Source organism: Botryllus schlosseri, chromosome 13 (assembly GCF_051294905.1).
Source record: "Botryllus schlosseri isolate E-star chromosome 13, Bs_hap1, whole genome shotgun sequence".
NCBI lineage: Eukaryota > Metazoa > Chordata > Ascidiacea > Stolidobranchia > Styelidae > Botryllus > Botryllus schlosseri.
The window spans coordinates 121,985-194,073 of record NC_137248.1 but is presented as its reverse complement, the minus strand read 5'-3'; the positions used below and the strand labels follow the sequence as shown (position 1 = coordinate 194,073).

Here is a 72,089-nt window from a genome sequence, read left to right as displayed (position 1 = left end):
CAAAATCTGTAATTTATTTTATCATTATATTAATTACGTACATATCTTATTAAAATGTTTATTAAAGTTCTGTAACCCAAAAACTCTCTTCAAACAGCTTAATGCAACCAAGTACTCCAGCTCGAAAAGATTCGGTTTTTAATATATTTACGCAATTATGTATATTATAGTCCCGTACCCCCCAAATATCTTGACTTCGGTTGTGGATCTGTCTTGGTGTCCGAATATGGCGTATTCGGTTGTACATTTTGTTTGGAAAATCGGAAAGTAGCAGCTTCAATTGTTGTCTCTGCAAAATAAACCGCGGAAAAAGTCGCGAAATAGATTAATGATCGAAATACCAAGACATGGTTATTGGCAAGATTCAGAGAGAGCGTGTCAAAACGTCCAGAAATGCGTCTGGCATGTGGAATTGCGGTCAATCAACCACACGAAAGATTTCTGCCAGCACTTGGCTCGGAATATTATTAATTGCAAAACAGATCCTAGTCCGTATGCGGAAATTAATCCTTCAACTTGTACTGTTTTTAGATCAAATATCGTGATAACAGGTTCTCACTAGAATTAAGCATGTTTCAGCTGAATCATACTTGCTTCAAGGGAAGTTTGCAGACGATAATCTTTCAGGAATCTGCTAATATCGTATTTGCGCAACTATGCCGCGTCGTCGATAGCATCGGCGTGTAATTACGGCTTCGACATTTTCAAGAAAGTCTGAGAAAGGGACATTTTTACGAAATAAGATCGCTCGCATTTCAAGATGTGATTTTCCCTCTGATGAGCATTTGACTCGTTCCATATTCGCTCAAATCCAACTGTTTGTTCGCGTGACAGTGTGCTTGCCCTATGTGTGTTTGCTGGCTGAATTTCAGGCTATTTCTAATCGTTGATTGCCGTTAATTTCACACGAACTATTTGCATGTAAAGATCGTAAACCATATTTCAGCGACAGGACTGTTACCGGATGTTTTGAAACATCATAATGACAGACATGTCGTCGGTTCGGAAAATGAAATCGCACAATCGATAGCTTTTGTCAAAAGCGTGACACTCGCTTCCGAAACTTATCAAAACTGTGCGGGTATATCATGACGGCGACACTGTCTGATTTGTCACTTCCCGCGAGAAAGCATGCTTGGAAGAACCAATTTTTGGAAATGTGCTGTTCCGAGCTCTGGTCATATTTTGCAAGTCACAGAATTACGAATAAGTTTATAGCTCATCATTCTCAATAAATACAATGTCTTCAATGATAAGTCTTCGGAAGGGGCACACAGCATAAACGTCGCTCGCAGTACGAGGCACAAACGAGCACTCGGCCTACCGCTGATAATTGCCTAGACAATTTTAGATTCCGATGCAATAATGATAGAGTTAACGCTTTGTGAGCGGTTTCTGTCCGCGGGCGATTGCCATGCGAAAAAGCTGATATCGGACTTTTTTCTTTTCGTTATCGAGTTGATATTAGGTGGATCAAGAGTTTAATTGAATGATGTTTAGCCCGAGCGAGGCGGGTTGTCCGCACGCACCAGAAAATAAGGATATTTACGTCAACATTGATTGAACCCCAACCATTCCTTTTCAGAGTGTTATTTCTGTAGATTGTAGCATTTGACATAATGAACAATATCAAAATTATCGTGACGGGAATACTCATAGCGTGCGGATCTGTCTGTCTGTCGATGGACTCAAGTAAGTTGTTTTAGGTTTGTGTGCAGACATGTTCGAACTACTGGATCTTCAAACGGCGCAACTAGAACTAATAGAATCACTCGCATTATAAAATTCGAAACTTAAAATAGAACTAGAACGAAAAATTCGCAATCTAAAAAATACGACTATAACTAAAACTAGAACTACTCGCTTTTCAATATCGACAACTAGAACTAAAACTAGAACTCTTCGAAATTCAGTAATTGTCGATTCACACAGTGGATTGCCACCGCCAGTTCTACCGAGTTTCGAATGGTCACACGAACTGCGATGTGTCGGTTTCATTATATCAATTGCCTTGTAGCAAAAAAGATTTGAAAAGCGCAACTAAATGATTTATATACATAATAATAATAATAATAACCATATACTTTGACAAAAGTTCCCAATCGACAAACGCAGACAACGTTAGAATAATCCGATCATCTGTAAACACTGGTTTCGATGGTTTATAGTTTTGATAATATTTGCTGAATTTTCTTCAATATATAGCCTATACCGCAGGAGAGATATGATGACTTTTATCTGCTAAGACGAATCGCGTGTTCCTCAAATATGTTAAGAATTCTGCACTTTTCTGATCGCATTTCTGTCTTTCCAGAATTGTTTGAGACATGCAAACCAAACACTCGATGCTCGCAGGATCGTGGCTTAATCCGGTACGATTGGTCACAAATGCCGGCGTCCAAACGTCATCTCTTCAACGGCAAGTCGTGGATCATCAGGCCGTCTGACAACGTTCGAACAACCGTCACGATCGCTTTCAGAGTAAGTTATTGGCAGAGACGATTTAAGTAGTCAATTAGAAGGAACTTTCTACTCGGTTGCCAGTAGAAATAGCGAGTTTCAAGACATGGCAAAACTTTTGTAAGTGAAAGTAGAAAAAGGTCTTAGTTAGTAGTTACAAAAAGTATAGATTTGGTTGAAGCGTTTCATACTTTGAGCGGTTAATCGGATGCGACTACTTTCCTAACGGCAAGATGTATCTTCGCTTCAAGTCAGGAGTCAATTGGCATTTATGAAACGCAGTCGAGTCAAGTCATGTCAAAAAGTTGACCCGCATCGTGATTTGACACGCAGTTCTTGTGGCAATTTTTCTCATAAAAAGTGATGCGAAATTACCCTAAAACTACTATATACTATTCGAAATACAAATTGTACACAGTAACTAATTTTGTCTAAACCTAGAAGTGAAAGTAGCCGTAACCAAACCTAACCAAATCCATATCCCCTCACGAAAGCGATTCAAAACTATTCATATGCTACTTTTGACTCCACTCTACTTGACTGTGCTTTCTACTGATTTAAAAGACTACTCCAAGTCGTTTCGACACCTTCCAATCTTTTCATGGTATCACAGTCTTGTGGTGTTTTGAAATGATGAAATAATTAATAAAACTGATTCTGATACCGATATAAAATCGAAAAAGGAGAACGTAAGCAGTTTGGCTTCAAAAACGGTCGGAGTGGAGCTAGTCTGAAAAGTACCGACTCGAGTAAGCAGTACGAGTATTCAAAACCTATACTTGAGCTTTCTCAAAAGTAAAAGTACTACTGACCACGGCGAGTTGCGACACTTCGAAAACCCGAACCGTGACGAATGTATGATTTGGATGAGACGACACCGCACAGAGAACAAATATTTATTTATCTTCACCGATATGCATTTGCAGAAATTCTCCACAAATGCGCGGTGATGTGTAGCAACGAAAGTCGTGATGGTACAGATCGATTTAGCCTGTTTTATCGGATTTTATCTGGAATTTAATGCACAAATTGGCGATGATTAGCCATTAACCGCTCGCAATTCTGTCTCGCAGGACTTTGAAATTAAAAAGAAACTCTACATCGCGATCAACTCCGGAGGTAACATGCTGTGGAGAAAGATATCAGGTAGTGTCGGAACGAGCTTCGAACTTATCGCAACAGAAGTGAATTCGTTCACGATCTACGTTCAAAGCGACGAACGTGGTAGTTTCAATGCCTACTTTTACGGTGAGACTTGATAATTGCTGTCATTTGTCTTTGCTACTAAGACTTGCACAAGCTACTGGGCTTTCAAATTGCGTAATTAGAATTAGAACTGGAATTAACGACATTGAAAAATCTGCAATCTAACTAAAACAAAACTAACTAGAACCAATTTCGAAGTAATCTATTAAATTTCATTTTATCGGAATCGGATCGGCATTTCAAAGGGTAGGGGTTTCAACCCCCTGGCTACGACACCATTGGGATGATGACTCCGAACTGGCGATGGTTGCTAGAACACGATTTAAGGCACACGACGAAACGTGTTTTTTAGTTGTTCTTCTTTTTCTATGTGCTCAACTAGAACTAGAACTCCTCACTTTTCAGTATTCGCAATTAGAACTAGAAACACAATTATAAAAAAAAAAACAGTAGTTAGTTTACCGTTAACTAACTAGATTTGTAGTCTTTACAAATATTGCGCTACTATTGTTTGTTTCCTCATTTCAGTTGGGTGTAAGGTATTGACGAAAAGTTCGGGAGAAATCCTACATCCATCGCCCACTAGCCCCGCGACCACATGCTGGGTGGTAAAGCCAATCGGACTGCAGGATCTCAGTCGTGTTTATTTCGCATTTAGGGACGTGTACCTCAGTGAGGGTTCGCGGGTCTCGGTAACGTTCAACGACTTCTTGATACGCTATACTCTCATTAAACAGTCTGCTATTTGCATTGTCAGGTCACGGACCTCCACACGAATCTCAGGATCGCAGACATCGATCAGTCGATTCAATACGACATTTACGGAAACGACGTCACAGGACAAGAAACGGTTTTAATCGAGCAGTTTTGCGAAAACTCAACGTGCCCGATGTTCGGAAACATGTTCTCACTGTCATATTATTGTGAGTTTTACGGGACGCGTTGCACTTGAAATCGTTTTGTGTGGCGATGTGTATTTTTAGATTCCAATTATATTGACGTATTTTTCATGAAATGCATCAAACTGGTTCCAGCCGATCGAATCTAGCTCGAATTTCTAGCCCTTAGGGATTGTTTCATCGTCAACATGATCGCGATTAGGACTACATTGGCGATTAGAAAGAAAAATACGAACGCACGGACTAAATTGTGTAGCGTTCCCCAAAACATACAGTCAATTTGTGACTTATTTTTCAGCGTTGAGCAACAAAGACGTGGCATGCATCGAGGTAAGAAATTCATTGGTAGCTATAGTTATTTTTATGTGGCGGAAACGGAAAGGTTTCCATTTGACATTGATACTCCGTACACCGTATAGCAATATGTACTAACAATAAATAACTTCGTTCTACTTTGCATTCAAAGTTTATCTGTTGATTAATATTTCCGACTCACTTTGTTGCGATCCAGTGTGCTTCTTTTGAATTGATAACATTTCCTTAAATAACTGGCTGATTTAAATCCTTTTCACGTCTAAAATTTGCAGACTCAGCGTCAATGCGCGTTGGATCCATGGATGCTGCCGCAGCCGATTTGTGAACAACCATGTCCGCAGCTAGATCACATCTTAGAGGAAGAAATGATGAAGGAGGTGCGATTCGAGCTCGTAACATGGAATGTAGCATCGATATTGATTTTAATCATTTCAACAGGGCCCGGTCTTCGACCCACAAGAACCGGTTGTCAAGTCCGGAGTTCTTCCAACGGCGGTTAAGATTATCGAACACGTGACGAGGCAAGCAAATCAAACCCAAGGTATATCGAGCGAGATAGTGTAATGGTTATGCGTCCGGCTTCTCGAGCGGTAGGTCGTGGGTTCGATCCCCGGCCGGGTCATACCAAAGACTCGAAAAATGGTATCCGCAGCTATCCTGCTAGGCGCTCAGCAATCACGGATAGCATGGAGGAGAAAAAAAACGGGGGCGCAGACTAGATGACCTCATGGGGCCGTATCGCAACTCCGTCGTCAAAGCATCTCGATGGTGCAGGCGAAAAAGAATATCATCTCTCTCTCTCTCTATATATATATATAGTTCGAATCTCCCCGGCATATTTGGACCCGTAAAATGGAATTACTTACAGCTACGGAAGAATCAATAGAATCAGAAAAAGAGGAGAAGGAGGTGGTGGAAGAGGAGTCGGTCCCAGACAAAAGACTCCGCCCCTCTCCGAAACCAACGAAATGCCAGTTGAAAGGGAAATACTGTAGATGCCTGCGTACCGTCGTGGATGCAAAAAGATACTGCTTCTCAAAACAAAAGTGTAAAGCATGTAAGTGTCGCTTGATCGGTGATGCATGATAAGTTGTACCGGAGTATAGTCAAACTATAGAGTTTGACAAACTCTATAGCCTAACCTAGGACGATACTACAACTTCCGGATTCCCATCTAGTATAGATTGGAGCATCTCCCAAAGTTAAAACGCCTCCTCGGGGAGAGCGATTGGGTGACGCTCTATTAGGTCGTGTTCAAACACCTGGCGAGCCTGCATCCGGTTCGGAAATCCAACCTGCATTTTGGAAGGATTGCTCGACAACGTTCTTGAGTATATGATGCGTATTCTTCTTGAACTAGTGAAATGACTTCCAGCAAAGCAAATAGTTAAATAAACTCCGTGTCGACGCCTAACGGCATAGCAAAACAATACGAGCACCCATACATTCGAGATTAGTTTCCTATAGCTTATACCTGACCTCATGTTCAGACAAGCGATGTCGCCAAGCCTGCATATTCACTCGAATCACGATGTGTGCAAAACTGAGGTCAATGCAATCCATTAAACTTCTTGGGTAGGTCGTGCATGGGTGGTTATTGGGTGATGCATGACTTGAAATAAACCGGAATATCAACGAATTCCGTTTATTTCGTGTATGAAGTCAATCGATTTCATATTTTTGCGATAATCGGCCGCTTCTTTTGTGCTCCGTGAGCAAGGAAAGTCGTGTTCGAATGCACGACGTTCCAAAATTTTATGTACGGCGGAAATTTTTGAATATTTCTGTTTATTTATTCTCTCTCTATCTCTCTCGTCTGGTGTCTGGATTGTTTAGTTTAGTGTCTGCCTAACCTGTCGTCTAGAGTTGAGCGGATTCTCAAAGTTCTGATTCAGAATCCGCCCGGCCTAGGCGGGCAATAAATTCAGAATCCGAATGAAATCGGACTAAAATCATGCTAATTTTTCATATTACAATGAAATATCCGGCTAAATCCCGACTTTCAATTCGCGCAAATTCAAAATCCGGGTATATCCGATGATATCCGGCTCATTCTCCATAATCCTGAACCGAATTTCATGTCAAATTTCTGAATGCGGATAGAATCAGGGAGTGTATTAATAACAATATTGCGCTAAATCAACGTATAATGTGGTCGGGAGTGATCAAGATTTTCTTGATTTCTGTTCTTTTCCGTAGTTTCGGTGAGGTCATTGTTTCTTGTTTCTCGTAATCCGCTAACAAATATCTGATTTCAGTTAAATCCTGCGCGATTGGATGTATTTTTGCACGGATAATGGTTTGTGCAAAAATGACTTCGTCGGCAAGGGTCGAGCTCATGTGAGTGAAATATATTTGAAGGTTCATTCCTTGAAACACAGTAATTTATTTCATTAATTTTTTCGTAGTGGTGGCTGAGATGTATCGTGACGCGCAATGGAGCTGTCTTGCAATCACAGAGATGATGCCAGCGCGTTACTATGGTGATAGTGACGACGCAGTTGAACCGATACTTGCCGATTCAATACTACAATAGATTTTCTAGCTTGCACTAACCGCATAATTGTAAATACCCAATATCGTTCCTTGGTGTGTCATATACGCCTGTATTCAACACGTTGAGATTGAACAGAAAAAAATATTTATTAAAGGGGCTCTTGGTAGCGCTATCACAATTTTTTGAAATTTTCTCTCTTTATGAAAACCGAGACTTATTCTTACTGCTTTTGCTCGGCATTTAAATCACGTATTCAATAGTATTTTCCTCTGCTATTTATTTCTATCCATTCATCAATCACACAAACTGTCAAACAGAAACGTCGCATCCTCGAACATCAGATGATTATGCAACGGGTTCACGAGATTAGCGATTGGCTGAGTGTTCAGGACTAAACTTTATGACAGGACGTAGTGTGTGGAATTGTAGTGTTCAGACTGGGTAGTTTCAGCTAATTTTGATAAAAGTAACATCTGGGCCCGCAGACAGAAAATCGTTCAACATATAAGGGAATTAAGGTTTATACTATTGGTTCTCAACCTTATATTAGTGGCTTATCACTTGGTAACGTTACTGTCGTTGCGTACCACCGATATAGTCCCACATAGATTGCAATTGGTCAAATCAACCACCACTATAGTGCCACCATAGTGTCCTATATGGTGTCGACACAGGCAAATCTCACGCCTCAATGAAATTGTCTCACGTCACAATTTCCATTTGGCTACAGGCAATTTGACGGTCATTTTTGACCGGCTTGCCGAGCATTAAATTTGGTAAAACGGGTATCAATCGAAAGCTGACTCTCCACTGATTACGAAAATATAAATTTTATTTCGCTCGTGGCCCTGGAACTCCCACAATCAGCCTCGAATTTTTCATTGTTATGGAGATTGGCATTGAGACGCAACAATGCTGTCTGGCGAAACGAGAGAGTAGCTCAGGACGTAACAATGCTGTCTGGGGAAACGAGAGAGTAGCTCAAGAGAAAAAAAGCCAGACACCATTGTTGCGTCACAATGCCAATCTCCATAACAATGAAAAATTCGAGGCTGATTGTGGGAGTTCCAGGGACACGAGCGGAATAAAATTTATATTTTCGTAATCAGTGGAGAGTCAGCTTTCGATTGATACCCGTTTTACCAAATTTAATGCTCGGCAAGCCGGTCAAAAATGACCGTCAAATTGCCTGTAGCCAAATGGAAATTGTGACGTGATACAATTTCACTGAGGCGTGAGATTTGCCTGTGTCGACACCATATAGGACACTATGGTGCCACGCAAGGGAATCGTTTTAGGGCTCAGTTTTCTGTAGAATTACAATCCTTCGTTTCAAATCGCAAAAGAAGGCTGTACGAGTGTACGTATATGTCACAAATCCAGACGTAGTATGATGGCCTCAAGTGGCACAGTAAGCCACCGTAGCGAAATATCCCTCTAGATGCCACCAGCTCCCCAAATTGTGCCTTACTTCCTCCTATATTTGCCAGTGAAAAATGCATCAAGCGACTGTGCAAGCCAAAGAGGCAGCGAAATAGCTATAGCGAGATGTGTATGGTTCAGACCATTGAGCTATATAAACAGACACCACACCGCGATTTCTAAGATATGACGCTGAGCAGCGTGTGTACACTAGGGTTATTACTAGAAAATTTTATGTGTCCCGTAGTCACAAACGATGAACTTTTGTGTCCTGATTTCAAAGTTAACAAAAGTTAAGACTGGTTAAACAAAAACCTCCCGCACAAAATTTTTCCAGTTTACACTGTATGAAGCATAGGCTTTTTTTTTGTAGATACAGACTTTATAACATATACACCGATTGATTCGAATTTAACTGACACATTTCCATTGCGAAGATTTGAAATAGTATTTTGGTAAATTGTGATTGCCCAGATTGAATTAATCCGATCGTATTCTTGCTTACAGTCAAAATTGAATAATAAATAAATAATTATTAATTTCGATTTCAGATGTTGACTGTATATATCGTATAATGTCAATATGTCTGACACAAATCGAACTGGTTGTTCGAAAAGGTGAAAGTAGAAGAACTCAACATATTTTCAGCGGTCTATAAAACCAATTAGAGGAATATGATGAAAATTGGAAAATGTCATATATGTGACTCGCAGCATCTGTTTATACTGGGCGGCGGAATGGCGTTGTTGTGAAACTGCAAAATACAATGATGAGCAAGGGTTTTCATAAACCACAATATATTGGTTGCCAACATAATATTTTCGATTCTGCATATATCAAAGTTTTTCAATCCAACATCCTCAACTCTCAGCTACAAATTTGGAGATGATATGGTAAAACACTACGAAAACTTGGTACAATCTATCAAGCCAGAATTTCAAATGAAAATATTAGAAAACGAGGATGAAGGGATGATTTTAAGTACCGCTCTATCAAAGGAAATAGTAGATTACCATTAATCAAATGACATAAACTTTCATCTCTACGCAATGCGAGATGGAGCTCAAGGGCCATGATTGCGTACTTCCAAATCCCCAGATGGAGAGTAACTCTGGAGATACCACGCTTATTCATCACAAATGCGTGTCAGGAAGCCTGGTATTCTAACCAGATGTCAAAAGATGCAATATACTAGAACCCTACCGATTATCGGCGAAGGCGAGCCGATAATATTGAGTCGATATCACGCTTTGAAAGAATTATCGGTATCAGCCATTGGTCCTGAAAAATTATCGGCAATTTTCGTGACGTCACAACATGGCGGTAGGAAGTCAGAAAACTATAATCATTGACCGCTAGACTGACAGTATTGATATATTTCAGACAGCTTACATTTTACAAGTGTCCCGATGCAGCCTTTCTAGTTTATTTCATGTACAGGTAGGCTATAATGATGGCTGCAAAGATGTTCAAATAAATGCTATGAAGCTTTGAAAATGTGCTTATCTATACATCCAACTTCCTTTGAATATCGGCTGAATGTATTGGGATTATCGGTCAAGGTTTGAGGTACCGGTTGTATCGGTATCGACCCAAAAATCCAATATCGGTCGGGCTCTAGAATTTACCAATCTTTGCGCTCGAATGTCCTGCACCGATAAAGTGCCTTAAAACCCAATTGGAAGTCGGATATATTAGTTGTAGTTGTCCCTGGCACTAACATAATAACAGAAAGGGAAGTCAAATTGATGGATGAACTTTACCAGAAGTGCAAAATGACGTATATTTGAAGATTAAATTTGTAGCAAAGAATACCATTGAATTGTAATTTTTTTCTATATTTGGACCAATGTCGAAAATTGAAGTTACAGTTTTCGATTTGAACAAAATGATTAAAATTTTCTTACTTTATACCAAAATATTCATTAATTCCTGCTACAGGCAAATTTTTTCTTTAAGTCATAACCCTAGTGTACACTAGCCTATACGGCTGTTCTAAAATAACTTTTCCTCCAGGATTCCTGCCATTCACTGATTAAATTGTCAGGTTACCGAAAAAAAAACGCTGCACACCAAATTTGATTCAATTCTAACAAGTATACGACTCCGTAGATCCAATTAAAATTTTCAATTTGTATTTCGAATTGAATGTGGACATGCTCGTCGACTGTCGGATAGCCGGCGGGATACTGTTCCACACATCAGGACCGGCATATTTGGTGGAGCGACGATCTTTTCGGTCGATCACATGATATTTGGACGACGTGGACGCGCGTGTGTTGTAATCAGGGCTGTGGAGTCGGTAAATTTTACCACCGACTCCGGCTCCGACTCTGACTCCAGACATTTTCAATATACCGACTCCGACTCCGACTCCGACTCCTGAATCTTTAAACGTACCGACTCCGACTCCGACTCCGACTCCTGGGTCTTTAAACGTACCGACTCCGACTCCGAGCGAGATAGTGTAATGGTTATGCGTCCGGCTTCTCGAGCGGTAGGTCGTGGGTTCGATCCCCGGCCGGGTCATACCAAAGACTCGAAAAATGGCATCCGCAGCTATCCTGCTAGGCGCTCAGCAATCACGGATAGCATGGAGGAGAAAAAAAACGGGGGCGCAGACTAGATGACCTCATGGGGCCGTATCGCAACTCCGTCGCCAAAGCATCTCGATGGTGCAGGCGAGAAAGAATATCATATCTCTCTCTCTCTCTCTCCGACTCCGACTCCAGCATTATTACCAATTTACTTCGAAAATTATATGCCACATTGTCGGCTGAATGACCATGCAAACACATGATTAACGGTGGCATGTTAAATTGTTTCATTGTGGCACCGCTCGAATTGTCCACTACGCAATTAACATGAGAGAAAGATTTGCTAAATATCCTTCCTTTTTCAAGTTTTTATAACATGGACTCTCTAATATCCTGAAATGTATGAATCATTCAAATATGGCAGATATCCAATCCTGTATAATAAAAATGTAGATAAAAAATCCAAGTGTAGCTCTTGTGTATGAGTCAGCAACTAATAAAGAGATTGAACTTACTAATTTTGTCATTGCACACTATCCTGATTACAAGCACACACACTCTTACTACTAATAGACATTGGTCATAAATGGAATTTAGTTAAGTAGTCAAAGACCATACATAGCCTATGTCTAGTCTACATCTACTTAATCAAGTATTCAAGGATTAGGACTTGCAGTCTTTCTTAATCATTTGTTCGACCCAAACGGCTAAGCTACACTCGAAATATTTTTAATTTTGTCAAGTGGGAAGCATCGTTTGGTCATATTTACACCATTTTTACAATTTTGCAAAACCAGCCGATGCATTTGCTCTGTCTCAGTATCACGGTATAATTCCAAAAATTGCAGCAATTTTGACTGCATCGCGAAAACGCATATTGCGATTTTTCCCCCAGTGCAACTGAGCTGTAATTTGCAAGTGATGTCTAATTTCATCTATATCAGAGGTGGGCAACTTTTTCAAAGGGACAAAGGGACACATGAGATTTATGAACCATTGCACGGGAAACTGGAATGTTGATAACCTTTTTTAGTCGTCCGATAGGAGCGAACCGAATTAGGTAACATTGCAAACAAGACTTATATTAATACACTCTAAAATTGAAAACAATATGTCATGCAACTGTGCAGTGGGAAATCGGGCCCTGGGCGAAATTTTTTTGCAAGATAATGACTGAATTATATCAATAAATATGTTCCTAACATAGATTTGGGGTCGCATCTGTATACCACTGGGCTCATTTGGCAAGGACAGGATTATTCGACGCTTAGACATAGCAAAATCGACGGTATCAGTGAACACTGAACATGCCTCTATCATTTTGTGCAAATGTTTTGTCGACGATCTCGCTGCGAGTGCACAAGCGAAGCCGCATGTTGGACGACACGTTATCTCCTAATTGCGAATATAATTAGACTCAATTCTGTGAATAATATGTATTTATAATTTTCAGAAGGGGGCTCAAATACTGAATGCAAGAAATCTAGTGACAATGAATCATGCGAAGTACCGAGAAAAATTTCAAGTCAAATAAATCTATTATGGAATATTCTACTTTATGGTCATATACGAAGATCTGGGATAAATGTGGCTGGCCCCTGGATACACCAATGCGTCAGAACTGTTGTTTTAGTCATCATCAAATTTCGCGGTCATGCTAATCAAATTTTGGTTGGCCTTGCAATTGTAGGCTACCTGATGTCATAAATAATTTCGAGAATTACCTCCCAGGCCACACCCAACCTTCTCGTGTGCCAAATTTGACCTGCGTGCCACGGGCTGGCCGCACCTGATCTGTATGGTTATTAATAACAGTGATTGGTGGTACATAAAAATTCTATTGAAAATTCTTTGAAAGCAAATGTTTTCATGATAGAGAAGCTGGAGTCGGAGTCGGAGTCGAAGTCAGGGTCATTCTCACAAACTCCAAATCCGACACCAGTCAGTATTTTCCCCACGACTCCGACTCCGACTCCGACTCCAGCTATTCTAGTTTTCACGACTCCGACTCCGACTCCATCAAGCGAAAATTACCCAGACTCCGACTCCGACTCCACCGACTCCGACTCCACAGCCCTGGTTGTAATTGTGCGATTTTGATTCCGAGGTAAAAAAAAAAGTCATTGAAATATTCGGGGCATAACGACCGCAGTGGAACTGATACATAAACTTGGCGATTTCTAGTTTCCGCATATCTTCTATGTTTAGGACACCGAATCTCCTCAGTAGCGACTTGTTGGATGGACAACCAGGCCCCTGTGGGGCTCTAGCTATGATACGGAGTAGGCTACCTCAAGGTTATAGTTTTTGCAGTGGCTCGAGTGCAGTTTTATTGGCAGCCCTCCAACAAAGCATGCCATATTCTAACTTCGATTGGAATAAGGCTTTAAAGAGTATCAGAAGAACCCATGCTGGCATGAAGCGTCCAAGGATGTAGAACAGGCCGCACTTCGGTGATAATTTAGTGTCTAAGGATTGAATATGACTCTTCCAGGACATGTCCGAGTCCAATAAAACCCCGAGATATTTGACATTATCTATGTTGGAAACGGGCTGACCAGCGATGTTAACGGTTAGGTTATTTTTTGAATTTACTGTCAGCAATTGGGATTTCGAGGCGTTTATGCAAAGGTTATTTTGGGCCGTCCACTCGTGCACTTTGGGCATTTGGTCACCAGTCAGCATGTCCACATTCAAGTCGAAATACAAGCAATTACTACTAAATGAATACTACTCCATCCTCAAGATTACCAGATCACGACCTGACCTATCGATCTCGCCTTCCATGACATACCGCCCCATTCCTTGTCGCTTGCTTTTTTCTATACGGTCTTATTTACTTTTCATTCATTGTGCAAGTGTAAGCCTCCTCTTTACATCGCCTAGGCCAAGATGGGTGCCTGATTCCATAGACTACTCCACGTCGCTTCGACACCAACCTATCTTTTCATTTTATCGCATATATTTGTGGTGTCTTGAACTGATAAAAATTACTAATAAACCAATGATGATGATCATAGCCTCCAGAGGTGGTCAGTAACGAAGTACTTCTACTTTTTCGAAGTACTCAAGTAGTTTTCCTCTACTTCTGGTACTTACTCAAGTAGATCTGAATTTCACTACTTATACTTCTACTTCATAATATTTTGTGATCTACTTACTTACTTTTCGCTATTTTCAGTTAGTCAAGTAGAAGTAGTTTAATCCTCCAATCAGAAAAATAGCCTGAGAAATTTCGGGGCTGTTTTCACGGAGTATCGTATTCATAAAAGTCGAGTTGAGCCTAGAATTTTGGTCGCGCTTTGCGCGCAGTGAATGCGGAGTATCCAGTATGATTTCACGAAAGTATCGGTGAATATAATTTAGGTCGCGGGTTGGCGTGGTTCCGTTCACACCGCATTGTCACCCTTCGCCATATCAAATATTTCATCACAGTATATATGGCTTATCATAATGTTTGAAACTGATGTTTCGCAATCTAGCATTTACTTATATCGTAATCTAGATGACCATGGCGTGTCCTAATCTGGAAAAGTGGACTCTGACTTTTCTTTAGTTTTAGAGCTGTTTTAGCATACCAACCTTCGAAACTTTCTGGACTAAAAATATTAAATACATGTTCCGTTTTTAGATTTATATTTCACTTTCAATTCCCAGTACCATATATTTGATTTCTAACTAATATCAGTTCTCTTGTCTGGATAACGTACATGTTGAAGTATAAAAGCAAGTGCAGTAATGCCTTCAATTTCCAGAAATAAAGCTACACAATATAGCATTTTTACGGTCCACCATATTTTTTATTAACGTTTACTAATCGCACAATGTGTTTACACCGTATCCAACACACCATCTCCGTAATGCTCTTCGACTAAACTACAAGCCTTATAATATGGGGGAGTGCGCAATACCACGATATTTTCTAAAACGTGCTGTTTGAGTAAACAGAGGATTAGTATCGCATTTCCATATAAATACTGTCATTTTCATCCCATGATGTGGACGAATGCTTATCCTTATGCTATCGAAAATTGGATACCTGCTGGTATGCATCAATATGAATCAAGCTCGTCACCTTTCGCATGGTCCAATTTGCACCTTTTTACAATCCATGTGAACGAATTAGGATCGTATTCACAACTACTTACTTACTTGAGTACTTTTAAAGTCAGTTAATTCTACTTCTACTTCAAGTAGTTTTAGGTTGCTCATAGAAGAAGTACTTCTACTTGTACTTGAGTAGATTTTTTCGTCGCTACTTCTACTTCTACTTGAGTAGCTTTCTTGACTACTTTGACCACCTCTGTGAGTAACCAGTATGATCTTGCGAAAGTATCGGGTAGGCGTGGTTCCGTTCACACCACATTGTCGCCCATATGAAATATTTGATCACTAGGGCGATTTTTTTTTTACCTAAAAAACGAAAGATTTTGACCTAAAAAATCTAAATTTTGACATTTTTTGACCTTAAAAAAGCAAATTTTGACCAAATTTTGACCTAACGTATGCAAATTAGGTGTTTTCCCAAAAAATGTTAGAATTGTACTACTTATCCTCATTTCTGGTTTGAATTGTCGGTCCCTACGAAGTAGTTTTCCCTGAAAAACTTGTTTGACTCAAAAACTGACAAATTTTTTCATGACGAAACATTATTTTAACAAAATTTGGCCCTATGATGAATTCCAGTACATGATGTACTATGGTGAAAATAATTAAAATTTGTTGTAGTACAACGAAAGATACTTTCCTGCATTCTCGGCCGGGATATCTAGATATCTAGTTCTAGATATCCCTGATTCTCGGGTAAAAAGTGTCTGTCTTTACTAAGTAGCTTGCCAAGGATGAAGATGTGGCGAGATAGCGTAGTGGGATAATCCACAGCTACAACACCAATGGGTTTTAGGTTCTAGTCCGACCGAGGTCGACTCCAGAATTCCTACCTGTGTTGGAGGTTTATCTAGGCTCCTCCTCGCCATCTCATCTGCGTAAGCGGTGTCTTATAAAAAGCATAGAAGTGGGCCGTGCTGCAAGTCGGCAGATACTCGGCGGATACGGAATCGAAAATAAGGAATATCGGCCTGGTGTAAATGACCATTGTAGTCGACAAACACCATGAATATACAAACAACAACAGCAAGAAGAATGGAGAAAGAACGTTCAACTGTAGCAGCTATTGGCTGGCAACACTGAAGTTGTGCGTGCGTACGCTGCTGGTGACACACCGTGTTGCTTCATTCTGACAATGGTATACATTGCAATTTTTGTAAGAACCATGCAATGCCCACGCAGTCTTGCTTCACTTAGAATATTTCGGTACGCTGAGCATAACACCGTGTCAACCTATTTGTTTCATTTGACTGTTTATGATTCACAACGAGCAGACAATGCGCCGTCTGCCACGGTAGGCCTATAAAGTAGGCTACAAACTGTAAAATGTCAAACGATAAGTTCACCGATTGCGCAAAATCTACGATACAAATAAAATGCAGGGTGCGAAAAATGTTGTCAATTTTGACATTTTTTGACCTAACGCTAAAATTTTGACCTTATTTTGACTTTTTTTGACATGTCAAAAAAAAATCGCCCTATTGATCACCATTTATATGGTCCACCATAACGTTCGAAGCTGATGTTTCACAATCTAACATTTACTCGTCATATCGTAATCTCACAGTCCATGGCGCGTCCTAACCTGGAAAAGTGGACTCTGACTTTTTTTTAATAGTTTTAGAGCTGTTTTTGTAATCTACCTTTAAAACTTTCTCAACTAAAGACATGAAATACATTTTCCGCTGTTAGAAGTAGTATTAATATTTCACTTTCAATTCTCAGTATCAGTATCGTAGACTTTAAGTTCTAATTAATATTAGTTCTTTTGTCTGGATAGCATATATGTTGAAGCATGAAAGCAAGTGTAGTAATGCCTTTAATTTCCGGAAATAAAGCTACACTATATGACATTTTTACGATCCACCATATTTTTTATTAACGTTTACTAATCGCGCAAAATGTTTACACCGTATCCTATGCAACTTCTCCGTGTTGCTCTTCGACCAAACTACGGACCTTGTTATAATATGGGGGAGGTGTGACATACCATGATATTTTCTAAAACGTGGGGTTCGATTAAACAGAGGATTAGTGTCGCATTTCCCTAACAATACTATCGTTTTCATCCCATGATGTGGACGAATGCTTATGCTGTCGAAAATTGAATACCTCCTGGTATGCATCAACAGGAATCAAGCTCGGCACCTTTCGCATAGCTCAATTTGCAACTTTTGAGAATCAATGCAAACGAATTATGATCATTTTCACAACTACTTACTTACTTGAGTAGATTTAAAGTCAGTCATTTCTACTTCTACTTCAAGTAGTTTAAGGTTGCTCATGGAAGAAGTACTTCTACTCGTACTTGAGTAGATTTTTTTCGTCGCTACTTCTACTTCTACTTGAGTAGCTTTCTTGACTACTTTGACCACCTCTGATAGCCTCTGTAAAGGCTATGACACTATGTCGAATGACTCTTATGTCCACCAGATGGCAATCGGCAATGAAAATAAAATAAACAAAACTCTTCTCGCGCGCATGCGCACTGCGTCAGGAATTGCTCTCTGGGTGGGCTTCGCACTACGTATCAATACAATGAAGACAGGAAATCGGCTTTGAAATTGGCTCGTGTTGAAACCAATTCAGGGCTAATCATTGGCGGATAAGGAACTTTTAACGCTAAATATACGCTACAACGATAGAATTCTCATCCGGCAATGAACCTGTATCAAATTTCCGTAAATATGCATTGTATTTGACGGGGCATCCCTAAAAGACGGAGGAGCGGAGGCAGCGGAGACAGCGGAGGCAGCGGAGAACGGACCCTAAAACGCGGAAGCAACGGAGCGGCGGAGAGAGCCAAAAATGCCGATTCCTAAAACACGGAGACAGCGGAACTAGCGGAGAGCGGAGCTTTCGGTCATTAACCTTTATAGACACGCGCGACATAGCGGACGGATACTGAAAGCGGAGTTCGAGACCCCGCGAAATGGACATAGCGGACGTTTATATAATATAGAAAGCGGAGATCAGGGCGTATAGGAAGATGTTTCGAAGCAGTGGAGAATAACGGAGAAGTCAGCCATGCAAGTTCAAGGTCAATTTGGCGACTGATTGCCCGTCGATGAGTTGACATAGCGGACGGATACTGAAAGCGGAGGTCGGGGCCCCGCGAAATAGACATAGCGGACGATTATATAATATAGAAAGCGGAGATCAGGGCGTATCGGAAGATGTTTCGAAGCAGTGGAGAATAACGGAGAAGTCAGTCATGCGAGTTTAGGGCCAATTTGGCGACTGATTGCCCGTCGATGAGTTGACATAGCGGACGGATACTGAAAGCGGAGGTCGGGGCCCCGCGAAATAGACATAGCGGACGATTATATAATATAGAAAGCGGAGATCAGGGCGTATCGGAAGATGTTTCGAAGCAGTGGAGAATAACGGAGAAGTCAGTCATGCGAGTTTAGGGCCAATTTGGCGACTGATTGCCCGTCGATGAGATGACATCCGCTATGTCATCTCATCGACGGGCAATCAGTCGCTAAATTGGCCTTGAACTTGCATGGCTGACTTCTCCGTTATTCTCCACTGCTTCGAAACATCTTCCGATACGCCCTGATCTCCGCTTTCTATATTATATAACCGTCCGCTATGTCTATTTCGCGGGGCCCCGAACTCCGCTTTCAGTATCCGTCCGCTATGTCATCTCATCGACGGGTGATCAGTCGCCAAATTGGCCTTGAACTCGCATGACTGACTTCTCCGCTATTCTCCACTGCTTCGAAACATCTTCCGATACGTCCCGATCTCCGCTTTCAGTATCCGTCCGCTATGTCATCTCATCGACGGGCAATCAGTCGCCAAATTGGCCTTGAACTCGCATGGCTGACTTCTCCGTTATTCTCCACTGCTTCGAAACATCCTCCGATACGCCCTGATCTCCGCTTTCTATATTATATAAACGTCCGCTATGTCCATTTCGCGGGGTCCCGAGCTCCGCTTTCAGTATCCGTCCGCTATGTCGCGCGTGTCTATAAAGGGTAATGACCGAAAGCTCCGCTCTCCGCTAGTTCCGCTGTCTCCGTCTTTTAGGAATCGGCTTTTTGACTCTCTCCGCCGTCTCCGTTGCTTCCGCGTTTTAGGGTCCGTTCTCCGCTGCCTCCGCCGTCTCCGCTGCCTCCGCTTCTCCGTCTTTTAGGGATGCCCTATTTGACGCTGGTCATTTTGTCACTTTGCACGGCTCGGCCGAAGCAATAAGCAATATTGACATTTCCAAATAACCTTAGATCAGCAGCCGACCTATACTATGTGCAGGATTGGTCAAAGAAATCGAAGAGGGAATTGGTTGCGAGCGTTGTCATTCATTTCCCTTTAATTCCAGTCTAGTCGAGACTATAGTACAATAGTAGTATTTCCTAGTCAGAAAACAATGTATCGAATAGGACTGAAAACTACTCGTCCAAGCATAGTAATAAAGGCTCCATATAATCAGACTGGCACCGGTGGTTGTATGTTTTCTGCAATCCGTTGCGCGTGACAGACGGGTTTCGTGCATAGAATAATTAAGTAACTCAATGTAACGTTGCGTGTGACGTTGCCACCGATTCCAGTCTGGCCAGTGGCCATATGTATGTTGTGTGGTGTGCAGGGTTAGGGTTAATGGCTGTTAAAAGACTTGGAAAGCTTGAATAGCCTCCCGGTACTCGGTCGATTTAGGTAGACGACCCGACCGCAGTTCTTCAAACTTTGTACCATCAACAAGTGATACTGTCATACCCTACTGGAATCTCGGTACGTTTTGCCTAATGCCTAATATAACATAAGAGCAGCGATGATTCTACAAGTTGAAGTACTTAAATAAAAAAATAAAATGTAGTTTGAGCACAGGACACCGATTCCATACAGGCTATCATTCGAATTCCGAAAACGTATGATATATAGATTCTGAGTGCCCGAGTGGCTGAAACCCCAAATTCATCGCAATTCATTTATTGAAGGGACACACATCAGTACTTTGATTCCTGGATACAATCGGTGTCCCATGCTTACACAATTCTTTATTTTGTCCTTATTTTTTAATAAATTACTTTAACATGGAGAATCATAGCTGCTCACATGTTATATTAGGCAAAACGTACCGAGATTCCAGTAGAGCTGTGATCATTGTGATGTAAGAGTATTGTTTTGGGGCACTCGTGGGCTTTATCGGAAAGTTGAAAGCAGTTATTAGTTATATTTCCAGAATCAGTAAGATTGTCTACTGCCTTTCATAAACTTTGCTCCGAAGACAGCTTGACCATCAACAACGATGTGAATCTCTGTGTGCGGCATTGCTTGAATAGCCTGAATCGGGAAGAAATCTTTCGATCCACAGTGTATCTAAATCTGTTCCCCATGACATTCAACCGATGTGTTTCTTATTGCCCATGGTTAATGCCCATTGCGAACTCAGGGTTAGCTGGTGAGTGGTGGCTGGTGCTGGCTGCTGGGTATATAATATATCCCTGACAAAGCTCATTACCCAAGTGATTTGCTTCCAATTTGAGTATTAATCTTCGAGTCGAGTATCACCCATGACGTCACATTGGTATGGATGATGTGTGAAGTTGGAATTTTTTGACCATGCCTATTTTTTTTTTACACTTGGAACAACGCTGTGGGTTGATCACGACTTCACAGATATTTCATTTCCCTACACCTTTTGTATACTGCAATTGGACCAATCAAGATTTACAGCCTTCAACATTGGAAAGTAACATCAAAACTATAATGTCAATGTGTGTATAAGGGCTGTTCAAAAATAACCTTTTTTCCTGAATCTTGCTGGTTACTTGATTAAATCGTTAGGTTGCCTTAAAAAAATGACGCACACCAAATTTGAATTCATTCCAACCAATATTCGCGGATTTCGTAGAGTTTAAAATTTTTTAATTTGCCTAAAAATTCCAAAAATTTTTTTTGCAAATTTTTTTGCCAACCCCATGAAATTGTTGCGCTGTCTTCAAAAACGATGCAAAACAAATTTGACTCAATTCGAAGCCGTAGAAGTGGAGTTATTTCAGTTTTTCTTTGATAATTCTGGGATTATCCTTGATTGGTGAATCTTCCCTGAATTATCATCAAAAAACTTGAATAACTCGGCTTCTGCAGCTTGGAATCGAGTCAAATTTGTTTTGCATCGTTTTTGAAGACAGAGCAACAATTTCATAAGGTTGGAAGGAAAATTCGAAAAAAAATTTTTTTTTGCATTTTTAGGCAAATTCAAAATTTTCAAACTCTACGAAATCCGCGAATATTGGTTGGAATGAATTCAAATTTGGTGTGCGTCATTTTTTAAGGCAACCTAACGATTTAATCAAGAAACCCGCAAGATTCAGGAAAAAAGGTTATTTCTGAACAGCCCTAGTGTGTATGCATGTGTTGTTACGGGCCGAGGTCTCTGCTCTGCTATATGCCTTGCCGTTCCGATAATGCTTTCATATGACCCTATATGCTGTTGATATTGGCATGTCACTGCTTCGTAACAACACCAATGAATTTTATTCCGTTACACAATATTAGATATGCAGTGAATCTGAGTCAAGAATCGCAAAGACTGCATATATTTTGTAGACAGGTTAGGCAAGATTGCAGCCAGACTTTATGTGGACACTTTGTAGTACCCTATTGCAGATATAACAACGGAATCGTTTCATGTCATAGAATGAGTCGATAAATTTTGGAAATGGTGTTATATCTCTGAATACAGATCCTTTTTGATATAATTCATTTTCTTCAGTATTAGGCTTCAGCCAAATTGACGTGGACGTGTAATCTGTTAATTTGGCAACTGTGGTCAAGTTGAAAAGATCAAGCATAATTTGGAAAGTGGCAGATTCTGCGGCATCAGTAGCGATGGCTTTTTAGGTGAGTTGATCCTATTCTTATAATCGTCTTGGGATAATCGTATTTCAAAAACTGGTACCAACTGATTTTTCAATTCTAACAGTAAAGTCGCTGTTGAAAGTTGTAATAAGTCGACAATTTTTTTTAGTGGGAAGTTTCTCCAATCAGACTAAAATTCCTTATGCCCCAGTATAGATTCTGGCACCACATATCCTGTATTTTGTTATTTAGTATTTATTGTAAATTGATTTGAACTCCTCTCAGAAGTCAATATGAATGTATAATGTGAATTGTCTTTAGTTCATACTGCTTTCTGCTACTATTTAGTAAAGATGAGGCTAGTTTCAGATGTATTCCTGATGAAATTGTGCTACACAACCCTCTAAACTTAACCTTGTCTAGTTGGTCTCTTACAATTACTCGCATAAGCATTAATACTGTATGACATACCTCTCACAGCTAATATTTTGTATACAAGCCAAATCGGATGATTAGACTTGAGTGCTCAAATCTACAATGTGTATTTATCCAGTATGTATGAATGTTCATTCACCAGCCAGAAAGAAGACTGTGAAATAATGCACTAGAATAGTGAGAAAACAGTGGCTAGTCGGATCTTTATGGCCCTATTTACTGCCACTATATCACCACCCTGAAGGAGATAAACATCCTTATTAAGCAATTAAAAGCAATGGATATAACAATAACTGAAAAGATCACAAAACATAAGCCTATAAACCCACCTTGACTTAGATCAGGTTGACTTTGAATGAATTTGGTACTTTGCTGCACAGGCTGCAACGGAGCTTGAGTTTATGTGGCTTCATGTATGTAGTGCAAGAATATAATATAGGCTACTCTATATTTATATATATTTTCAAATATTTGACATCTGTGGATCTTGAATAATAATACCATCCAGCCGACACAAGCTGGTAAGCCTAACCCAAGTTTTACAAATAGATATATCTTATCGGTATGAGGAAAGAAGCTTTTATTTCTGTAGCAAAGGTCTGAAATGTACAAACTTTATTGATTAATTGATATGTCTTCTGGAAACATATGCTCTGAGCCAATGATATACTGTTACAGCACTTTTCCAGCATCCTGTAAATTATCCAGGGTGTTGGCTCAAAATGCAGTGTGGTGGTCAGATGAATTCTAATTCTATATTTTGATTAATTGGTTCAAGTCTCTCTTTATGAGATGTGTTCAATATTCTAAGACTTCTTTATTTGCTATTGCCAATGTTTATGCGGCTACTTTTATTGTTTGATTACTTTGCTTGTCTTGTTTAAAGAGGTTTCTGGGCAGTTATTTATAGGCAAACAGTAGCTTGGTGATGGTGACTTTAAATTGGAATCTGAAAGTTGTCCAAACATTGGTTTTTACTGTCTTGCGTCATGATAATTCCTAGCTTCTCTTCCCTGCTTTAATATGCAATTCAGGTAACAGTGATATCCATAATCTTGCTTATTTACAAGCTTTTGAGTTTTTCTTTTATGTTGGCATAGTCCTTCCGAGTTTATAATGGTATTAAAGCTATCTCCCAACTAAATGGGTAGCCCATAACCAAAGATATGGCATAGTGGCGGAGGCGGACTGCTTGTACAACTCTAGGTTAGGTACTATGGTATAGCTTGCAGAGGAAAGATACTGGCACAGTGATGACGAAATCCCTTCTTCCATCAAACTCTAGACTTGCAAACAGATATAGGCTATACCTGGAAATCCTATCTTTCTGGATGGTAGCATTGATCAGATTGTAGAATGGCTGCAGGATTGTACACTGTACAGTCAGTCAACAAAGTTACTGACAAGCGACAACCATAGTGTGATAGATGAGTTTATCTATTAATGGATTTACAGTTAATATGCATAGATCTACCTTAAAAATCCTATTTAAAAGTTGAATTACCATCAGACCTCAAATCTCACAGCTGTGTAGGTATGTCACTTGGTCTGAGTAAATCGCTGTGATGAGTTTTCTGCCTAAACAGGAGCTATAAATGGAACTAAATGACATTTACTGTTAATGAATTATTTATATTTATCAAAGACTTCACTTTTACTGTTTCAGGACCTTGAATTCAACAGGTTGGATTCAAAGCTACCTAACAGCTGGTGTTTTCCAAATCACAGCATATGATACTAAAGAACCAAAGCCAGCCAATAATTAGTCACCGAAGTCATATATTACAAAGGTACAGTGCATCCTTAGCTTTTTGTTGGGTTTGTCAACATGGCCGTGCTGCAGATAATCTGCATCATGCAAAGCTTAAGTCTTGTACAGCAGAAAGCAAATTGAGTGTATGAATATGAATATGTCCATCTAATCCTAGAACCAAAGTTATGAAATATCATGTTTCGGCTTCTACTAAGGATTTTTGATTTGTGACAAATTTGTGACATTTGATCATCGTTAAAATGGTATTTTGGCATTTTTTGGTTTGTGCTATTTCTTTCAATCAACATTTTTTGCCGCACAACAGCTTTATACCAAGAGTATTATATTTTTATCACAATTCAAGAAAAATTCTGTGCTCATCACACTCGGAGCACAGCGGTAATCTTTCGCCTTGCTTCAGATACAGCGTGGTCTGTCTGGAATCTAATGCTAGACAAAATCGTTGCTCAGTAGGCCTAATGAAAGTAACTTGTTTCCATTTTTCAAATTTTGAGAAAGTTAAGTTTTTGTAAAATTGTCATTTAGTTTTTGCCATATCTTTGCCATGTTTATGTTTTTCGCATTGTCACAAAGTTATCCAGGCTATGACAAAAATGAATACTTTACAAAAACCTAATTGTTTAGAATGTATAAAATAGACAGAAGCTACTTTGATTCGATAACAACGAAATTTCTCGACTATTCACATCTCACTTTTTTGTATACTAATAATCTCTTGTCAAATAAAAATAATCTGGATGGTTTTCTAACTATTTTTTACAAACCCCACCAAAAAGTATAGTCACTTGTAGTAAAAGTTATTCTGTCGTTTTACCAGCCGGTCTAGCCACTGTGGCATAGCAGTTCTACAACATCTGGAGTAATGCATAACTAGCACAAGCACGACAAATCTAATCAACATACTAGGAATAGGAATGGGACATTGTATATTTTTGTCCTTGATGTCTTTTGCGGCATATAAACCGACTCATGATATACATTAGGGTTGTCCAAAATTTGGAAAATCCTACAAATCCTCCGTTGTAATGTCTTATTCTATAGATTATTGATAAAAAACGACACTAGGCCTAAAAGAAACTCCCAGGAAGGCCGTTTAGATTTCGTGCAAAACGTTTGAAAGTAGCTGCCGAAAAGTGGGCGTGCCACCGACCACGGAACGGCGAGAAGACTAGTAATCACGAAACCACGGCTCTTGATTGGCTAATCGGCAATGCTTCAATGACTACGGTAGCAGCATCTTGCTGATCAGGTGATCAAGGAGTCCGCTACCGGCGGCGATTCTGAAAGCGCATTGTATTTAGATTGACAGATAATGATTTAGGATTGATTCAGGGTATGTTGAGGTACGAAATACATGATGAACAAACAACTGCAGCTTCACAAAAACGTCTAAAGCATGACCGCTTTAATGTGAAGGAAACCGCCGTAGCGTATATGCCTTGTTTTCAACGAGGGAAAGCATAGGCGCTTATGCAAGTGGCGGCGGATTCCTAGTTTCAGAAAGGATACATCATGATTGAATACAAAATATAAAGCTTAGCAACGACACTATAATTTGTGTGATCTTATTGGGCTTTGGTTGTAGTACATAGTTGAAGTTTTGAATGCACTTCGGATCGGCTGAATCAGACGGTTAGGCTTGGCACTTATCAGATGTTTACAGCAAATTGAATTCACTTGTAACTGTTTTCAAAGTACCTAATGATGCCGCAGAAACGAGGTGTAAATGTAAGCACAGACTATGCTTGATGTTATGTACAAACTATGCTGGATACTATGCACTATGCAGCTCTTTCTGTGCTTACCTTTACCCCCTTTTCTGCACGATAATTAAGGACTTTGCCATATCATTGGCATCTCATATCCAGTATAGTATGTGCTTACTTTTACACCTCTATTCTGCATCATCATTAAGGACTTTGACAACACTTGCAAGTGAAAACAATTTGATGTGAGCATCTGATAAGTGCCAAAAATAACCCGCTGATTCAGCCGATCCTTGGAGCATTGAAAACTTAAACTATGTACAACAACCGGAGCCCAATAAGATCACACAAATTATAGTGTCGTTGCTAAGCTTTATTTTTGCATTCAATGATGATATATCCTTTCTGAAACTAGGAATCCGTCGGCACTTGCATATGCGCCTATGCTTTCCCTCGTTGAAAATAAGGCATTTAGGCTACGGCGGTTTCCTTCACAATAAAGCGGTCATGCTTTAGACGTTTTTGTGAAGCTGCAGTTGTTTGTTCATCATGTATTTCGTACCTCAACATACCCTGAATCAATCCTAAATCATTATCTAACAACCTACATACAATGCGCTTTCACAATCGCCGCCGGTAGCAGACCCTTGATCACCTAATCAGCAAGCTGCCGCTGTGGTGTTCATTGAAGCATAGCCGATTAGCCAATCAAAGGCCGTGGTTTCTTGATTACTAGTCTTCTCGCCGTTCTATGGTTGGTGGCACGCCCATTCTTCGGCAGCTACTTTCAAACGCTTTGCACGAAATCTAAACGGCCTTCCTGTGAGCTTCTTTTACGCCCATTGTCGTTTTTTATCAATAATCTATAGAATAAGACATTACAACATAGGATTTGTAAGATTTTCCAAATTTTGGACAACCCTAATATACATACACTAGGGTGGAGTGAAAAATGAAAATTTTTGAATTTCAAAAAAGGGTCTTGATATGTGGTGCCAAATAGTAAACAAATAAATTCTATCATAATTTTGGGTTCGTACACCCTCTAGTGGTCGTGCAATTTCACCGAACGAGCCAAAAACAGCTAATTTCGCGATATCTTGATCATCACTTACACTAGAAAGTCAATTTTGGGCTTAAAAGATGCAGAAGCAAGATGTTTCTATCTCACTTCCATAGAACTTACTCTTAAAAATGAACAGAAAAAAAGTTACAAGCAAATTTCTGATTTTATAGGTAAAATTAAGCACTGAAGCAGTAGGTAGGATGTCAAAAGCGTGTAGTGATTGATCTTATGACTGAGCAACATACCCTATCAATTAGAACCACTTTTCAAAACTTGCTCAAACAAATGAAACCCCCTCCAAACATAAATAGGGCTCGGTAATCGAATAGAGACTGCTAAAACTGTATTTAAAGCAGCGTCCATTGGTAGTGCAGCGTCACGATATCGGTAAGTTTATAACAACGGCCCTTATGAGATTTCTTACCAAAATGCTGTTGTAGGGTTTGTATCATATTCGTCACAAAGCTCCTGAATGAAAGCACAAAAAAGGTAGCCTAATACACATTCAAAACACAAACATAAATTCTATACTGGAAACAGAACATTTTTGTAGCAGTATCATATGAGTACCAGTGTGCACAAACATTAAAATCATGTTTCGTATTGAAAGATTTCATCTGCTTTCAAGACTTCAGTTTTTGTCTGATGAGACTCTCTCTACGTTTAAATCCTGAAACATGGGTAGATGCTTCAGTAACCACGTTTTAATGTCTTTCCACTGCCTGGCTGTGGCAAGGATGACTGAGCCTTAATGGTGCTGATGATCTTAGGTTTTCCACCTCGACATCTGACAAGGTCTTGATTGCAGGCGGCTGTTCAATATCTTTGTGGTTTAAGTTGACAATTTGGTGGAAAGATTAAGCCTTGATGTTGATAATTGGAATTTGGAATAAACTGATACTCAATGTCGCTGTTTTTAGGTGTGGTGTCATTTATATATCTTCCTTCTAATTCGTAATTGGAATTTGGTATGGTGTGGTTGTTCTGCACATAGTTGTAATCTTGTTAACTGTAAATCTTCGGACGTATCCCTGCTCGCCACAAAAGCATTCCCAGCAAAATATTTTCTGGATGTTCAAAATGAGCATTTCGTCGCAGCAAAGATAGTGCAAGGGAGTGAATTCGGGTATCAGTCAGCTTTGTGACACGGGAAACTATATTGTGGAAATTTTTTGCACCATCTACAATGGAATGTGCATTTTCCTTTCAAACCATGACGGAAAATAGACCTCCATGCAGAATTGAGCAAGAAAGTTCAGATTTCTCGATGGACGACTCTGTCCCACATAGTACTTTGAAATTTGAGATGCGAGAGTCAACCATATTGAATGAACGACGGGCCAGCCTCTAAATATTGCAGATCTGGTTCCAATTTACGACTTTGAAGGAGGATATATAAATGAAACCAAACCCTAAAGGAGCAACATTGACACCAGCATCAGATTCTCCCAAATTCCAGTTATCAACATCAAGGCTTAATCTTCCCACCAAATTTTCAACCTAAACCTCAAAAATATTGAACAGCCGCCTGCATCGCAATCAAGACCTTGTCTGATCACGAGCTGGGAAACCTATGATCATCACCACTAAGGCTCAGTTATCCTTGCCACAACCAGGCAGTGGAAAGACATGTCACAGTGGTGACATAAGCATCTGCTCAATGTTTCAAGATTTAAGCGTGGAGATAGCCTCATCAGACAAAAACTGAAGTCTTGAAAGCAGATGAAATCTTTCAATACTAAACATGATTTTAATGTTTGTGCACACTGATACTCATATGATACTGCTACAAAAATTTTCTGTTTCCAGTATAGAATTGATGTTTGTGTTTTGAATGTGTATTTTCAATTTTTGTGCTTTCAATCAGGAGCTTTGTGACAAATATGATACAAACCCTACGACAGCATTTTGGTAAGAAATCTCATGAAGGCCGTTGTTATAAACTTACCGATATCGTGACGCTGCACTACCAATGGACGCTGTTTTAAATACAGTTTTAGCAGTCTCTATTCGATCCCCGAGCCCTATTTATGCTTGGAGGTGGTTTCATTTGTTTGAGCAAGTTTTGAAAAGTGGTTCTAATTGATAGGGTATGTTGCTCAGTCATAAGATCAATAACTACACGCGTTTGACATCCTACCCACTGCTTCAGTGCTTAATTTTACCTATAAAATCAGAAATTTGCTTATAACTTTTTTTCTGTTCATTTTTAAGAGTAAGTTCTATGGAAGTGAGATAGAAACACGTTGCTTCTGCATCTTTTAAGCCCACAACTGACTTTCTAGTGTAAGTGATGATCAAGATATGGCGAAATTAGCTGTTTTTGGCTCGGTCGGTGAAATTGCACGACCACTAGAGGGTGTACGAACCCAAAATTATGATAGAATTTATTTGTTTACTATTTGGCACCACATATCAAGACCCTTTTTTGAAATTCAAAAATTTTCATTTTTCACTCCACCCTAACATACACATGATCTGTGCATATGCATACCATGACTGCATATGCCGCTGGACAAGGAAGGTGCAGATAGGCTATAGCCTTGTATGGCTTTCTAAGTTTTGCACCATACCTCTATGCTATCTCGTTGATGCTGAATTTAAGCCTTGAATTCATGGACACCAGCAATGTTCCCTCTAAGCTGCGCACGTGCGCAGATGTGCACACGGTCTCTGCGCACAGAAAATCTAAGTTGCGCACAAAAAATCCGAAGTGTTTTTTTTTAGTCGTTATGCGCTGTTTTCCAAGGGTCTGCGCAGTGAGTTGGTGAGTGTACGCAGTCTCGTCAAAAATAAGAGGGAACATTGCATATCAGTGTTACCAATCAGGTCTTTGGTCTGACCCGGCCGGGGATTGAACCCATGACATACCAATCAAGAAGCCGGACCCTCCACCATTACGCCGTCTTATATCACTGCCTTTTATTGTGATGTCACAGATAAGGTTGCCGAATCGGGACAATGAATTATGAAAATCAGTCGTCATCTCTCCGGTCCTCCAGTCACGATACTGGAAGATGCGACACAATCTATTCTGATGATGACCAAGGCCGGAGTTGTTCTGAGAGGGTGAGATTCATTTGCGGCTCCTTTTAAAATGGGCATCGGAAAGTTGGCAAACTTTTTCACTATCAACTGCTAATCTACAGTAACATGAGGCCCATTCACGCAAATACGGTTTTTGTAACATTTTAAAACGACTCATAAACTACACGGTTTTCATCGCTTCAATCAGTGCTGCTCCATAACAGATTCATAACTAGTCAACACATTTAGCAGTGAAGAGTCCATTCAGCACCTTCAATTCGCCATAAAGACAGCAGCCATATTTCTCTGACGACTAGTCTTTTGAGTATTAAAATCAGCCTCTGGTATCAATCTAACGATTCGAGTAGTGATAGTTGATGTTTTCGAGTACTGAAATGAGGTGCTCCTTGCAACTAATAGTTAATTTATCGAAGGGAGTTATAGATTTGGATACCAGTTTCCGCTGTGGAAAGCTGTGAAGCTCGATTGGTCATATTGCGGCATACGAAACATGTAGTGCAAATGCAAAGGCTAATAATGTTAGTGGAAATGACATATCAGTGAAGTTGTAATCGTCCCACAGTTGTGATGTAGGTAGAAGTGGCGTTACATTCTTTATGGTCACATCAAAGGTGCCGGTGCATATTTGAACTACCCCCATCATTTATCATTTTTTGATGTCACGAGTGATGCTCGAATACCTGACTCAAAGCCTGATACTCGAGCCCCGGTTATGACACATTTTACAGTTCTCACTTTAATAATTTGGATTGTTGAAATTTGAAAGCCAGTTGAAAATCCAATTGTCTATTTATCGTAACCCATCAGATATCGCTTTTAACCGTTTTCCGGTGGTTCCAATATGCAGATTGTGCCTGGATTCAAATGAAACTTTTCCAAGGCTGTAATTCCAAAGAAACGAAGGTTGTTATAATATTTTTTGACACAGCTAGTCGAAGGTAGTTTCCGTTGGAATCAGGTTACTTCGCAAGTATCACCTCTTTAGTTTTTCTACAGTTGTCATTGATTATCTTGGTAATGATGGCTTATGAAATAAGTATTCCTCTGAAGGGTATGTATCAAAAAATCCGATCTATCCTTGAATGTAATCTTGAAATCCTTTCTTCAGAAGCATCGCCGACGGCAACATCCTCTCTCATCGAGATTTGGCAAAGATGCCTTCCTGCCCTGTGTTGTTCTAATGAAGAAAGCTCACTCCTCTTCACCCCCAGTCACTGTTAACGTCATGAATATCGGACTCGCAATGAAAGTGAGTCGGAACATTTGAACAATTGCGATTGAATCATATATTCATAGTGAAATAAATCCGAATGGTTTCGGCTGAGACCCGTCAGGGGTGTTAGTCAGCAACCTGCGCATAATTGAAAATAACATCACGGTGTTCTTATGAATTCTGTACTAGTTCGCTAACGATTACTCCTGACGAGTGTCAGCCAAAAAAATTTGGGTTTGTTTCAATATCAATATGTTCTTAATATCAATATGTTCTTGAAGTTCTGTACCTCCAAGAGCCTGTGCAATTGTGATTACACAATATTCGTGCCCTCTTTGTTTCCAGTCGCCCAGCTCAAGACACACTCACCGTCGCGCGTCACTGGGGGTCATCAAAGAAATGGGTGACGACAAAGCAACTTGGGCGCGACTGGCGCAACGACGCAGGACGTCATTGCCAACAACATTTCACAGTTCCAGGAAGCAGGTTGGTCACTGTGTACAGGAAAAGCCTCTAGCCACATCCCTAAGTAATATCTGCAGACTTTTACAAATTATTTATGTAATGAGAACTAGAACCAACTTTTCAGAACCCGCAACTAGAATAGAACTGAGGACCTCAATAACTAAAACACAACTCTCTAATAACTGCAAATACGAATGACAGAATTTGGTGCTATTGGAGATAAAATCGGCATTTCAAAAAGACTAGATTTCAAGTTACAAATAAGAGAGGATTCTACCCTTAAAACCCACCCCCTGGCCACATCACTGTTAGTAGTGACGACTTTGAGCTAGCTGCAAGAACATCACACAAACGAACACCCATGTCACGATTCATGCCGAATGGCGATACCTGTTTTCTAGTTGTTTTGGCAACTAAATTGTTTTCTAATGCGCAACTATAAGTACAATTAGAACTGCTTGGTTTTAAAATCCGCAGCTAGAACTAGAAGTAGTCAAAAAACATGGAACTAAATTGGTAGTTTGTAGCCTACAAGTCTGAAGATTTGCTGTCACCAGACAACTCTCCATGAAATCTGTCGTGTCTCATGTATGCAACAACAAAATGATCATCATATGCTCATTCAAAGGAAGCATAGTCACAAATGATATAGACCAGTTGCTCCCAAACATTTTCAGATTGCGGCACTCTAGAAACATAATATAGCGCTTGTGGTATAAGAATCGTTGCTTTAAAATATTTCTTTGCATATGGTAATGCGATGGATGCGCTCTGATATATGAACATATTCTGGCGGGAAAAGGTTCCCTTGTTGACAAACATACCTGCATTTCGTTTCGGTTTCAGTCGAAACAGAAAAGCCATGTTTGCATTGTCACAAATGGCGATATCATTTTCATTACTTTTGCGTCGGTCAGATAATGACGCAGCCAAAACTCGTGCATTTTTTGCAGAGACATCGTTTAGAGAAATAAGCTGCTCCATAAATCAGTGTAGTTCTTTGGCACACGTGAGAATCTGTGGTGACACACAGTAAGGGGATTGCTGATATAGATTGCCAATCTTGTGCATGTTTTGAACCGAGGCTAGTGTCAACAATATCATATATGCTATGATATCTCCTCGAAATTTCGTCCCTGCGTAATAATTCCTATCGATTGTTAGCAACTTGAATATTTTGACCGTTGGTCTGTCAGAAGTAATCCATTTTCTTCTGCTTGAACTTTGCTTACTGCTATGTAAACAGTAACAATTAATGAGGTTCCCATCCATCGTAATTACTTCTGGCCCCCTTCAGAGTCGGGTTTAGGGGTCCATCTTTGCGTTCATTGTGATTGATGATGGGTGACTCAGCCGATTAAAGATTCACCCGATTAAAATTGATTGCTTGCTGTGATAAGGTCTAGCTACCTTTGTATCAACAACTCCATCTTTTTGATCCTAAGTGAAAGCGCCACCTAGATATTTATGAATCCGTTGTGAGACTGCATTGCAACAAATCAGCCTCTGTAAACCCAATGCGTATATGTGCATACACGGAACTGCATTATTTATCAATTCATGGTACAGTCGGTGTTGCTATCGTTTTTAAGTTGTATCGAAAATTAAAATCATTGAAATTCTCCCAAACGCTTAACCCGATTTATCACAAATATTTACGACATAGCTCACGTCTTTCTTGAGAGAAAATGCTTGTTACATTCTGCAGGAAACTTTTCAACCGAAGCAATATGAGAATAGTTTTGCTTTTCATCGGAGTCGACGATTGGTTGTCGGTTTGACTAGTTGACTTCATTTCACGTTTCTATTAGTTTTTGACGTTGGTAGATGGTTTCGTGTCACTTTATCTTACAATTGTCGTGGCTTATGAAAATAGAGTATTCAGATAGGCTACAATTCGGTTGATTTAGGTCTTTTGGAATGGAGAATGACTCGACTCAACTTGGAGCAATTTGTGTATTGACTCGAGTTGAAACTACAAAAGTTGAATGGACTTGTGACTGGGATCTTGTGACTTCGTCACAACCATGCGAGTAGCTAAATGAGCGAACAGAATGATAAGCTTCCTGCTATTTAGTCCTGGACACTACATATTATCAAGACACAAGCGTTGTTTTCACCCTCATCTCCTCTTTCAGCCTGTTATGTCGTCAGTTCTGGTCGAGTCTTCGGAATTTGCAGAACTACACTTGGTGCTAGACAAGCTCGCTGCCTCCTCTGGTGGTGCTGAAGTGAAGATACTCACAGAACAAATGCAGTCTATATTGCAACCCTACAAGGTTCGTTTTGTCATTCATTCTTGCCATTTTACTCTTTTATTGTATCGTGCCATTTCAGAAAGAGAACCTTCGTCCAAACCAGGTAGTGTGGCTTCACGACCCGGCCTCGAGCTCCTCTGACGAGGAAGACAGCCGCGGGCATCGGACCGGACCCAACAAAGTATTATAAATTACTTTGTCTGGCGATAGTCGCTTGATTTATGTCTTAACGAAAATTCTAGTTCCGAAACTAATTTTTCTGTGGAAGGCAGTAAACCACGATTGGTCGTATCGCAGCATACCAAACATGTAATAAAAAGCAACGTACATTAGAGGAAATGACATATCTCTGACGTCGTGACCAACACACAGCAGTTATCACAAAGTGCAATGAATCAGTCATGGTCGAATTAACCAAATTAATATCCTTAATGTTATGTGGAACGGGCATTCTATACGTACATATTTTAGCTTTACACATCATTCATACTGTTGTTTTTTCTGAAAACGCTACAGGACAAGTGTATAGTGGGAAAACGAGCAAGCTTTGCTGCACAGACATTCGTCATTTTCGTGTTTTTGTGAATGAGCTCTGATTTGCTATGAAGTGAACTTGATTTGCAGCATGTCTTTCTGATTCTCAATGGAATTGTGATTTCATTTGGAAAAGCTGAAAATGTTCTAGCAGTTCAACTCTGGCATCCATCATGACAGAAAATCGCTGCCCGCCGGCCGGATGAGAATAACGACAACGTGTGGACGACCACGACCTCTGCTACTGGACTGCCCTCGCAATACCCGGGGCCGGTCAAGTCCACCAGGATTCCCAAAATCAAGAAAACTCCGTCGTAAGTATCCTGCTCGAGAGAGAACGTCGAGTAAGGTGGTCAAATTTCACCAGCCAAGTTGATAAAATTGTTTAAGTAGTCTACGGCAACCCATAAAAAACACTGCACATTGAATTTGGCCCAATTCCAACACGTAAAAGCGAAATTATACAAGTAGGAAATTTTGGATCACAAGAAAAGTATTTATGGTGGCATAATCCATCATTTAGCTCTGCTTTCCGAGCAACTTAGCTTCTACGGGTTGGAATGGAGCCATATTTGTTATTCATCGTTTAGTTTTTAGACATCAGGACAATTTAATGGTGCAGCCGGTGTCTGGTCAATACCGAGAATGCTATTACCGAGAAGGACAATACCTAGAATGCACATTACTGAGAATGGACGATACTGAGAATGGACATTACCGAGAATGAACACCACCGAGAATGGACATTACCGAGAATGCAATATATGCAATGCAGGCATGTTATGCATATGAACAGGTCGTGTGTGTGCATCACGGCGTTGCCACATTCGGTATCGATTCTCAGGTATAAATTTCTCGACAATGTCCGTTACATTAAGCCAGATTCTTGGCATTGGCCATTCTCGGTAATATCCATTCTCGGTAAGGTCCGTTCTCGGTAATGTCCATTCTCAGTAATGTCCGTTCTCGGTAATGTCCATTCTCAGTAATGTCCGTTCTCGGTGATGTCCATTCTCAGTAATGTCCGTTCTCGGTAATGTCCATTCTCGGTAATAGCATTCTCGGTCATAGTATGGAACCGCTGCAGCCAACGTAAATCTGTAAACAAATAAACTTGACAAAGAAAAGTAATCGAATACTTTCTTTATTTCTCTGCTCCTACAGGTTGGAATTGACCCAAATTTTGGTGTGCGGCGTTTTGTTGGCAACCTAACCATCTTATCAACTAGCCGGTCAAATTGGACGGAGAAATGATGATTTTGAGCAACCCTTGCGATTGGATTATCATGTTTTTTTTTCTGGTTACACACAGAAACACGCCTCATGACTCGCGTTGCAGTTCTCCAACTGGGGGAAAAGAACACGGAAATCTTACCATGCGAAGGAAGACAATTCACATTGCCGGGCCTCTTCACAGTCCTGGTGACGATGAATCGGTGAAAGTTTCGCAGAACCGTTCGAGAAATTTGTCTTTTTCAGCTCGTTCCGCCTCTTTTTTCGGGCAAGACGACGGGAACACGGATTTCCGGGAGGGGATTCGAGGTGTGATGTTGTATGCCAACCAATGTAACACAATCTCATCTCTAACTACTCGACTCGTATTCAGATTTAATCACTGAAATCATTGTGACTAAAAACATGTGACATAAAATGAAAACAAGCCTACATTGGAGTATATTGTGACTCGGACTACGCCACTATCTATTGCATTCGTCAAATTGCACTTGCCCCACCACATAATGTGATTGATAATATTTTTCCAAGCGGTTCTTGTCATAAATATGTTATTGAGTCGTATATTCATATTGAAATGAACCCGGATATTTTGGGCCGACTCTCGTCAGGGGTAATCGTCAGCAACTAGCAACAGCCAAATATCCTGGTATGTTTCAATATGAATATACTATTCAATTGTGTATTGAAGTTGTGTACCAGTACCATCATGAAGCTCTTCATAAATATGTATGTGTTACAGTTCTGAAATCATCCGACTACGAGAGCTGTGATAACTTACCGACAGACGGCAGTGAAGGCGAAACTGTGAAGCAAATGCCAGACCTCCAGCAGCCTAATGCCAGGCGTGGAGGGAGTATGGAGGTGAATTATGCGTCCTGACTGGAAGCATGATGGACATCTGAAAATAATATGCCGTAATCATCTCAGGATTTGTACACACTACTGTATTTCAAAGATGCGCAACTAGAACTACGCACTTTTCAAAAGTGGTCTTTTCAGCTAGAACTAACAAGCCTTGAAAATCCTCAACGAACTAACTAAAAAACAACTACCTACTGAATTATGGATTATTAATTTGCAAATGAGATAAGAAATATTGGAGATCCGACTTGTCATTTCAAAAGGACTGGGTTCAATCCCTAAAAGCCACTCCCTGGCTATGCCACCAATGTTAGTGGTGATGACTGGGGCGTATTTTTTTTAGCTAAAAACGGAAGATTTTGACCTAAAAAATCAGAATTTTGACATTTTTGACCTTAAATATCTTAGCAAATTAGATGTTTTCTCACATAATGTTAGAATTGTACTACTTAATGCTTATCTATCTACATTTCTGGTTGGAACTGACTGTCCTTACGAAGTAGTTTGGCCTGAGAAAATACTTTTTTTGCCTCAAAAACTAACAAATTTTTACATGAATAAACTTAATTTTACCGAAATCTGGCCCTGTGAAAAATTCGAGTAGTTACGTTACGCATTATGGTAGAAATAATTTAAAAAAAATTGTACAACGAAAGATACTTTCCCACATTCTCGAGTAGAATGTGTCTGTCCTTACTGAGTAGCTTGCCAAGAATGGAGAAAGAACGTTCAACAGCAGCAGTTGTTGGGAGCGACAACACTCAAGTTGTGCGTACACAGCTGGCGACAAACCGTGTTGCTTCATTCTAGCAATAGTGTACACACTCACAATTTTTCATCATGTGCTTCTTCATATAAGAACCATGTAATGCCCACGCAGTCTTGCTTCAGTTGGGATATTGTTGTATGTTGAGCATAACACCATGTCAAAATGTTTGTTTCAGTTGAATGTTTATGATTCACAATGAGGAGACAATGGGCAGTGTACAACGGTAGGCTTATAAAGTAGGCTTCAAGCTGTCAAATGTCAAATGATAAGTTCACCGAGACTGCAAAATCTACGATACAAACGAAATGCAGGTTGCAAAAAAGTTTCAACTTTGTTGAAAAATTTGGCCATTTTTGACCTAACGCTACTATTTTAATGTAATTTTGACTTTTTTTGACATGTCAAAAAAAATCGCCCTGGTGATGACTCTGAGCTTGCAATGGCTGCAAGAACATCACACAAAAGCACCGGTATCACAATTCACTCCAAACGACGACGCATGTTTTCTAGTTATCTGCAACTAAATTTTTTCTGAATTCCCAACTAGAAGTAGAACTACTTGGAGAACCAGTATCTCGTTGGCCTTCCACTAACTAGATTGGCCGTCTCTGATCTTTGTAATTTCGGTTCATTTTCAGACTCATGATCAGGAACGAAGCTCCAAGATTGCAATGTTGATTACAGAACCGACAATCAAGGAGGATGTGGGTTGTCGATGAGATTGCTCGTGCTCGCCTGTACTGTAATATCGTGTTTTACAGGAAGAAGAAGCTTTGCAGAGCCAGGGCATCGCTTGTGAGGAGCAGGAAAAATCACAACTAAGTCTTACGGAGGAAGGGTAAGTGATCTTGTTGCCAGACAAACTACCAATTTAATTAGTTAAGAACATCTGCTTTGTTTGAGTACTAGTTCTAGTTACGCATTTTAAAAAGTGAGTAGTTCTAGTTGCACAAGTTAAAAAGTGACTCGTACTAGCTCTAAATCTAGTTGTGAATTTTGACGAAGTGACTTGTTCTAGTGCCAGCTCTAGTTTGGGATTTTGAAAATGCAGCAGCTTGTGCCTGTCTGCTTGACAGTTGACAAATTCTTCTAAAATCCGACCGTTTCCAGACTCTCTCCGAACAATCTAAACTGGGTATTCAACGGTGATGAATACAAGACTGTTCTCCTTGAAAAAGTGTGCGATTGGAACTTTCCTATTTTTGAACTTGCGGATTCAACTCACTGTGTTCTGAGCCAGGTAGGGTCTCGCCCGCAATCAGGATGACTTGCAATGGAATTTGGTTTTGTTCAAGATGGCTTATAGACTGTTTGACGACACTGGACTCTTCGATACCTTCAAAATAGCGAGGAAACCTTTTGTCGATTATATGCGTGCTTTGGAAAATGGATATCGCAACATTCCATGTGAGTGATGGTCACTAACGCAGTACGTTTACCGTTCAAACTGACCAGAGTAGGTTTTTTGCCTCTCTGCACTGATTACTTGCGTTGGTGGTTTCAAACTGCTGCCACCCACGTCAACGGTTTTTAAAGTCAAAATAATAATTTTTTTACTTTTTATCAATTTTGTCAAGCAGAACGTAGTATATGTATAGTTTTGCACCACTTTTATGCGTGGCTATTGTGTTGGTTATGTTCGGTTGCGGCTACATTCACTATTAAACAGTTCAAGTGAACTACGTAATTTGGATTTTGATAAGTATGAAGTCGTTTTGGAATAAGTTTAATCACTTATGAAAGCATCGGAAGGGAGGCGCGAAGAAGCGATCAACTGATACCTCCATTTACCTCCATTTCACGCGTGTTTCTCTATACATAGACCGAATTTCATATTTTTGATTTCTCTCAGCAACAGTCATAAAACGATCTGTTGGGGTTGCTAGCAACCCGGTTGAATTTTGTGATATGACGATAAGGGGGGCGCGAAATTTTTCACTATCATAAAGGGGGGTGTGTCTAAAAAAAGGTTGAGGCCTAGAGGGAACATTGCTGTCAACCCCATAAAATTGTTGAGTTGTCTAAAGAACGATACTGAACCATTTTTGCCCACTTCCAATCGGTAGAAGCGAAGTGATTGGAGATGAAAATTTTTGATTCGGAAGAATAGCACAGACGATTCGTAACCCAAAAACTCAAATTCCTTCTCTTCTATGAGTTGGAATTGCGTCAAATTTGTTCTCTATCCTTTTATAGACAACTCACAATTCCATGGGATTGACAGTATAATTTGAAATCAGTTTTCTCCATTTTTTTACTTAGTTCAAAATATCCAAACTCCTGTGCGTTCACAACTACCTGTTCGAATCGAGCCAAATATGGTGTGCAGCGTTTTTGTATGCAACCTAACAATTTAATCAGTGGTATCCCCGGAATCCAGAAAAAATTTTTCTTGAACGACCGTAGTGTCCAGTGTTGGATGATTCAAGTCACGATTTGACTTGAGTCAGACTTGAGTCGACCTTTTTACTCGACTTGTTTTAGAAATGTGGATTTGACTCGCTGCCTCGAGTTGAAAGTCAACAGTTTTCAGTTTTGTTCGGAAAACTAGGCCTAGAATAGCCTACTTTACCTTTAGTAACATAGAAATTGCAGAAATTCACGATTCGAGCACCGATGCTGGCTTCCGCTTGGTCTGAATTTGAGTTTTGTAATTCAGATCACAATCGAATCCACGCCGCAGATGTCGTTCATGGCTGTTGGTTCTTGACAACGCAGGAAATTCCAGGCTTTTCGGAAACCTCCAATCTCTTCACCTCTGATTCTTCAGGTCGTTCTCTCACTCTGGTGACTGCCGGATAGGACTGAGCTTGGACTTAGAGTCCAGTATTCTAGTCATGACAGTGTGAATGTTGTGGAAAGCTATAAACATGCGGCTCTTATGCGACTAGAAAGAATGGAATGCCACTTCTACATCACATTTAAGATGATTTGGTGTTTATTGACCACGTCTATATCATTGCCATTTGTGACAATGCTGTGAGTTGATCACGTCTTCATTGAGATGTAATTACCACTAACACGCATATTCGTACAACATGTTTTGTATGCTGCGTTTGACCAATCAAGGTTGCAGCCTTCCCCGGTGGAAAATAGTATCGAAACTATCATTCTTTTTGATTAATAACTCTTATTTGCAATGGGTATGATTTCAGTGCTGGAAAAAATCATCTCTCATTACTCGACTGGAATCATTGAAATTGAGAGGCAATTCTGATTGGAGTGTGATGTCTCGTTTTCAGACTCTGACAGCGGAACGGTTCACACTCAAGTCAACACAGTCGGGGATGATTGTTTGGCTCAAGCTATTCCGGCTCTCGAGCTGATGGCCCTCTACCTAGCTGCCGCCATGCACGACTACGACCACCCGGGAAGAACCAATGCTTTCCTCGTCGAGACAAAGCACCCGCTGGTACGCAGTTGGACAACTGGATCATTTTCGACTTGTGCAAACTGCTCATCTAGTTAGTTGACAAACAACTCAATAACATTAATTTGAGTAGATCTAGTTCTAGTTGTAGATTTTGAAACATTAGTTCTAGTTTTAGTTTCTCATTTGACAAAAATAGCAGTTGCGAGCAACTAGGAAGCGATTGTCGTCATTTTGCGTGGATCGAGATATCGGTGTTCAGTTGAATGATGTTTGTGCAACTATTACTAGCTCAGAGACATCACTACTAACAACAACGGTGTAGTAGGGTGGGTTTTTCGTGTCAAAATCTCCCATTTCCAACTTGATACCCTGTCCTTTTGAAACGTCCATTCTATGTCTGATATTTCTGATAAAATCAAAATGACTTTGTCTTCTAGGAGAATGCATTCCAGTTCAATACGGTTCTTAACATGTAATGACTCGCGAACCCCTCCGATAGAGAAGGGCAATTATTTTTCTGAGAATGAGAAGCATAATACGTTGGCGGGCCAAGTCAAAAGTTTGCACTCATTTTTAAATGTCGTTAGTTGTAGTTTTAGTTCTAGTTGCGAGTTTTAAGAAGTAATTAGTTCTAGTTGTAGTTCAGAGTTTTCCAAATTGAGTAGTTCTAGTTCTAGTTGTGCTTTCTGAGAATCCAGTAGTTTGTACAAGTCTGCCCACATCAGATTACAATTAGAATGAGTGAATTTGCATGTATCTGGAAATTTGATGAGAAAAGCGTCCATTTTCTCCTCAGGCCATGCTCTACAACGATCGCTCCGTTCTGGAGAACCATCACGCGTCTGCGTCGTGGGAACTTCTCCATTCGAAGACCTGCTACAACTTTCTAAACAATCTCGATCTGGCCGAATGGAAGAGACTCCGCTTTTTAATCGTGGAAGCCATCCTTGCGACAGACCTCAAGAAGCATTTTGACTTGATGGGCAAGTTCTCGTCCAAGATTCCGCAGCAGAGAGACGTTTGCGGCGACAATGCAGAACCAGAGAAATGCCTACGTACGTATTACGAACAGACTCGTCCAAACTAAAATAGCATATTTTTTATTATTGCTTATTCTTGTGTCGTCCTTCAGGGCCGTTGGATTGGTTGCTGGACGAAGACCGTCTGCTAGTGTGTCAAATGATCATCAAGCTGGCAGATATCGGTGGCCCCACCAAAGTTCGAGATCTGCACGTGACTTGGACAAAAGCAATATGCCAGGAGTTCTTCATGCAGGTCAGACATTGTACAAACTACCAATCTAGTTAGTTGACAGTCATGTCATTAGTTTTCGTTGTAGTTTTGGATTGTCGTTGCCAAACAACTAGTAAGCACGTGCCATCGTTTGGCATGAATCGTGATACCGTCATCCCGTCATGTCATTTTCTTGCAGACATTGCTAGCTCAGAGCCGTCACTACTCACTAACCAGACGTGGACAAGAAAATTTTCACCTTTTCGCAATTAGATTAGAATTAGAATTACAGCCACAAAGTATTTTTCCAAAGTAGAGTAGAATTAAAATTAGAACTGCACTCCATACTGGTTGTTAGATTAGAATCGAAGTCAGTGAATTCGCGAAAACCTGGACATTGAATCGAATCCCGTCGATATCAGATCATAGTTCATTCCTATAGGGATGAGAATGTCTGTATTGCAAGCTCACAACTGTACAGTTAAGTTGTCTTGTAGCGTTTACAGGAGTACCAGAAATTCGATTAGGATTAAAATTTGAGCATACAAACATTTCACCAAATTCTTTCCAATTCTCTGCTAGTTGCTGACGATTACCCCTGACGAGTGTCAGCCGAAAATATTCAGTCTAATTTCATTATGAATATATTATTCAATTGTACATTGAAGTTCTGTACCTCCAAGAAGCTCTTCGAGCTTTGAAAAGTGACCAGCTCTAGTTGCGCATCTCAAAATTCCAATAGTTTGTACTAGTCTGATGCAGATTGTGTATTTTGTAACAGGGTGACGAAGAGCGCGAGCTCAACTCTCCGGTTTCTCCCTTCATGGACCGGCGCGAGCCTCAAGTCGCCCAACTGCAAAAAACCTTCATCGAGAAACTGATTGCGCCGCTAGTCTGCAAGATGCATGCGGCCGGAATACTCGCCAGCTACACCATCAACCAAGGTTTGTTGCGTTGTGCACCTCTTTTGATACGCGCAACGAATGCTTTCCGCTCGAGTGAGTTTTGCCTGCTTCACCACTTAATCAAGTGGCCATGTTTTTAGGCCGTTTCCACTTGTACCTATCATTATTGGAGGGAAAACGTGTTGATTTTTATTCCTTGGATTTTGCAAAGTACAAACTAATTTTCTGGTATGCTCGCATTGCTGTTTCTCAGTAGTGTTCACAGTTCATTATCTAATTCTGGTCGGGTTCAACTCCCAGCTTGAAACTATACAGGGATATCGATGGCCTTGGCTTCATAATATACTCGTTTTCTCACTTCAAACATGTTTCTTCAAACCGATAAAACACAGTTTCTAAACCTATTTTTCAGTGACCGGTTCAGATACACGAGACTAGACTAAGTCCTATCGAATGTATCGAGTCGTGTACAATGACTCTAACATAAGTCTAGTCAATACACAAATTGATTCGCGTAGAATCCACAAAAATTGCGGCTGGAATCATTGCAACCCTGATGTGACCCCTCTACCAAATCCACTATCCCAACTTGAGTACTCTTGGATGAATTTCAAAGCTGTTACTTGTAATTCAGTAGAAATAAACGGCAGGACTGTGTTTCGTCACTGGGCAGAATCATTATGAAGCCACAGCAGATGGATGATGTGGAAAATTGAAATATGTGCCTTTCATGCGACCACAAACTATATAGGCCTAATGGCCTTTCTATATCACATTTAAAGATGATCTGGTATTTCTTCCACCATACGTTGCATTTGACTTTGTGACAATGCTGTGCGTTGGCCACGACCTACACAAATGTTATTTCACTAACGTATGCAGGGTTGTAATGACTCGAGTCTTGACTCGACTTGAACTGGAATCATTGCGCATGACTCGAACCTAGTCATATGACTTGGGACTCAGGCGGCCAAGGCAGACATTTCAATGTAATTTCGAAGAATAGTAAAATAACCACACTATTGGGATTTTGTCTGTCGGTACTGGTATACTTGAAAATGCGATCAGAAACTTATATAAGTGAGGAAAATGAGTATATTATAAATGCGAACCATTCGATATCACCAAACAGTTATAAAAGGTGGGTTTACCAAGACTTTACCTGGAAACTGAGCAGTCAACACAATGGCTTGGACTCTGACTCGGCCCTCTACTTGCTGATTTAGACTCGGACTTGACTCGGTATTGAATTGAAAATGACTCGACATGAGTCGAGTCAATCCTATAATAGTGAGATTGACTTGAGACTCGGAGCCTTGTGACTTGGTTACAACCCTGAGCGTATGTAGCATTGTATGACATGTTTCTCATAATGCGATACGACCTATCAAGGTTTACAGCCTTCCTCGGTCAAAAATAGCATTGAAACTATGATTCTGACCCATAAATTAACTCTTGTTGGCCAGGGGCATAAAATGCCATCCTCTAAAAACTGATCTTTTTTTACCATGGCCATGATATCAGCAAAGCATAATAAAAAATCAGCGTAAGATACTTTGAGCACCATTGTTCTGATGTGACGTTTTCCAGACGTGGTGATAGACGATAATATCCTTGAACCGGGCGAATCGTGTCCAGTGATCACGTACCGCAGTCTGGTCAGGGAGCAATTGGCCGACAATCTGCGATACTGGAACTCGATTCTGGAAAGGCAGATGGAGGGACACGAAGAAATGGCGGAGGTGTTCCGATGCTGCCATGAGATGAAACTGCAACACGAGTCGGTTTTGTGTCGCGGTGTTTCGTGTGCCACCTATCAACCTGTTTTGTTTGTAGGAAAGCAAGCTCGCAGTAAAGTGCAATAGAAAGGTGTTCGCGTATTGACTGATGGATCGAGAGCGTTCTGCTAGGCCGGCCGCACTGCCGCTCGTCTGTGGGCCGAGTGCAATGCCTTGTGTCTGAGCGTATGTCCCGCATGCTCTGTTGCGATTCCGTTACTTCTGCCTTTAGATCTGATGCATTTACCTCGGACGTATTTCTATATTGCTCCCACTGACAAGTGGCTGTTTCTCTCATTTCTTCAACGTCTTTATGCACGGCTATGTCAACGACGAGTAAATGGAGATGTAAATGTTTCAATGAATAAACAGACGACGCCAACGCAATTTCCGGTTCTGGCGTCATAGATAATAGTGTCTCATAACGCAGCGATCGATCAGAATGCCGATTAGAATGTCTCGCGTAGACGGCCAGGCGCACGATATGAACAACGAAACACTGTTGAAAGAACTTCGAGCGAAGATGTCAGAAATGTGCCCCGGTAAGCAGACTGGACCGCTAGATCATTCTTATCGTTTAATAACCGTATGTTTCATCTGATTTGTAATCTGTTTCAATGCTCTCATTTCGATTCTGATCTAGTTTCTGATTTCCCTTTCAGGATTCTCCTTTCATTGCTTTGATTACAATGTGTATGCCGGTGCGAAACGAGCCAAGCTCGGTGTAAGGACATTAACCGTTCTCGTGTTCATAAGAATGCTTGATCGCTGTTTGATGTTAACTGAACCTGAATTTGTATTTCTATCTTATCCGGAATTCATTTCCCAAGTGCGAACTCGGTAATTCTAATTGCAATATCAGCAATAAAGCTCCAGCTCGAATCTGATCTGGAAAAGCTGAAAAATGTTCTCTTGAGGTGTCAAAATCCGAGTATACTCTTTGTAAACATACTTTATCGGTGATAACGCAGCTCTTTTCGACGTGCGGGATATGGAGCGATTGCTCGTTGATGACGCGGAAGCGACCGCTATCCTGAAAAAGGGGAAACTTGATATCGAAGTCGCTTACCAATTGGCGGGATTTATACTGGAATGGCGGAAGAAGAATGCCATCAGCGGTGGGTTCCAATTGCTGCATGTGCGGACGTTACTGCGTTGAACGCTAAATAGCCTAGTCCTCCGTTTGAGTTGCTAGAAATGTCAGAATTAAAGCAGAGCGAAAATGACGTTATTGCAATTTTTATGCAACACTTGAGAAAGCAGTACAAGTTGGTATCTGCACTTTTCTTGTCCAGCGGCATATGCACATCATGCACTCATGGTATGCATATGCGCAGTTCATGTGTATGTATATCATGAGTCGGTGTATATGCCGCAAAAACATCAAGGACAAAAATAAATTACGACCTCTCCTTTCCTTAGTCGGTAGGTTCACAATTGGGGAGAAATTTCGCGAAATTGAGTAGTACGTTGCCCGCTGTAAAAAGTGCGAGCATCAGCCCCTCCAGTAGCTAAAATTCATTTTGAGCTTGCTCCAATTGTTGACGGCGAGTAGCCCAAGGTAAATGATATTCGTTGTCTTTAAATCATACAAGAGGGTTAGTTGTATGAGCACTGGGCACTGAGTAGGCTATTATAGTTTATAGAACAGAGCTACATTGCTATCAAATTACTTTATTACTATATTTGAAGACGAAGTAAGCTGTATGTTCCGATCTGTGTTTGCGGTCAATATACTCTGTGATAGAACCACGTAAGCTCGTTGAAACGCAAAATGATTTAGTGAATGGTTCTTGGTTGCTATCACCCTCAGGTCACACCAGTGTATCGTTATTGATCCGAACTTACATAAGATACAGCGATTTGGTGGACACTGATTACATGATGACTAGAAATTGACTTGAAACTTTGCTTCTAGTCACGATGAGTCAACCCACATTTCTGAAACGCCGAATCAAGTCCAATCACGTCAATTTTGCTGATTTTGCTAAACGACTCGAGTCAATTAAGTTATGACTCGAGTCATCCCAACACTGGATTGCTTCGACAATTTTCAACAAGAACCATAATGCGGTGTCAGTTTATGATATTTTAATCTATAGTCGGTGCGGACCAGATATGTCGTCTGATAACCTGCTAGAGTTGTAACCTGAGTCCCACGTAATGTGTGGCTGGGTAGATATACTTAGCTCTTTTCGTAGTAGACGCACATCCCTGCGTTAGTCCTTGATCTGACAACTTCAACGTGAATGCAACGACAGTATTGCCTCAGATAGATATATTGGTCGAATATGTATGGAATATACAGTAGGATATCGCAGAGTCTCGTTTGTGATTGAAAAACACGAGCTGATAAATGGTAATAAGTCACGTGGTAGCGAGAAGAAAGATATAAGTCACGTGATATACAGATATGGGCGATGTACCATAATGATTTTGTATCTTCCAAAGTGTATGAAACGTGAGAGGGCGCAGGGCGTTCCACATCGGTCAAAGTGACATGAATTGTCGATACGGCCGGGTTCTTCGATCGTGCGATAGGTTTTGTGACTTGGTGCGACGAATAAGTGGTATAATACATTTTGTATGCCGATTTAAGTACTCATATTTCCTCGATCAGCGGTCACACCCAATTTCAATCATCTTCGTTGTTATGCTTTCTATAATCTGACCGTGCTGTAGGGCTTTCAACGCGCGTACTTCAGGTCAGGTGTCATATTGCACTGCAACAGGTGCGGCCGTCCGTTAGTCTGCGATAGTATACGGCAAGTCTGTGGTCTACGGATAGCAGCTTACAGTATATACTTAACTAGCAGTAGCTGACATGAACGTCCTGTGTTCCCAGATATATTGTACGATGGATAGTAATTCGGATAGTTTAAGCAGTAAGTACAGCGCGCGTACATGAGTCTCTTAATCTGAGTCAATAAATACGATTTGCACTATGTGATATACCAGCGATAAGTCACGTGATATAGCATTATACCATAACACAGGGGTGGGCAAACTTTTGAGCTCGCGGGCCGCATTCAACATCTGAATCCATTCGCGGGCCGCACTTATAAAATTAAATAGTATATTCATATTGAAATGAACCCGAATATTTTCGGCTGACACTCGTCAGGGGTAATCGTCAGCAACTAGTAGAGAATTGGAAAGACGATTACCCCCGACGAGTGTCAGCCGAAAATATTCGGGTTCATTGCAATATGAATATACTATTCAATTGTATATTGAAGTTCTGTACCTCCAAGAAGCACTTATAAAATTGGAATTATAAATCAAAACGCAATATTCGTATTTGATTATATAGTGATGAGACGGAGATATGCTTATTCAAAACAAACCAATTATTTCTTTGATGATATCATACATGCGTCAAAAACAGTGGCGAGATTTCGTAGACATTTCGACCTCAATAACCAATTTGTCAAAACTGAAGAGATGAAAGTTGGCTGACACGATTCGTAGAACAGGATTGAAATTTGAATCTGTGAGCAGCGATCTGTTCATATATTTACTGATTCCACTTTTGGTACAGTTCCAGGACGCACACTGCTGATAGCATCATAATCATGTTAGCTTTAAACACCCTTCTACTATGTGTAGATAACATATAAATACCCAAATTCTATGCATACAGAGAACGAAGACACGCGCGAATCTTTTTTATATGCTCATCACTGAAATAATGAAAACTTTAGTGGCCATTCTGAAATCACACTCGTGATTCGAATTATGTCAATCTCGTCCAGGATTTCTGTGATGTTTAGCAGTTGAAAACTTTTAAACTGCGTTGGCCTTGAGATCGGGCCGTCGCGCCATAAAGTGAGCATAAAAAGTATTTACCCAAGAACAGTGGTTCTCAAACATTTTAAGACACGCCCCCCCCCCCTTATCATGGGGAAAGATCCCCCGCCACCCTATCGTCATATGACAAAATGCAACCAGGAACGCAAACAGTTTGCTGGAAAACTTAACGGGTAGTTTGATGGCACGGAAGGTTACGACCGCGAAAAAAAAATTCAGTTGAGCTCAGCTTCGCGCCCCTTCAGATGCTTTCACGCCCCAATGGGAGCGCACCCTCAGTTTTACAACTACTGCCTTAGAATTATCATTGTGAAATATAATAAGAAAAAGTTTAATCACGTCTCTGCATTAATTCGATTTTGGTACGCATTTTATCAATATTTTTATCAAGTTTCTTTAGACTCTCGCGGGCCGCACAGAACGTCGTTGCGGGCCGCATGCGGCCCGCGGGCCGTAGTTTGCCCACCCCTGCCATAACAGATAGGAGAGAGGGAGCGCGTGCTCCGCAACTGCGACGGTGATAATCAATACCTGCATTGTTGAATGCTCGAACCGTTATTAAAAATAGTCTACTTCTTGCAGGAAGCAGTGTCGTGGGAGCATATGCTGCCGTCCCTGGCTTTCGCTGAAAATGCCGCCCAAATTTTGAAATAGTTTCAATCTTCAGTTATATTTATTGGAAATCTTGTGTTGTCAGTTTCGGTCAACTAACTTTTATGATACGGTAAAAGTGTCCTCCTTTACCGATTCTAAAATATGGTAAACCTATATTCAAGGAATGCTATTGTCGCACGGATTCCCAAAATAGAAATATTAATAACGTCCAGCACCGTAACTGCCGCACCCCAAACCCCCAATGGGGCTGTTCCACTTCATTTTGAACACGCTGTGGCGACAAACGTAACTCGACCCAAATCTGTTTTGTTGCTATATACTTTACTGTGGGAATGGACTAAGCATGGACCTAATTTCGTCTCTTGACGTACAACGAGGATGGTCAAAGTATCCATATCAACTCAAATCATCCATATGGATATGAAATAGCTGTTAGCCAACGAAAATGATGCTATTTCTTGGCGTCTTGTCCTCGTGATGGAAGTGCTGAAATTATGATTCTATCCTTATCACCAACTGCAATGGTTCTATCATTATTATTCCAGCCATTTAGCGGCCAAACTACACCAGATTGGACTGGATTCAACACAAACCCTTTCTAGATATATTATGACCTTAACCAAATAGCTGTCTGGTTGAAGACTTCATGTCATTACGATACCTTCCTATTCTTCGAACTCATCGCTCTCTGTTGGTGTTTGTAAGTGATAAAATCCTAACAATAACAACTGGATCTCATCCTCACTGATGATCGACAATTAAACGATGTACCAGTTGTATTGTTGCAGTTATTTTGTTGAATAAAATGGAACGGTTATAAACTGAAGTCGCAAAGCGTCTATAGTCTATAAAGCAGAGGTTCTAGAATGGTAAGCACATAAACATTGGATTATAACATTCTAAGCATATACATTATACATGCTCATTATTACACAATTACATAATTCTTAGGAAGAAGGAATGTCAACCGGCTATTCGAGAAACCATGTATGGGACTGCTTTTAAGACAAAAAGCAAAATACTATGGTGTAAACCCAATTGATATTAATAGCATCACCATATCCAAGAACTGTAAAACACAAAAATGAGCTTTTAAGCCTTGGTCATTTTTATCATCGAGTTTGTACTTGGAAATCTTGAAGGTTGTAGCAAAGTTCGTTGTGCTAACAACATATTATGTATCAGATAATCAGATACATATAAAAACAGTCCACGTAGTGAGCAACTGACAATAGTCCTGTTTTGTTGAAGTCATATGAGATAGTTGTCTTACAGCTAAGCCCAATTTCCAAGTCTTTCAGTTGGAAGTACAAAAATGACGCCATGCTTACAATATCCGACAGTGTTGAGTGTTCAGGTTTTATAATTGGAATGATGGTTGCTTTTCACTATCAACTATATAGTATATGCTTCTTTCAATGAGGGGTGAATCACTATAGATTCAGCTATCCCCTTTTCCAAATTGTTGAATTGTCAGAACAAGATGCCGTGACTGATGACTCGTACGGTTTATTTTTTCGCAACAGCTTTTGACACTGACGTCTCTTCTGCAACCTTTTTCATTGAAAACAGAACAGATGAGGCTGCCTTTACTGTAGTTTGATCAGCTTCATTGTAATTCAAACGCATGATTTTTATATGTTGTAGGACCTCACAGCAGCAAATGTACATTGTACAATGTACGCAACATAATTTTCCATAACACACAACACTCATGGGGGAACTGATTTACGGTGAGGGGAGGCAGGATAAATCATGTTGGTGAAATGGTATTCTGCAGACAGCATTTCCAGGAGAGGACCAGGCATCCATACCTCTTCTTCGTTAACGGAGCTCATCCTCCCGATAACTTTCTGTTTCTAATTGATGCATCTTCCGAGATCAAATGACCGTCATACTTACACAATGAGGCATATAACACTCGGAATATCATACGACTCTCGGAAAATTGGCAGCAATGTACCGGTAAGCTTCCACCTGCCATGGTGCCAATGTCCATCACGAGGACAAGACGCCAAGAAATAGCCTCATCTTCGTCGGCTAACAGCTACTTGATATCCATATGGATGATTTATATTGATATGAATACTTTCACCATCCTTGTTGTACGCCAATAGACGAAATTGGGTCCATGTTTAGTCCATTCCCATAGTAAAGCACAAAGCAACAAAACACATTTGGGTCGAGTTACCTTTGTCGCCACCGCGTGTTCAAAATGAAATGGAGCAGCCCCATTGGGGGGGGGGGGGGTTGGGGCTGAACTCGAAGGGGTCCCAAAATTATTTCGTGAATTAGCATAAATTATAGAGTATTTTTTGAAAATTGATGCAACTTTCTCAAAAATTTTTCGCGCTAGCCGCGATTTCAAGTTGCCAGACGTCTTCATTTTTGGGTAATCTTCCCGCAAGAAAAAATACGCAAGACTTATAGAAATGGGAATGTCGGCATTGGCCATTACCGCGCCACGATTTACCAAGACATATAAAGTTTAGGCCATGTGACATATGCGACACCGAGAAGTGTGCCAGAACGATCGGCAGCGAGAAAACCTTGGCCGAAAAGGACTGCCCTTATGCTGACCGAAAACTTCGTTATATATACAAAATACATATAGGTTTATTTGTCCATAGGCGCCTAAATGACTGGCGCCGAATGTTCCTGTCTTGGCAATCTGAACCTCACAAGACAAATATCATCTCGCAGGGAAAAATCATGTGCGAGTGAAGAAATACCAATTTGAAATCGTGTGCGTCTGGAGGTAACGAAATACCATCATGTTACGAATTCATACCAACAGGCCATACAGTTCCCAAGACACCTCACTCAGCTCTACCGGTAAATCTGATTACGTGAGCAGAGAGGACAAGAAATTGATAGCAATGTATATGCAATTCCGTATCTTATTGACCAATGTTATCATGAATTATCGAAAATCTAGGTCCCCGGGTCGTGTGCCATTGGACCCACCGGGTGGGGACCGATGACACGTTCGAGCAACAAATTTTAAAAGTCCATAAATATTTTTTGAAAAGACGGATATTCATGTATATGTGCGCGATAGGTAGAGCTTGTATCAAAGTGCTGAGCCAGCAAAAGATCTGCTGTTTTCGGCTGAACATTTTGGGGCCAGCGATCATTTTCCAATTTTTGATCCATCGGTACCACATCTCCCCTACGACTTTGGTTTAACGAATCATAATATTTCCAAAATGCTTGCTGGTATCATAAGACACAAATCGAAATTCATATCAACCAAGACCTTTGCATGCTCTGAGTTTTGTGATGGCGTTTATTTCGCCTAATAGAAATGAACTTGTATCAATAGTAGCACGAAACGCACTTATCATTTTCGGTGTTGGTTGTGTTCCTGATTTCTTTGTTGGTATGCCCTCTACAAATAATTTCTGCATACTGAGGTATGATGCGTTTGACGAATATCATAGAAATCGTTTTTTGTGTTGGTAATGACTTTGAGTAGTTTGGTTTTATCATTACAATTACTTTAGAAGATTCAAATGATAATGCATGATCGCTACTAGCAACAATATAAACACATTTTGTAGATTTCAGTGTAGCACATATTTTGATTTTATTAATGCTGCGAGTTTTGTCTAGTAGAATAGGTTGCAGCCAGTAAAGATATTCCAAATTGCTCTTGTGCTGATCAAAGTCTTAGAGTTTAACCTCGTAATGTTTTACATTTAACCCGTACAACAGCGAGTCGCTGAAAGGATTAAGTATTGTTCACCCACTTCGACTGGTACTCGATGCCAAAAGTGATATTTTCTAATAACCTTTACCACAACATCGGGTCTAATTATCGTGAATAATTTAATAATCAAGTCGAGCATTACAAAATCTCATATATCAAATCAATGTGTCAATCCTTATGTTTACAGTATGATACCTTTCAATGTAACACCGGCGTTTGATTGTAAGAAATGAATTCTCAACTACGTTGGTCAGGCATTCAAATCCGGTATACTCAAATGTAATATGTTAATCTCAAACCACGCACCGAGTAGTATTTACTTTGGTTTATAAAATATATCAAGTAGTAATTACATTGTCTTGCAAAATAATAACGACTTTTACAGTTGAAAAACAAAAGACGCGTCGTAGGGATATGAATACAACCGCGCTTGCTATGGATTTTGGATTGTAGTGATTACTGGCGTAGTCTTGTCTACTTTTCATGCGGAAACTTTTTGTTTTGGTTGGGTGAGTTACAAACGGATTGACTTGACAAGGTTTTTTGTATTTTACTCTTTTGTGTATGGGAAGATGGTAAAATGTTGAGATGTAATACTATTTCCGTTCACTCGATTGCAACAAAAAAATAACCTGCTAGTTTGTTCAAGGTTTCGACAAATAGATTGAAATATTCCGATTTACGATTTAACTCATCGCATCGCAAGTCGATCGCGGTATGCGCAAGTGGTTGTCAAGTTAGAAATATTTACAACAGGTGCTGCTATTTCATTGATTGATTCTATTGCGTGTAGTAACACATTAAAATATCGCGATAGTATTTACTGAAACTCTATTTGATAAACGGAAAACTCAGTCGTGAATAGAGTTGTAAGTTTCAAGGATTGTTTCAAAGTATGATCTTGAAATGTGACTGGATCAAAGTTGGTAGTCATGTTTGTCAAAGTCCAAATATTTCATTTTGGATTATCTGGATTTACCTTTAGTACATCCCGCGAATGGATTCCGATGCGGTACTATAACATTTTTGATAATAATGACTCAAGGATTTTCAATCAACAATACTGGAATTTTTTGGTAATGCTAGAGTTGCAAATGATTAGTTGCGTGTTTTTGTTAAGTGTTTGATTTCAAGTTAATAAAGACAATAACTGTGTAATGCACATACTTGTGATTCTTGATTCTTGTAGAGTTATAGTTGGTATTGATTCTATAAGTGTGAAAACAGTGGCGCGGAATGTGCGAATAATTCGATGCGGCTGAAAGTCGGCGTCAGTAATATTCGGGTTACGTTCGATTCAACAAAAACGCGTTAAGGGATTTGTCAAAGGATTAGAGTTGTACCGATTTAAAACATTCAGATACGAATCGACTTGATTTGTGTAGTGAGTTTTATTTCAAGTTGATAAACTAACACATTGATTGAATATTTTCATGGATCTTATCACGCAACTAAAGTCAGCCACTATTCTGGAGGCGTGAAACATATAGCGATCGCGGGTGAGTGACAAATTGTCGGTTTTCGAATCACCGCCTGCGACGGTTCTGTGACAAACTAATTACCGAAATATTACCTTGTGAGCGGGTATGAGGGATTGCTATGTCTGAAGCATTATCCGGTGAGTGGTCGTTGGATTTTAAAATTATAGCACACCCTTTTGAATAAGCGTTCACTTCACAAAGGATTAGGGTTAGAGCGGAAATAAGTGACAATTTGTCGCTATTCAAGTTACCGACACTGGCGGTCTGTTATTCGTTACTTAATAAATCTTACGAGTGAAATCAAGTTCCGTACCAAACTATCAAAATATTACCTTGTGAGCGATTGGTATGTATGTAACATCAAGTCACGAATGATGGTTATGTCTGGGACATTATCTTGTGAGTGATCGTAGCATTTTACAAATATTTCACACCTTTTTTTGAAGTGTTAGTTTGTGTGCACGGTTATTGTTGGTGTTGGAATCACCGTCTACGCCGGCTCTGTGACAAAATAATTACCAAAATATAATTCTGCGAGTGATGCTTACGAATATTTCACCGCGTGAGCGATCGATATGGCTGTAACACCAAGTCGCGAAAGATGGTTATGTCCGAGACATTATCTTGTCAGCGATCGCGGGGTTTTGCAAACTATTTCACAGCTATTTGAAGTGTTAATTTGTGACCGTTGTTATTGTTGATATTCGAATCACCGTCTACGCCGGCTCTGTGGTAAACTAATTACCAAAATATTACCTTGGAAGTGACTCCTAGATTTAGCAAACTATTTCGCACTGAATGGATTAGTGTAATAATCGATAGTAGCACGCATTTGGCCGGGAAACAATTCCGCACGCAGGTCATTCGAAATATAGGTCGCACGCACTGCTTAATTCTCTTGCAAGCCACGTTTCCGTTTGTGCGGTTATTATTGGTGACTCGTACATATTCAACACCGCGCGAGAGATGCCTGAAAGTACGAATCACGACCACGAGTTTTCAATACGAGTCACCGCCGCAGCCTATACCCAAAAGTACGAATCACGACCACGAGTTTTCAATACGAGTCACCGCCGCAGCCTATACCCAAAAGTACGACTCACCACCGCGTCCATAAGAACCCATTACGAATCACGGCCGAGAGAGGGGTCTGAAAGTACGAATCACCACCCCCGGTTTCAATACGAGTCACCACCCCGCCCATAAGAACCAATAGCCGTTCGCGACCGATCTACATAACTACTCACGTGATTGATTTTTAGTTAATGTGTGTATCCCAAATTATTGTATATGATCTATTCCAGGTAATCCCAACGTCTACGGTGAGTGCGACAATGATATATCGTTATTCTTATGGACGCGGCGGTGATTCGTACTCCAAGCCTTCCGTCGTCTATGCCACCGATTGAATATACAAAATCGATTTTATTGACCTCGCGATGCAATAACGAAGTCCTGGAGGGTATGATGATGTTGTCTATGGGTCATACCGATGTGTGCATAAACACCCAACATTTGTACACCGACACATTGTATGTAATGTCATAGACCACATTTACGCGAATACTTGGTAGGGTTGAACAATCGTAAAGTATATTCGATATGCATTGTCATTTTTCACGAAAAAAAATCAAGGGTTGTGAATCTACATGTTTAATTACATTCGGTCATTGGTTCTGCTTTATCGCTTTGCGTTGAATATCCGGATCCGGTTATGAACTGACCTGTATTGGGTTTGTAATTCCATACTGAATGAGGCGATATGTATTGATCAAACCGATTACCGCTATATATCCCTGTACCTATAATCTGTATAGTGTGAGCAAGGAAATTAATCACAAATAACCTGAAATCGTTAGCACGATGGGTTGCATGCGTTCCTACATTTTCCGAATATTGTTATCCGTGTATCAACCAGTTAACAAAGTCGAGGGATTGCAACTTTAGACGGATTGATTCTGGAAAATCTAAAGCACGAACCCGGACATCGCAGTCATATGGAAATAGCGCATTGTTATTGTGTGTGTGTGTGTGTTTGGCTAACCGCCGGTTTTGATGGGATGCACCATAACAAGTGAATATGTGATTACACAAATGTATCGGGGTCGTTGTTGGTGTATATTTTGCCACTATCCGCTGTAAACAATATACAAAAATAAAAAATTGTCGGGATTGGTTGTCTGATTTCTAAACGAAAATGGTATTGTTACTCGGGGAAAAATAGATTTCCAAGTGAAACGGTATCGTTGCTCAGAGAAAAAAATATATTTCTAAACGAAAAGGGTTTGTTACTCAGTGAAAAAATATATTTCTAAACGAGAATGGCTTTGTTACCATAGGAACAAATATATTTCCAAGTGAAAAGGGTTTGTTACCCAGGGAAAAAATTTATTTCCAAACGAAAATGGTTTTGCTACTCTAGCAAAAGATAGATCGCCAAGAGTTACTCTGGGTAAACGATAGATCTCCAAAGGAAAATGATATTTTTACTCAGGTAAACGCTGAATCTCCAAGTGAAAATGTATTGTTACTCTGGGTAAACGATAGATCTCCAAAGGAAAATGGTATTTTTACCCGGGAAACGGTAGCGCTCCAAACAAGAATGGTAATTTTACACAAGTAAACGTCAGTTATCCAATTGAAAATGATATTTTTACTCGGGTAAGTGTTGTATGTTCAGTGTCAGTGATGTTGTTAAACGTTGTCGCCTGACGTCGGTATCCCGTTAGTGTACTATTATGAGTGAGAAAAGGATTTACACATCTTGTGCAGAGTATCAGAGTATCGCGACAGTGAAGATATTTTTCACGTGACCAAACAAGATCTTTGTTCAAATGTTAATGCATGCATTTCGATTACCGAGTTGCTGTACAATAGAGAGGACTCTACATTAGACCACGCAGTGTTCTTCGATTAAAACCACAAGACCACATGTAAATCTATTCGCACAACTCGATGATGTTGATATAGTGTAACTAAAATTAATTATTACCTATTTACACAACATAAAAATAACAATTCATGTCGTAGTAAGTAAGTTTCTTGAACTCATGCTTGATGAAAACCAATGGTGACAAGTATGCTTTTGTGTTTGAGTGAAAAATAATTATCTAGAGTAGTGACAGTTTGTGATCAACGAATGCAAATCGATCATGACATTACAATATACGCTTTCGTCAACATAACGACTTGGCACAGGAGAAACACTTTCACGTTTTTCAATAACTCGATTCTCGAGACTTGTTACTTGTACGATGTACCGTTGGTGTGCAAACTATAACGAACATTTTGTATGATAGTATGTTTTAGTTGAATTATTGTGAGGACAATCATATCATGACTCAGCACTTTTCGGTAGCAAAGTAAATTGTTTTGTGCGTTGGATTTGTGGAACGTAAGTCGAATACATACTCTTTTGTGAAAGTAACTATAGGTTACTGTGATGACATTGGTTGGTCTCTCAAGCAGTGACCGTGGTTTTGATTTTGAAAGATGTCGCGGTGTCGGTATAATGTTTCCTAAAAGTCAAACTCGGACGGCTATCGTAAATGTGTAGGACTTACGATTCATTGTACATATACAACGTTGTTACAAGAACTATGATATTTCCGTAAGTACTATAGCTGTGTGTTGGATTATTTGAATATCTAGATGCGTGACCATTCGTGTAAAAAAAAAGTTATTCCGCTACCAAAACATTTTGTAGAGTCTGGCCAATCATTCTATAGTTTGAAAGCATGACCACTCATTCCATAGTTTCGTAGTATGAGAATATAGAGTGGAGTATTTTGCGTGATGTAAATATTTTTCATACTGTGATCGGAAAAAGTCGCAGGGATCATCAGTCGTATCACGCAAAGTAACTAGTTGACACAGACAAAATATTGAATGAATGCTAACACATTGGATTCATAATCCAAGAGAGTGGAATTTTTTTTCTGTTACACTAAAATGTTTTTGCTACACTAACATAATCCGTATCTAGAAAAAACGGTACACACCGAGGACGTGATATTGGTCAATATCCATTATGTAGAGAGTGAGTAAATCCTCTCCCAGGTTGGGGTGATTCAAATCAACGGCATGTTACACATAACCATCATTTGTATTGTGTGCGATATTGTGAAGATGACACCACAACAACACATCAAGTAATATTTTGTATCGGGTTTTCGCGCTTTAGGAATAGTGGAGTGTGCGATATTTTGGATATGAGTGCTCGGCTGAAACTAGGGTTGATCTTGGGTCGGGTCAATCAGAACTATGTCTAGAATTCAAACACACCCAAGTCAGTTATTTAGTGACTATGATTACATTTACTTTGATGAAAGGAAATTGAAAAATTCGAGCAGATACTACTCATGAAAAAAATGCACAAAACGGTTTTACCAGATTTAGGTGTAAGATATCTTTTCGATTTCTTTACCGGAATGCGTTTTACAAATAATTCTAGTACGTCTAGCTATAGGACACATTTTACAAACGGCGTTATTTGCATTTAGAAAAACAATCTACACCAATTAAGTGACACTGCTTAATATCATAATCCGTCGATTGAGTAAAATTTCTTTGGGGTTCGGTTTAGTGAGTTGCTAGGGATTCAATCACATACAAGTACGGTATTTTAGCGATTGAGTATTGTGACGACATTTACTTTGACGAATGACAACGGAAAAATTTCCGATTTCTTTGTCGGTGTATGTGTTACACAAATAATTCTAGTACACCTAACTATAGGACACATTTGGCAAACATCGTACAAATTGTTTCTTTGCGATGGTAACGACTTTTAGTGGTTTGGTTTCATGTCGGGAATTATTATTTGAGGGTTCGAAAAACAATTTCAATCAATACTACAAATGAACAACAATGCAAAACACGTTTAGTGAATTACAGTGTAGCAAGTACTTCCTTGATGTTACGAGTGTTGTGCACTAGACATTTCTAGTTGAATTGAATGCATCTAGCAAACATATTCCAATTTACTTTTGTAATGATCAAAGTCTTAGAGTGTAACCTCGCGATATTTTACATTTAGCACGTTCTATAGAAAGTGCGAACGGAGTTGAGTATTAATCGTGTGCTTGGGATAGTGCTTTGATATCAAAGATATATTTTGACACTGTGTAATGTTTCAATTCTCTGTTGCGAATTCCGACAGTTACGACATTGATGTTAAATCCTCACTCTTGGTCATTGTAAGCGAATCCTAAGCATCGCAACAGTCGGTCTGGAAATCGAACGCATGCGTACTTTTAGATAATCGACACTAACAAGTTTATTACATCCGTGAAATATTCAGAAACGTCGATTCGTGATTGTGTCAGCTTGATTCATCCTCTATATCCATGGACACAAAGATATCTTAACTTTGGATACAACTCATTCGAAACGTATTGTTGCGTGCAATCTAATAAGCACAAGTCGAAGACGAATGATTTGATTTCAATGAACTATAAAGTCCTTTTGTTTTGGTGTTGGGTTTAATACAATTTGTATGACTATAACGAATCCGATTCCAAAAGTGCAATGTTACATTTAACAAAAAGTTTGACGACTTGTAGTCTGATATTGATAGATGTGTAGAGTAATATGACTAGTTTATAAAACCTCGGTAATGTGTTTTGTCATGTCTGTGTTCAACAAATATGTGATCAAGTCTTACCATTCGATATTAACTTTCGCAGTCGGTGTAAGCGAAAATTTGTTGAAGTAACAATACCGACGAGTTCAATAATATTCTCCATCGATGCATTCGAATAATCAGTCAGCTGCAAGCGGATTTAAAACTTGATGCCGTTTTGTGGTTAACTCAAGTCAGTGGTCGCGTACGTGTCGATTTCAGGAATGATCATGACGTGTTGGCTGGGTAAATTAGTTAATGTGGTTGTAACTATGACCGTAAAGAGTTGCTGACATTCCAATATCTTTTACGCTGTAATATACGGATTTAATTGTGATAAATTATTTCTCAGTTATTGTTCAGACATTCAAATCTCGTATACTCAAAATATAATATGTTTATGGCAAGTCGTATATGCACCATTTCACACTTACTCATAAACGATAGAACCTGAAAATATTTGATGAGTGGCAATTGACATGACTTGGGAAACCTTGAGATGGTGTGACCCATTTCCAAAATTTAGCGCTATCATTTCAAATGAGAGCAATCTTGTTCGATAGATATGACCGCTGCTGACATTTCTCAAAACTTTTACGAAAAAAACTGTATGTTTGTTCATGGAAGATGCAAACAAGGGTATCGAATACGTGAGTGTGCACTGTGAATCTCACAAAGGTGTTATCCCGCAATCCTTGATCATCATTTTCCAGTGTATTTCATCGGAAGAAAATTCCTCAAAGAAGAAGAAGCAGAGGCAAAGGCTCTGTTTACTTTTCTTGTCGAACAAATTCGACGAGATGGGTCGAGAATCACTTTTATTTTGGACGCTTCCGACTGCGGCATGAACAATGTCGACATTGGTCTTATTAAGATTATCGTTGATTGCTTCATGACATACTTCCCTGGCGTTCTTGGTCAGTATAGGTTAGGGCTAGACACCGGTTAAATAACTGGCACCGTGACTGATTCTGACGTTTATTGACAGGTCGCACGTTCGTAGTCGATCTTCCAGTGATACTAACAGGTAAATCGAGAAATCGATATTTTCCTCAACTTCAACTGATATTATCCTAAAAAAAACTTTCAATAGAACGTGGTTAAACAACAAACATGTGTTGAAATATAGCTAATTGCGGCAAAAAGTTTCTTTCTCAAAAATAATCATGACCTCAACTCCGCATATTTTCTTATATTTCATAGCGATCTGGAACATCGTAAAAATATGGTTCGATGAGGAGTTGAAAGCAAAAACTCACATATGTGGTCGGGCAGATCTATTACAATTCGTGGAAGCCGGGCGTCTGAATTCAGCTGCCGGGGGCGATGTAAGTGGAAGTATATATTGTTTCCTCAAATAAATTCACATGGGGAAATGATCCGTACAGTTTGTTATTGGCAAAGTGGAATTTTAAACTATAAGTTGCGATTGTCTGCTCTGGTGATGATGTTTTCCGTGATACATGGCGATTTCGGAGGGGATGTGATGCCGTGCCGAGATAGTATCCGAGGTCAGAGCAACAGCAGATTTCAAATAATTGCCAACCAGCAGTAACTTTCGTGTATCTCTATCGTACTAAATCGATATGACAATGTATTGATATGCATCCTGGCTAACCTATCAGCGTATTTTAAAGCAGTGCTCTTCAACCGGGTATTTTGTACACCCCAGGCATGGTGTACCATAATTTTTGAAGGGTGTACCACCCGGATGGGGTGTACAGGGGTGTACCAGATCCGCATTATAATGAACCGATGAGACGATGACTATAGCTATCACAATAAATACGCCAGTTTATGCATCAGAACAGGTTGACTGGATGTGTAATATCGTACAATATGTGATGTCATAGGTAAGGGTTCTCATCATTTAACCTTTGGTATTGGACTGAGTTCCTTTTGAAGTAGAGCAGGGTGGAGTCAGCATGTGTTCTGCTTGCAATATCTGTCCGATGATTCTCGACGAAACCACCGCTAAAGCTCAAACATTTTGAATTGGGGCTTCCTGCGGCAAGCTTGTCAATAGCACAGAATAGGTGATTACGCAGCCAGGGGACGAGTTTTCGAACCACTGCGTTAGATGTCGGTCCAGTAACCTCGAGTCCTGATTCGTATTTAGCATTTCCTTGCAGCCTTGCTCAAAATGTCCATCCTTATTTCGGCTAGGCCAGGGGTGCTCAACCTGCAGACATACGGTCACATTCAGCCGCAAACCATGATTTTGCGACCGTCTACACCAGGGGTGGGCAAACTTTGGAGCTCGCGGGCCGCATCCAACATCTGAATCCATTCGCGGGCCGCACTATATAAAATGGGATTATAAACCAAAACGTAATATTGGTATTAGATTATATAGTGAGGACATGGAGATAATATATGTGCTTATTTAAAAAAGACCAAACATTTGATGATATCGCACTCGCGTCAGAAAAATAGTGGCGATATTTCATAGGCTGGTCGACCTCAATAACCAATTTGTCAAAACGATAGAGATGAAAGTCGGTTGTCCCGATTCATAGAACAGGATTGAAATTTAAATCTGTGAGCAGCGATCTGCTCCTAGATTTACTAATTTCAGTTTTGGTTCTGTTCCAGGACACACAATGCTCACAGAATCATAACCATGTTAGCTTCAAACACGCTTTTACTATGTGTAGATAACATATAATGCCCCAATTCCACGCATACAGAGAACGAGTCTACCTAAGACACGCGCAAATCGGTTTTTGTAAGCGCGTCACTGAAATAGTTAAAACTGGAGTGACCAATCTGAAATCCCACTCGTGATCCGAATTATTTCAATCTCGTTTAGGATTTCTGTGATCTTTAGCAGCTGAAACCTTCCAAACTGTGTGGGCCTTGAGATCAGGATGTCACGCCAGAAATTAAATATAAAAAATAATATGTGAAGTATATACCTCAGAACAGTGGTTCTTAAACTTTTTAAGACACTCCCCCCCTTATAATGGTGAAATATTTCGCGCCCGCCTAACGTCATATCACAAAACGCAACCAGGTTGCTAGCAAACCTAACGGATAGTTTGATGGCGTGGAAGGTTACGACTATGGATGAGAGATTTTTAAATGTGAAATTAAAACTAAATACAGAGCAACAATTGTGAAATTGTTGGTAAATCGCGTGGAGCGCGAAAAAACTTTTCAAGTGAGCTCAGCTTCGCGCCCCCCTTCTGATGCTTTCACGCCCCCAGTTTAAGAACCACTGTCTTAGAATTATCATGGTGAAATGTATTAAGAAATACTTTAATCAAGTCCCTGATTTTTAGTACGCATTTTATCAATATTTTTAAAAATTACTTTACGCTGTTGCGGGCCGCATGCGGCCCGCGGGCCGTAGTTTGCCCACCTCTTGTCTACACATATTTAAATTAGCACGTGTTGACGGCCGTCATTATACAATAATTATTGCTGGTTCTAGTCTCGGCTCTGCCATGTTTCTATGTGTCGGAGGTTTATCTGGGCTCCTCGTCGTCGACCCCCTATTAACGTAGCGTCTTGAAAAGTCTAGATCTAGAAGAAGAGTGAGTCGAGCTTCAAAGTCCGCAGCAGAGTCCTGAAATTGGACGCACATAAGCGAGAGAGAATGAAGAGGGGGAGCGCGCGTGCAAGCGAAAGTCGTCCTCATTACCCAAAATAAAGACACTCAACTTTAAGAAATGCACTGCCGTGGCGCACAAATTCTAAACTGGCGATCAGCACCACTGTCATTGATGTGTAATGAAAATAATAATAGTAACAACAAAAACAATACAAACGATCCTGATGGGCGCCCGAGAAATAACAACATGCAACAAAGTGATTAATAAAAACCGGAAGATGCATCATCATTAAAATATTGTGCCCAAAATGTTCGCAGACATCCTTCATCAGCTCTACGGGTTAATCTGATCACGTGAGCTGAGAATGAATAAATTTTTGACAGTAATATGTGAAACTACCAACATTTGCGACGAAATCCATTCAAGGAGTAAAATTTTCGCGCTTCTGACGACTACACACCCAATTCTACTGTGTCTTCTTGACATTTATACTCGCGATTTTGGTACATGAATTATATATTGTAAGCCGGCTGGGATGTTTTGCTTCTACAATAAGAAAATTTGCGCAAGGTATATCTCATGAAATAAGTGAATTCACAGGACAGCGCAAGGGCTCTCTGCGGTGTTAAGTTCCCCGTAGCAAATTTCATATGAGTATTTGTCGTCCATGGGCCATGGCGACTCCCCGCTGGAGTCTGGACGTATTTTATATGTAATAGAAATGCGGCTTACTGCGTTATCGGCGTATTATATGGTCAGGGGTGTGAGAGTTTGGAGAAAATGTTAAAATAGTGTACCACGATGAAAAAGGTTGAAGAGCACTGCTTATGTAACTTTGACACAACACACCAAATTGATTGATCAATTACACTGGTCAACACACATGTTGGTGCCAAGAAAGTTTCAACGGTTTTAGGGTAATTGCATGTCTGTGAATCCAAAAATGATATTATAGTTTTTCCGAATTGGCTGTACTTTTTGAGATTTTATATATCTTTTGGTTTCAAAAAATGCTAAAAATACCCAATTTTGACGTAGGTGAAATCATCTTTTTCTACAACCCTGAAGAGTCTAAATCTGTTTTCAAGCATGTACATTAAGGTTATGACTAAAAAAAAATTCGCCTGTAGGAGGAATTGATGAGCATTTTGGTATAAATTAAAAAAAATTATAATCATTTTGTTCAATTCGAAAAAAATGTCCATCACAAACCAACTTCAATTTTCGACACTGGTCCAAATGTAGAAAAAAATTACAATTCAAAGGTATTCTTTGCTACAAATTTAATCTTCATATATACGTCCTTTTGTACTTCTGGTAAAGTTCATCCATCAATTTGACTTCTCTTTCTGTTATTATGTTAGTGCCAGGGACATCTACAATGGAAATATCCGACTTCCAATGGGATTTCGCTTCGCTTTATCGCTGCAGGACATTCGAGCGCAAAAATAGCAGCAAATAATCTTTGGTATACTCTTGGAGCCCGATCGATATTGGATTTTTGGGTCGATACCGATAAAACCGCTATCTCACACCTTGACCGAGAACCCCAATACATTCAGCCAATATTCAAAAGAAGTTGGATGTACATAAGCACATTTGCAGAGCTTCAGAGCATTTATTTGAACACCTTTACAGCCATTGTTATATGTGAACATGAAATAAACTAGAAAGGCTACATCTGGACACCTATTAAGTGCAGAGGTGGTCAGTAACGAAGTACTTCTACTTTTTCGAAGTACTCAAGTAGTTTTCCTCTACTTCTGCTACTTACTCAAGTAGATCTTTTTTTTCGCTACTTCTACTTCTACTTGGCAATATTTTGTGAACTACTTACTTACTTTTCGCTATTTTCCGTTTGTCAAGTAGAAGTAGTTTAATCCTCAATAAGAAAGGTAGCCTAAAAAATTTCGGGGCTGTTTTCACGTGCAACCAACATTTAATTTCCATAGAAGTCATATACCCAGAATTTTCGTTGCGCTTCGCGCACAGTAGATATGGTGTGACAGATACGTTTTTACGAAAGTATCGCTGAATATAATTTAGATAACGGGTTGCGTGGTTCCGTTCACACCACATTTTCACCTATACCAAATACTTCATCACAATAAGTATGGCCCCCCATATCGTTTGAAACTATCGTCTCGCAATCTAGCAATAAACTTTTATACCTAACAGTCCATGACGTGTCCAAATCTGGAAAAGTGCACTTTAACTTTTTTAACGTTAAACCCGTTTTAGCAGATCAACGTTGAAACTTTCTGTACAGAAGACATGAAATATATTTTCCGCTTTTTACAAGTAGTATTTATATTTTTCTTTCAACTACGGGCATTATACGTTGAGTTCTAATCATAGTTTCAGTTCTTTTGTCTGGAAAACATACATGTTGGTGTATAAAAGCAAGTGCAGTAATGCCTTATCTTTTCCGAATAGAAAGCAATACAGTATATGGCATTTTTACGATCTGCCATATATTTAATTAACGTATACTAATCGCGCAAAGTGTTAAAGCCGTATCTGAAACAACATCTCCGCATTGCTCTTCAACTAAACTAGGGGCCTTATAATATGGGGGAGGGCGCCGTGCCTTGATATTCTCTAAAAGGGGTGTTCGAGTAAGCAAAGGATTAGTATCGCATTCCATATCAATGCTGTCATTGACATCCCATGATATGGACGACTGCTTATTCTGTCAAAAATTGACACCTCCTGTGATGCATCAATAGGAATCAAGCTCTCTACACTACACCTTCCGCTTAGCTCAATTTGCAGCTTTTGACAGTGCATGCGAACGAATTACGATCGTTTACAAAACTACTTACTTACTTGAGTAGATTTAAAGTCAGTGAATTCTACTTCTACTTCAAGTAGTTTTAGGTTGCTTATGAAAGAATTACTTCTACTCGTACTTGAGTAGATTTTTTCGTCGCCACTTCTACTTCTACTTGAGTAGCTTTCTTGACTACTTTGACCACCTCTGGTTAAGTGTAAGCTTGTGACATACATCAATATTCTCAATCTAGTGGTCAAAGATTATAGTTTTCTGACTTCCTACCGCCATGTTGTGACGTCACGAGAATTGCCGATAATTTTTCAGTTTCAATGGCTGATACCGATAATTCTGTCGAAGTGTGATATCGTCCCGATATTATCGGCGAACCGATAAACGGTCGGGCTCCAGTATATTCCATCTATAAACATCTGGTTAGAATACCAGGCTTCCTGACATGCATTTGCGAGGAATAAGCATGATATCTCAAGAGTTACTCTCCATCTGGGGACTTGAAAGTAAGGAATTATAGCCCTTGAGCTCCATCTCGCATTGCGTAGAGATGGAAGTTTATGCCATTTGATCAGTGGTAATCTACCATTTTCCCTGAAAGAGCGGTATGCTCTGCACAGCACATAGATAAACTTTAAATCATCCCTCCATCATCGGTTTTCTACTATTTTCATTTGAAATCCTGGCTTGATGGATTGTACAAAATTTTCGTAGTATTTTACCATATTATCTCCAAATTTATAGCTGAGAGTTGGATTTGTTGAGGATGTTGGATTGAAGAACTCTGATATCTGCTTTAAGAATCGATAATATTATGTTGGCAACCAATGTATTGTGGTTTATGAAAACCCTTGCACTTCACTGCAATTTGCAGTTTCATAACAACGCCATTCCGCCGCCCAGTATCAACAGATGCTAAGTCACATATGATATGACATTTTTAAATTTTCATCATATTCCTCTAATCGGTTTACTAGACCGCTGAAAATATGTTGAGTTGTTCTACTGTCGCCTTTTCGAACACCCAGTTCGATTTGTGTCAGACAAATTGAAATTATACGATCCATACAGTCTACATTAAAAATCGAAATTAATAATTATTTATTAATTATTTAATTTTGATAGTAAGCAAGAAAATGATAGGAACAATTCAATATGAGCGATCAAAATATACCAAAATACTATTTTAAATCTTCGCAATTAGAATTCTGTCAGTTAAATTCAAATCAGTTGGTATATATATTATATAGTCTGTATCTACAAAAAAGCCTATCCTTCATACCGTGAAAACTGGAAAATTTTTGTGCGGGAGGTTTTTGTTTAACCAGTCTTAACTTTTGGTAATTTTGCAATCAGGACACAAAAGTTCATCGTTTGTGACTACAGGACACACAAAATTTTGAATTTTTTTTTAGTCATAACCCTAATACATACCATATTCGTTGAGTTCTGAAACTATTTCGCTAAACACGCAATCTTTAACACGGAGGTAAGCCTTTTAAACGGGAATCATGGTTCTTGTAAAGATCAAGCCAAAATTAGACGATAACAGTGAAAAAAAAACAGCTGACGTCAAAGCACAAGCACTGCTTTTAGTAACGCTCAAAGTGCATTTACTAATGTGTCAAAGCGCCTTACACAACTATAGAATGACGCTATATAGCCACATTACTCAATTAAACGTGAATGATTGAAGACACAAAATACGCTGTGATAAGTCGGGCTATAAAGGTGTCTAATGCATTTGATGTCGAGGTCGACATGCAAAGATATACTATGACGGGCACGCAAAAATTGATGTTTATGCAGATGTTAATTTAGGTTTGCCATATGTATAACTAATAACAGAACAATAAATCGATTTCCCTCAATGCTTTTGCTGATGCCGCTCGACCGGACTATGTATATAGGTTTTTTATACCGAGCATCACATTTGTATGACTGTAAATTATTGCATGAGAGTTGTCAGGGACCTATGCAAACTTGAAACATTTGTTACTGAATCTTTGCTAAAATTGTTGAGTATAGCTCTGACCTAAACTGTCAAGCAATCATTCCATCCAGCAATCAATCATTCGCCAGAAAAGCACTATCATCGGTCGAAATAACACTCGGTGGCAGTACACAAGAGCAAACTAAAGCTTGTAATTCATGCACTTCACCTGCAATAATTCAACATATGTTAGTCATTCGTTTAGAAGTGGCGAGATAGCGTATAGTGGTACGTTCCATAGCTGCGATACCAATCAGTTGTCGGTTCGAGTCCGACCGAGATCGACCCCAGAAGTTCTACTGAAGTGTTGGGGGTTTATCTGGGCTCCAGGCCACGTGATTCCCGTAAGCACTGCCTCAAAAGAACCCAGAAGTACGCAGTGAATATGAAATCGTATTAAAGAATATCGGCCTGGTGTAAAAATGACCATTGCAGTAGAAACACCATGAATAGGCCTATAAGACAACACCACACAGTCATTCATTGGGCATTGTGTAAACGGTTTTCAAATACTTTTTGACGATTTATTTCGTAATAATGGCAGTTACATATGTATTGACAGAACGACTGGAAAGCGAATTATGAAGACGCGGTTTTACAATCGTTTATTGAGGAGAATTCGTCCACTACCGGGACATGCTGAAAATGACCATTCTCCATTCGTTTTGTAAGATGTCACACCCGTCGGCATCTTTATCTGGACGTACACATATCAGCTTTCAAGTCACAAAATTGACCTTAAAAGATCTTATCCCGACGTCGTATAGAAAAAAGTGACCGCGACCTGACATATCGATCTCACCTTCCGACACATGCCACCTCTTTTTGTCGCCTGTCCTTTAGTACTATCTTCTTTTACTCTTCCCTCAGTTGAATAGTAAATTAAAGATCTGTACCTCCGAGAAGGTAATCATTCAGTGTGCATGCCTCCTTTTTACATCGCCTATAGGCAAGGTGGGTGTCTGATTTCATAGACTAATCCAAGTCGTTTCGACATCTTCCTATCTATTCATTGTATCGCAGTCGTATGGTGACATATGACGCAATTGTAAAATCAATAAATTGAATTTGTCGTGCCAAAGATATCTAGAACTCTCGTCATCAGATTTGCAATACACATGAAGACTACGAGCAATCATATATGAGGCATGAACTCTAAAATAGTGGTCAAAATGATATGTCAGTCTTAGACTTCTAGTATCGTAATGGTTCTTAGTCTGCGGCTGTGTTTAGGTGTGTAGACTTCATAATCCACCGAAATAACGAACCTACTGCGATATCAGAAAGATCTATCGGCTGCAGCAATTGCCTATGATTTCTCAATTCTTACTACCCGAATAACTGATGTACTGTTCATTTCAAAATTATGAAAATCAGTCTTTCAAGATTCTGAAAATGAGTCTTAGATTTCAAGCATCGCGAGTAGTAGCATGCACCTCTGGTGGTGTGCCTAGGGCTCTTATGGGATCTCTGGTGTGAGTGAGTAAATATCCGGAGCGGTCACACACTTTCCCTTTCTCATGGTTTTCCGATATCAAACTGAATGGTGTGATATGCATTGACGAATAAAGAATGGCACAATATAGTAAACATGTGTGAGAAAACTCACAGGCATGGAACAAAAATTCCTTCATTTTCTGAAGACATGGACAAAGGCATGGAGGCTGATAATTTTGCCATAATGACTCTGGAAAATCCAAAGCACGACCCCGGCCATCACAGACATATCAGAACCTGCATTATACGTCAATTTTCAAAACATACATGTCGGTGTACAACGGCGCATTGTTATTGCATGTGGCTAATCGATGAGTTTCATGGGGTGCACCATAAAAAGTGAATATGCGATTGCACAAATGTACCGGAATCGTTGTCCGCGTATATTTTCGTGACTGTTCGTTACAATCAATCTCAAAATGTCACCAATACAAAAATATCATATTGGTGGGTGTGGTATGTTTGTCAGATCTCAAAACGAAAATCGTAATTTTACTCAGGGAAACGTCGTGTTTTCAATGTTGGTAGTGTCATTGGTCTTGTTAAATGTAGTTGTCGAGTTGCACAAGATACTTGTCGTTATGCTATTACGAGAGGAGAGAATGAAAATGCTCTTATGAGTGTAAGAAGGTTGTTGTATGTAGATTTGATTTGTCGTGACAGTAACCCTATCATTCGCATATGACAAACAGAATTATTACGAAATGTGAATACATGTAACTGACTCGTTCGGTCTCGACCAATGCAAAATAGATGGTTCGATTTTGAAACCGTAACGAAGACCTTATGTAAATCGATGGGATACATTTCTACCTCCTTGCATTCAGTCATATCGTGTCCATTTTAATACGGGTCCACGGGTATGACACAAACTAATATCGTAAACACAACTCTGCTTCCACCATCGACGATTTGGTAAGAAAGCACGGCAACGCTGCCCTCCCTGTGCTTGGCAACAGGAGAACGACAAACGTATCGAGACACAAAACCCCTGGTCCGCCTCTTACGGCCGCGAACGGAAGCATCCCAGACGTACTTATGGAACCAAGGGTCTTTCTTTGGTTTACTCTTCAGACAAATATAGTTTGGAATTTCCCTTGGCTGACGTGTCCCAGCCGTTGATGGGAGTAGATTTCCCTAGGGTGCCTGATTTGCTGGTTGATGTCAAATACTATCGCCTTACTCATTTGCATTCCCTAACCAGCGTTCCTCTTGGTATTAGTGAACACGCTTCGCTTGGTCTTAATTCTGTCAGCACGGGCCAGTCTTGCTACGCGCAAATCTTGGCCGCTACGCGCAAATCTTGGCCGAATTTTCCGAGATTATTGCCCCGCATTTTACGCATATACAACCCAAGCACAAGGTGGAGCATCTCATCTCAACAACAGGACAGTCTATTCATTCTCGTAGAAGACGATTGGCACCTGATAAAATCGCCATCGCACAAACTGAGTTCAATAAAATGCTACAATAGGGAATCATCACCGTTCTTCGAGCCAATGGTCTTCGCCTTTGCACATGGTACCCAAGGGTTCTGGAGGTTGACGGTCTTGTGGAGATTACAGGCGTCCTAATACCGCCACGCAACCAGACCGTTACCCCATCCCACATCCTCAAGACTTCACCGCGCGTCTCGCGGGATCAAATGTCTTCAATAAAATCGACTTGGTGCGAGGCTACCATCAGTTTCCCGTGACACTTCATGACATTCCCAAAACGGCTATCACCACACCATTTGGATTGTTCGAATTCCTACGCGTGCCATTCGGGCATAAAAACGCTGCGCAGACATTTCAGCGAATGATAGAGATGGTTTGCCATCGGTCATTTGATATTATATTATATCTTTGTCTACCTCGACGACATCTCGGTAGCGAGCGAATCACTCTCACAAAACAAACGACATCTTCACGAGCTTTTTGGAAGAATATCCAAGGACGGATTCGCCATAAACATCGATAAATGCCGGTTCGGAAAACCCGCCATAGTTTTCCTCGGTCACCGGGTAGATCATCACGGTACGAAACCACTGCCCGGAAAGGAAGACGCAATTTTGCAATTTCCCCGCCCACAACAGTGAACGGCCTTCAGAAATTTACGGGATGATTA

At 40.0% G+C, this 72,089-nt stretch overlaps 3 protein-coding genes across 5 annotated transcripts; all 3 read left to right on the top strand.

The window, feature by feature from the left end:
- The first annotated feature begins 1,548 nt into the window (after nucleotides 1-1,548).
- Nucleotides 1,549-7,555, top strand: LOC145453800 (uncharacterized). 2 transcript variants are annotated; one of them, XR_013919920.1, is made up of 12 exons: nucleotides 1,549-1,692; nucleotides 2,315-2,481; nucleotides 3,534-3,708; nucleotides 4,195-4,358; nucleotides 4,424-4,589; nucleotides 4,864-4,895; nucleotides 5,153-5,257; nucleotides 5,319-5,421; nucleotides 5,749-5,937; nucleotides 6,371-6,455; nucleotides 7,139-7,220; nucleotides 7,289-7,555. XR_013919920.1 is itself a non-coding variant. In XM_080331784.1 (11 exons), the coding sequence occupies exons 1-11, from the start codon at nucleotides 1,620-1,622 to the stop codon at nucleotides 7,296-7,298; spliced, it is 1,266 nt and encodes a 421-aa protein (XP_080187910.1). In that variant the 5' UTR covers nucleotides 1,549-1,619; the 3' UTR covers nucleotides 7,299-7,555. The 2 variants fall into 2 exon arrangements, 1 of the variants encoding a protein (XP_080187910.1); XM_080331784.1 differs by lacking the exon at nucleotides 6,371-6,455.
- Nucleotides 7,556-21,874: 14,319 nt separating this feature from the next.
- On the top strand, nucleotides 21,875-45,319 carry LOC145454442 (cGMP-inhibited 3',5'-cyclic phosphodiesterase 3A-like). 2 transcript variants are annotated; one of them, XM_080332430.1, is made up of 22 exons: nucleotides 21,877-22,295; nucleotides 24,355-24,478; nucleotides 30,174-30,303; nucleotides 31,391-31,531; nucleotides 31,841-31,981; nucleotides 34,099-34,239; nucleotides 34,298-34,399; nucleotides 34,933-35,066; nucleotides 36,065-36,174; nucleotides 36,232-36,294; nucleotides 36,728-36,849; nucleotides 38,257-38,322; nucleotides 38,380-38,456; nucleotides 38,729-38,858; nucleotides 38,914-39,025; nucleotides 40,278-40,388; nucleotides 40,861-41,030; nucleotides 41,788-42,046; nucleotides 42,124-42,266; nucleotides 43,006-43,168; nucleotides 44,720-44,909; nucleotides 44,966-45,319. In XM_080332430.1, the coding sequence occupies exons 3-22, from the start codon at nucleotides 30,196-30,198 to the stop codon at nucleotides 44,982-44,984; spliced, it is 2,502 nt and encodes an 833-aa protein (XP_080188556.1). In that variant the 5' UTR covers nucleotides 21,877-22,295; nucleotides 24,355-24,478; nucleotides 30,174-30,195; the 3' UTR covers nucleotides 44,985-45,319. The 2 variants fall into 2 exon arrangements, with proteins under 2 accessions (XP_080188557.1, XP_080188556.1); XM_080332431.1 differs by lacking the exon at nucleotides 24,355-24,478 and having other exon boundaries at nucleotides 21,875-22,295.
- On the top strand, nucleotides 45,315-69,564 carry LOC145454443 (motile sperm domain-containing protein 2-like). Its single transcript, XM_080332432.1, has 7 exons — nucleotides 45,315-45,449; nucleotides 45,879-46,025; nucleotides 60,712-60,798; nucleotides 60,862-61,065; nucleotides 61,137-61,175; nucleotides 61,352-61,476; nucleotides 69,046-69,564. The coding sequence occupies exons 1-7, from the start codon at nucleotides 45,350-45,352 to the stop codon at nucleotides 69,124-69,126; spliced, it is 783 nt and encodes a 260-aa protein (XP_080188558.1). The 5' UTR covers nucleotides 45,315-45,349; the 3' UTR covers nucleotides 69,127-69,564.
- The last annotated feature ends 2,525 nt before the right edge of the window (nucleotides 69,565-72,089 follow it).

What these genes read in the sequence shown, in the direction of transcription:
- LOC145454442 (XM_080332431.1), top strand. Translation starts at nt 30,196, where the DNA reads ATGAATTATGAAAATCAGTCGTCATCTCTCCGGTCCTCCAGTCACGAT. An exon ending in ATATCGGACTCGCAATGAAA is followed by an intron (nt 31,532 to 31,840) that starts GTGAGTCGGAAC and finishes CTTTGTTTCCAG; the next exon opens with TCGCCCAGCTCAAGACACAC. An exon ending in AACCGACAATCAAGGAGGAT is followed by an intron (nt 38,323 to 38,379) that starts GTGGGTTGTCGA and finishes CGTGTTTTACAG; the next exon opens with GAAGAAGAAGCTTTGCAGAG.
- LOC145453800 (XM_080331784.1), top strand. Translation starts at nt 1,620, where the DNA reads ATGAACAATATCAAAATTATCGTGACGGGAATACTCATAGCGTGCGGA. An exon ending in GTGAGGGTTCGCGGGTCTCG is followed by an intron (nt 4,359 to 4,423) that starts GTAACGTTCAAC and finishes TTGCATTGTCAG; the next exon opens with GTCACGGACCTCCACACGAA. An exon ending in GTTCTCACTGTCATATTATT is followed by an intron (nt 4,590 to 4,863) that starts GTGAGTTTTACG and finishes CTTATTTTTCAG; the next exon opens with CGTTGAGCAACAAAGACGTG.
- LOC145454443 (XM_080332432.1), top strand. Translation starts at nt 45,350, where the DNA reads ATGCCGATTAGAATGTCTCGCGTAGACGGCCAGGCGCACGATATGAAC. An exon ending in GAAGAAGAATGCCATCAGCG is followed by an intron (nt 46,026 to 60,711) that starts GTGGGTTCCAAT and finishes CTTGTTCGATAG; the next exon opens with ATATGACCGCTGCTGACATT. An exon ending in TCTTCCAGTGATACTAACAG is followed by an intron (nt 61,176 to 61,351) that starts GTAAATCGAGAA and finishes TATATTTCATAG; the next exon opens with CGATCTGGAACATCGTAAAA.